At 40.1% G+C, this 72,089-nt stretch overlaps 2 protein-coding genes across 6 annotated transcripts in view; both read right to left on the bottom strand.

Moving 5' to 3' along the window:
• The window catches only part of YEATS2 (YEATS domain containing 2), a 75,846-nt gene extending 51,109 nt beyond the window's left edge, over positions 1–24,737 (bottom strand). For 3 of the 4 annotated variants that reach the window (XM_075201707.1, XM_075201708.1, XM_075201710.1), the window contains exons 1-10: positions 24,589–24,737; positions 24,180–24,299; positions 23,719–23,816; positions 21,412–21,504; positions 20,828–21,058; positions 14,598–14,707; positions 13,549–13,710; positions 4,352–4,463; positions 2,006–2,050; positions 421–577 (exon numbers count right to left, since the gene is read on the bottom strand). In XM_075201707.1, the coding sequence (XP_075057808.1) occupies positions 421–577; positions 2,006–2,050; positions 4,352–4,463; positions 13,549–13,710; positions 14,598–14,707; positions 20,828–21,058; positions 21,412–21,504; positions 23,719–23,816; positions 24,180–24,299; positions 24,589–24,595 (1,135 nt within the window). In that variant the 5' untranslated portion in view covers positions 24,596–24,737. Of the gene's footprint in view, positions 1–420; positions 578–2,005; positions 2,051–4,351; positions 4,464–13,548; positions 13,711–14,597; positions 14,708–20,827; positions 21,059–21,411; positions 21,505–23,718; positions 23,817–24,179; positions 24,300–24,518 lie in introns of all 4 variants that reach the window. The other variant, XM_075201709.1, reaches the window with a different exon arrangement.
• Positions 24,738–33,725: 8,988 nt separating this feature from the next.
• KLHL24 (kelch like family member 24) lies at positions 33,726–71,636 on the bottom strand. Of its 2 annotated transcripts, XM_075201705.1 has the most exons (8): positions 71,523–71,636; positions 49,524–50,489; positions 47,952–48,136; positions 43,970–44,088; positions 42,637–42,825; positions 41,868–42,056; positions 38,262–38,297; positions 33,726–37,922 (listed from the first exon to the last, which is right to left on the bottom strand). In XM_075201705.1, the coding sequence occupies exons 2-8, from the start codon at positions 50,438–50,440 to the stop codon at positions 37,722–37,724; spliced, it is 1,836 nt and encodes a 611-aa protein (XP_075057806.1). In that variant the 5' UTR covers positions 50,441–50,489; positions 71,523–71,636; the 3' UTR covers positions 33,726–37,721. The 2 variants fall into 2 exon arrangements, with proteins under 2 accessions (XP_075057806.1, XP_075057807.1); XM_075201706.1 differs by lacking the exon at positions 38,262–38,297.
• Positions 71,637–72,089: the final 453 nt, after the last annotated feature.

Below are 72,089 nucleotides of genomic sequence, written 5' to 3'. Positions count from 1 at the left end.
AAGTCACAGAAGCTAGCAACAGAATCACACTCATCTAGGGATGAGCCTAACTTGGAAACAAGATCCAAGTCCACAAGTGCTGGGAGGGATGGGGGATTACACTTTTGAAATGACAGAGGAAATGTGTAAGATCTTTGGTACATTTGGGCTCCACAGGGAAAATAGTTCAGCGGGGATCAATGGAGAGGTAGAGGGAAGGAGAGAGAAACAGAAAGAGAGGAGGGGCAGGAGAGAAGCTTTGCTACAGGCAAAATGCGCCCTATAAAAAGCATAAAACACAGGTACAGACTGAAGGCTGCAAAATGCTAAACATAAACAAGTTTTGCAAAATTTTAAATTATTTTCTGAATAATGGTCTAGTAAATAAATAATTATTAAGAGGTTTAGAAAAGAAATGGCTCATAAAAACATTAGATTTACCTTTGTCAGTTAATTCTTGAGCTCCTTTTATTGGAGAAGATAATTTAACCATGGCTGATCCAGATGCGCATCCCTCAGATTGACTAGATTCATTTGAAGATTGTGAGTAGAGAAAATCCTCTCCAAGGGAATGTCTGAGAAGTTCAACTTCAACAACCTACAGACAAACAGCTTAATATAAGCTCATAATACAGAATGAAAACCCAGAAACATTACCACTAAAATGTTCAAAATCAATGGTTTATTAGCGAGGTTACTGGAGACTATTAAGCCACCAATCCTGTTACTTGGCCCAAGCAATAAGTGCCAGGGTCAATGTCCGTTCTGGCAGACACAAGTGACCAAATTCGAGACGGGGCCATAATGTACACAAGCTATATCACTCCTGGCACTGGAGGAGGACTGCATACACAGTCTAATAGTGGTCTCCTCCTGACCACATTTAACAACATGCTTTATAATGATCTTATTCATTTCTACAGGATCATTAGCGGCACAGGGATATTTCAGCTTATGAAGACAGTATAATGACACACAACAATAGGGAGTCCTAACAATAAATATTACTACTGGTATCTGGTAACCAACCCAGGACAACCCACATATATTATACTATTAGCCAGTTGCTGCTGTAGATTTTGGATTGTGCTGCTCTGAAGGGGTCATGTTCACCTGCAGCAGTTGGCCACCTGGACCTTTTTGTTTTCACACAACCACAGTTTCCCCAGCCATATTATTGGGGATGAGGAGCGGCACTTTCAAATGTCTTTGACAGCACATTGTGATATTTAAATAACATCTACAATTCACTGCTGCAAATCTGTGGTCTCTCTATAAACAAAGAGTAAAATTCCTCAAATTTGCCTCTCCAGACGTGCAGTACATTCTGAATCTGGCAATAGCTGCCAATAATGGGGAACCTAGAACACTTGAAGGTGCCATGGACTTCTTCGGTACCCCTTCAACAAAATTCCTTGACCCATCCCTTCATGACTTGTCGCGTCATATAATTAAACACTGCAAAGCATGAAATATGATAAATCAAAATTGGGGTTTTCCATTTATGCATTAGTTAAGTTAACTTTTGTATCCAGTAGATTGGCTGAACAATTACAGTATAGTGTACATGTGCTCGTTTAAACACTGTTAGCTTTGGCATGTTAGTGTCTCTGTCCAGTATGCACAAACAAGGTGCAGAAGGGGTCGATTTAAAGTACAACCTGACTGTCCATCCCTCTATACATGGCTTGGACTATTCTCCAAGCCAAACATAGAGGGGCAGGACATCAAGTGTATTTCAACCTGTGCCTTCACTGTGCTAGCTTCCCACGTGCAGTACATAGTTTATGTTAACCTTTGAGTGGCAAAACCATTGAAGCAAAATTACTGGCAAATGCAACTATTTTTTATCCATTTCAATGATCGACACTGGTCAGGAATATACTCGATTTTGCACCACGGGAAAAAGTAAACACTAGTTAATACATAGAAGCAACATATTATAAAGTCAAGCTCACAAACCAAGTAGTCTGTGATCTTGAATACACAAATATAAATAACTAAAACGACCAAAAGCAAATCATACCGTTTCTGCTCCCAGAGTCTGCAAGCCAGTGTAAGTTCTGTCCAGCTAAAGAAAGGATATGAAAAAATATATTACTGAAGAAGTTTTTATAGGAGCCCTTAACACAAAGCTTTTTTTCCTTTTTCTTTTAATAGTTACTGTTACAGAGCTATTCCACACTCACCTCTTTATATGATAGTACTCACCCACGGTTTGCTCGTAAACAGGGAATGGGGCAGTTTTAAACCTTCCACCTATGTACACTAAATAGTAGACTCCTTCCCGAACTCAAACTTGCAGCTGAGAAATGTATGATGTTTTGACTCTCGGTGCAGGTCAACTAAGTTTGTCCATGGCTAACAATAGGGCTCTATTTTATGGAAGACCTGCGATGCACTTGTTCTCCAAATGAGCACCATTTATCATTTCACGACTCCCATGTTTCAGAAGGAGCTGTGCCTACTCTATTTGCTACACTCAGATGGAATGTTAGTTTAAAAAAAATCAACAATCCCTTCAAATGAATATGTTTAACTCCAATTTTTGTGAACTAGCATTGATCACTGAACTAATATGCTTCTATCTACCTATTGTTTTCATAATTATGTCACCACTGCATAACTATGAGGGTCGACAAGCTGTTCTTTAGGTGAAGACTGTGCACCCCCCCCCTCCCCTCTGTCCAGAATGTCCCCCAATTCTTGTGGGGACCAACAGCCCTGAAGCATAAGAAAACAAAACATGATGCCCCAACCCGAGATGCTTGTGCCAATGACCTGCTACACCAGCCTCTTGATCAATCAGCCCTGAAACAGACGTCCCATGCACTCCAGGCGGATCCTGATTTCTAGTCCTTAATTACTGACTTTACTGATTTGTAGAAAAACATTCAGAGAACCAGCTGGTTGCTCCAATCCTTTTTTTAAAACCAGAAAGAGGTTCAAGTTCTAAAAAAACAAAAACCCAGAAACTATGCATTTCTTACAGACATATGTGAGCCACAGATTTGCACAGCACCACAGTGTAGGAAGATGTCCTCACCTTCCTGAATTCAGAGCTGAGTCACCTAGATAAATCGCTGCTTCCTGCAAAATAGATGCCTGCTGGGTGTGCTCCGCACTGACCGTACCATGCTGGACTCCCAACTGTTACGAAGATCAAATCTCTATTACTTTATTAACCCATGTGGAAGTGAAAACTAGTCCATCTGATCCAGCTTTTAAAAGAGACTCTTCTTCAGTGGATGTTTCAGGTGGTTGCCTGTCGGGTCCTTAAGGACATTACATACAGCACAGGGATGGTATTCATCTCTGATAGGTGGGACATTGGTGCATCCAAAGCCTCTGTTCAAAGATCCATCACCCTCTAGGAACAAGGGGAAAGGACAGTGAAATGCAGTGGGCGGTTGGAGCTGCTTGTCCTGGACCATCCACTCACCAGTCACCCGCTGGGTTTTAATGGAAAAAGAAGCTTGTTTGTAAGCATTTTTATGAAACTAAGGTGATCAGAGTCTGATGGTAAAAAGGACTCGTCCCCTACCATGGGAATTGCCAAATCCCTTTCTTCTCTGTCTGCATCTCCAGTGGGGGCAATGAAAGTTAGACTCCACGCTAGAGAGATCCTTCACAGAAAGCGTTAAAAATCTGTCCCAGGCTGTTCATGAGGAACAGAAATCATTTTGCTAGTACTTGCTGTATCTTCTGCCATTAATACAGGAAGTCTGTATAGGGTGGCAATAGAGTGCATAAGTAGGAAGGTCCTCTCATGTAAAGGAGTCTGTGTAGGCTTTCCTTGTCTGGCTGATACTGTGGCATAAACAGTAATGACACACCTTTCCCAAAAGGATTGCTGGCAGATTGGTCTCAAACTTGATGTAGTTGCAGCTACTAATTATTAAGTTCGAGGGCTTGTAGATGCTCGATTTTGCACTATCCAGAAAATTAGACATTCTAATACCCCATTCATACCCCACAATACATTAAAAAAAAAACACTAGCTAGGGAAACAAGCCAGCAGGAGGTGCTTGCTGCACCTGGAAGACTGAGGGATGCAAGTCAAGGAGGATCTACTGTCAGTATTCGATGATGCAACTGAAATCTCCCCGACTTGTTCCTTGTCCTGTTGCACTCATTGATTGGGGAACAAGGCACACAATGTACTTGTAATTTCATAATTGCACCAAAATTAAGTGGGTAACAACTTTTGAAAATAAAGAAAATGACTAAAGTTGGTGAATGTTTATATAGCATTATATATTCACATTTAGGTAAACTTAATTACATTTAACAATATGCAAAAGCATTGGGAATAAAATATAACTGATGATAAACACAAGATGCTTCTCAAATCGGCAGTTTCAGGTAGTACCTTCAAGTTATGTATGATATCAATCCTCTTGTTCTGACTGTCCTTAAAGTGAATCTGCACTCTTACAGGAAATTCACCCCAACCTCTGCGCGTTAAGTGGAAAGGAGGCTCCCTAAAAACAAACCAATTTTATCAATCAGCCAGATAAAACTTAACTAATATAACATGCGCAAAAATCCCATTGTTATTACTATTCTTCACACGGATGTCCCAAATGGGATATTTAAAGCAACCTCAATGTATATCCTCCTTCTGAGCAAAGCAAGTGCAACGTCTGTGCATAGCTCTGTATGATGACTATGTCTTAAAGGAGAATAGAAACTTTGAATAATTTAAACATATATCTAATCATTATGTCCTACAGATTCCACATTACGTTTAAGGAATTAAGCTGGTTGCATGAGAACAAATGTGGTGTCTGAAAAGCAGGTTTCCTAGACGTTCTCCTGTTTACCTGCAAGTGGTACATTATTCTTCTAATTATGCATAACTATAGTGCTATTAGATATCACAGAGGAGTCACGTACAAATATGAAAGCATAAGGCTGCAAGAATGTTTTTATACAAGTAAAGAAAATCTACTACTACTATCCTTCTATTTCACACTGGATGTGCATTATTAGAATATATCCATATAAACACATAAACTGCCATTCAAGATGATGATGCTGACAATGTAGGTCTTCTCTGTCTACACTGGTGTCACTATGGTTTTAATACATTAAATAGTGAAAAACAAAAAATGGACTATATGGAGGGATCCATCTCACTGCCATAGACAATGGAGAATGTGCCAGCCCTAGTAAGAACCGTGGAATATATTGAATTCCCTCCCCTATAACCCCCTGCTCCTCTTCTGTTTACTATTAGCCTAGAAAAGAGACAGGAGCAATAAGAGGAGCAGATTAGAATAGAGACCAAAAATTTCTTGCCAGATTGGTTTAGGAATGCTTTAGAGCAAACAATAGCCTGCACAGAGCAGCAACATTCACTATGTACACTTTGCATAAAGTACGCAGGGATAACCAGGTGACTGCTCTGCAGACCAGGTTTGCTTAAGCTCCATGCCACACCACCCAGGAAGACCCAACCTTCCCGGTCGAGAGCTCCAAGGGGAACAGGTAGCCTGCTGACAAATTTGCCGTCAGAAGACAGCAGGAGACGGACTAAGATGAGACACCACAACCTTCTAATGCTCATAAAATAGTACAAAACAGGTTATACACTAAGGAACCCCAGAATATTTGACTGCCTTCATGGAAGCTGGAACCAACCTTAGACTCAAAAGGTGGAAACAAGAGATGCACTAACCCAGCTTTAAGAAAGACCATATACAAACACTGGCGAATGAAAACTGCCAGCTTGAAAATCCATCTGGAAAACAATGGCAAGGAGAAAAAAAGTCATCTTCCAAACAAGGAAATAGATAGGAACTGAACGGGGATGTGGAGGGGGACGGGGCTGTGGGGGCTCTGAACCAAATTAAAGTCCCTGCAACAGCGGAATGGGTGGACAATAAAAATATCGACCAGATCTGTGGGACAAATAGTCGAACTAGAAGGCCCATGGAACTGTCATTCAGATACGCCCCCAAGGAACGCCAAGAGATCTATATCCAGAGACATTCGTATGAAGCATACACACTCTACTGGGTCTAGGCACTGCCAACTCAAAGGCCACCTTTCAGGTGTCTACTAATGGAACATAGATGGTCAATATGGCTGGAAAAAACTGTTTTACCAATTGCAGGTTGCATAATAGCTCACCCCATGGACAGTGAACTGCAGGTGCCCCAGCATTGGTTCAGATATGCTATAGCAGTAGCATTATCTGTTTGGACCCTGATCCTTGAGGACGGATGTCCAAGTGTTCTAAGAAGACAAATGGTCCTAAATTCCAAGACTTTGATTAGCAGAACAGCATCGAGTGGACCACATCTCCCGGATCCATGAAAGTAGTTGAACCACCCACAGCCCTGAATGCTTTGAACACCATAAAGTGGGACTGGGTCACCCACCCCTCCAGGGAAGCAACTAGAGAGACAGATGGGACTTGACATGTAACATATAGCCCTGTTCCACAAACAGAGTAGCACATTCTGGACTGGGTGCATATGGGACTGTCTACAAGGTGGAAACCATATGGTCCCCACTACTCTTATGCAGTACCGAATGGTCATGAAAGAATTGGACAAGAGAGGAGAAATCTGAATCTGAAGGGCAGAAACCTGCTGTAGCCAAGTATTGAAGATTAAACACCCAAAAATAACATAAATGTCGCCAGTACAGGTGATGACTTCAACATGTTAATAATCCAGCTGTGGGTTTCCAGAATCTGGATGATCGCTTGAATATGCTGCAAGGCTAGCTCCCAGAACCTCAATAAAATGTTATTCAGGTAAAGGATAATCATGATCGGCATGATTATCTCCAGGCAACGGAGAAGAGCTACCATGACCTTGATGAAGGGCAGAGTTGCCATAAACAACCCACAGAGGACCTCAAAATGGGCCACCTGAAATGCAAGCCGTAAGAAGTATTGAGGCTCATTTAGAATGAGGAAGATATGCATCCTTAAGGTCCAGAAATGCGAGATACTGTTGCTTCTGCATCACCAGAGCAGCTTCACCTTGAACAATTACCTTGGAATAAATTAAGGAATTTTTAATCTAGAATCAGCTGAAAAGAGCCGTCAGTTTTGAAAACTAAAAAGAAATTTGGAACTGGGCAAATTCCAGAGAATCCACAACAGAAAGAACCTGTTCAGGTACAGCTCCTAGAAGGAAATCCAATACCACTGGGTAGATGTTGAGAATGCAGAAGTTGTCAAAGAAAAGTAGATGCAAGTATTCAGTAAGACTTGTCTGTACAAGCAGACTTATAGCCTGCTTTCTTTGAAGTCCAGGACTTTGGTTTTGAGATGTCCCAGAAAAACACATACATCTGGGATTTGGAAGACTAAACCAAGGATTGCTATCCGCCTGAAGAACAAAAATAATATTTGTACTGCTTAGGGCGGTTCTTGTGGAAAGAATGCACTCTTTCCACCAGTGGCGTTCTAGATTCATTTCTATGGTTCAGGGCCAAAGACAGACTTAAAAGAGAAGAGAAGGGCAGCTAAATACTTATTTTTTGGCAGTATCTGCAATAGAGGAATCCAGCCATAGAACTCTGCAATCCAGTATCCTACAAGAAAAGCTCCGTAGGTGGCAAAAAAGTCAGTCTAAATGTCGTTGTAGAGGTGAAAAATGAGTTATCAAGCATTTCATCCTCTTGTAAGATGGTCCTAAGATGATGCTGTGACAAGAAGCAAGAAAGTGGTCAAGTCAGATGATGTCCTACTGGGGAAAATCTCCCAAAGCTACAGGTCACCAAAGCTCCATTGTGTGGTTCAGAAGCATTTGTCTAGGCTAGTCTAGTCACCAGTTACAAATTCACCAAAGAGCTGGACTGGGAGAATTGTCAGCATGTCAACCTTTTAAAAACAGACTTGGGGTCCTTAATGTTAAAGTGCTAAAATGTACCGCTTCATTAGGCCTAACCATTAAATAAAATAAATTGTAAATGGTCTCAAAAGTGATCATTTGGATGCTGTCTGTTCATCCATCAACATTCAACCTGCATCCACTTTAGGACCACCCCTTTAATAAATTTAAACGGTCTGTTATTCCTCTTCTTAAATTATGCGAGTATGATGGCATAGGACTCTCTCTCATCCTATCTAGGGGACACTGCTACCATGGGGTTGTGTGAGGGGAGTGGAGTTTGACCCTTAACTAGTTAACTTGTTAATGTACCATGCTGACAAAACCCTCCCCCCTCTGCAACCCCCCTGTAGCCTCTACAGTTTTAGTTAAGTGCCCAAGGGAGTTGGGCTTACTTATGCTAGAAGGTTTATTTCCTTTAGTTAACAGTTTTATTTAACATTTTTTCTACCTTTTGTTCCTCTTACAGAAGTGTGCTCTTATCACACTCGTTCAGCGAAAGGGGCAGCTGTTAGACAGTGAGAGATGGATGGCTCTCACTGACAGCAACGTAAATTTTTTATCTCCCCTTTTTCTCAGTGCTGACAGACGGCTTACAAAAGCCACTGTCACACTGATCCTTACCCGATATACCGGCGCTGCCACAAGCGGCAGAGAGCACCGGTAATCAAAGTGTCAGAGGCTGCCATCCTGGATTATACCAAGTCTCCTCCTCAGAAAAGAGAGGGGGGGTTTAGTTATTACTTATAGCGGCCACAGAAAGATTAGGAGCGATTACTGCTTATTAAATAAGTAGCAGATCGCCATTGCTGGCAGTACTCTAAAACGAGGGGAAGACAAGCAGAGTGCAAGATGTTGAGAGCTAAAGATTATAGAGCTCCCCGCCTGCAAAAACACTTTGGATTCTCCCAAGCCAAAGCACTGCCCGGGAAAAGCAGCAGCCACTCCTGAGGGGAAAAATGCAGAGCTGCTGACAGACCTCTCCTGCTCCAGACGTCGTAGCATTATGGAAGGCTAAGTACCACAAAAATATTTTCTATACTCACTATAATATAGATAGGGTTATATTAGTAAATGAAATGATGCAAATAACATAATATATAGAATACTACTTGCATACATATTTTTTCTGACACACTTAACTTTAACAGGGAGCTTACCATTTGACTTCTGTCGTAGATTAGTATCTTCTGTCTATTTCTTGTGTGATTTCCTGTATTGCATTTTATTGTTGTGACACAGTTTCCTTTTATAAAAATGTCTGATCCATCCGTACTCTCCACTCAAGCCCCTCCTACAGGAGAACCGGGTTGGTCCACATCCTTGGTCACAGGCCTAGATCTGTTAAACCGTTTCTTGGATGCGCCAAGACCTTTACCCAAGAAAAAGAGTCACTGACCCGCTAACCCCCTTCTGCCCCTCTCCGATTCCGAGAAATCCTCAGAAGAGTAGTGCGAGCTCATAGAGGATTTCGATTTCTTACAGGTTCCGGACCCAGAGGAATCTTCCAGATATCAAGGTATTGACGACCTGGCGGTAGCAGTCCGTGAGGCATTAGGCCTTCTAGAACAAGAAGAGACTAGAACTGCAGATCAAAGTCTCTTTAAAAAGGTCAGGAGACCTGCGATTCGCTTTCCTCCATCGTTAGAGCTGAAAGAATTTGCAGAAGCATCATGGAAACAACCGGATTGCAGGCTTGTTATTCCACAAAAGGTACCTTGATCTATATCCCTTACAGGAAGACGACCTGAACAGATCCCAAAGGTTGATGCACCAGTGGCACGCGTAAGATAGAGGCATTTTTAAAGTTCATCTACATTGCGGCAGGCACTTCATTTAGACCCATGTTCTCATCGGCATAGGTTGCCAGGGCTATGGAAACATGGGCTGACCAGTTACCAACTGGTCTTGCAGGATTCAGACTTGCTTCCACTTGCCCTACACCTCAAGGAGGCTTCAGGATACTTATATGAGGCTGCTCAAAACGCAGCCTCCATCTCCTCCTCTGTCTCTGCAACGGCAGTAACGGCCAGGAGGACCCTATGGCTGAGGTCCTGGGATTCGGATACCTAATCAAACAAATCTTTGGAACCTATCCCTTACTCAGGCAGTGTGTTATTCGGGCCTGATTTGGACAGTATAATATGCCAGGCTCACTACTAGTTCAGAGTTCTCCAATTCGGCCTCTCAACAGCAGCACCAAGGGTGGCAGTAATGGCGGCTTATCTTCATTCCAGAGTGCAAATAGTGACCTACCTGGACGATCTGCTAATTAAGGCTGCCTCAGCTCACCTGCTAAACCAGCCCCTGCAACTCACCATTAGGATCCTGGAGAAGCACGGGTGGCTCATAAATCGGTCCAAAGCCCAACTGACTATGTCGGAGAATGACCTTTCTGGGACTAATAATGGTTACCAACAAAGAAAAAGGTATTTCTTCCAGAGGACAAATTTCGTTCCTTGCAGGACACAACGACACAAGCTCTGACCTGCCACAGACTGTCGGTCCGCTTATGCATGCGTCTACTAGGAAAAATGGTGTCGACCTTTGAGACTCTAACTTATGGTCGACATCACTCTCGCTGCTTCCAATGGGACCTCTTAAAGAAATGGTCAGGATCCCATCAAAAATTAAAACGCCAGCTGATATGCTTGTCACCAGAGGCAAGACAATCCCTCAGATGGTGGATGGTTCAGGACGATTTGGTAGTCGACAGGTCCTTTGCCCCATGGTCCTGGATCTTAGTATCCACAGACACCAGCCTACGGGGATGGGGAGCTGTGGTCCTTCAATTTTGACTTCAGGGACTTTGGTCCATTCGAGAGACATCTCTCTCCATTAATATTCTGGAACTGAAAGCCATGCTAATGACCTTACAGGGCACCCAGACCATCCTTCACGGGCACCAGGTCCGTCTGCAGTCTGACAATGCCACAGCAGCATCTTAGATCAACAGACAGGGGAGTGCAGAAGCAATGGAGGTTGCGGCTCAGATCTTGACCTGGGCCGAAAACCATGTTCTCTCCATCTCCACAGTTTTTATTCCAGGCAACCAGAACTGCGAAACAGACTATCTAAGCCGACATGCTATACTGCCAGGGAAATGGCGACTCCATCCGGAGGTCTTCCAGTCACTGGTCCTACGATGGGGGAACCCGGATCAGGACTTAATGGCAGCACGTCACAAACGAAATGTCCAAAAACTTTTGCTCAAGAGCAAGGGATCCCTTGGTGGTGGCCATCGATGTAATGACAATGCCCTGGGACTTCAGGTTGGGGTACCCGTTTCCTCCAATTTCCACGATTACCCGCGTCCTTCGAAGAGTCAAGCAGAGCAGACTCCCAGTCATACTGGTGGCTCCAGCTTGGCCACTGCGAGTCTGGTATGCAGAAATTCTGTTGCTGGCGGGTAGGTTCGGGTATTCAGTTACCTCTTCGAGAAGACCTTCTTCTACAAGAACCATTCAGACATCAAGACTTACCTGAATTTAATGGCATTGCTGTTAAAGCCAACCTTATGAGGTCTAGAGGTTTCAGGCTAGAAAACCAGTCTTGGCTTGCATTTATCACCGCATCTGGCGTACCAACATTAGATGGTGTGAGAGTCGACCCTGTCACATGGCTTCCTTCCACCTCCCAATGGTTGTTGCTTTTCTCCAGGATGGCCCGAATGGCGGGCTTCGTCTGGGTTCGTTAAAAGTACAGATCTCGGCTCTTTCAGTGGTTTTTCACCTATGCCGGGCAGACATACCAGACATCAGGACCTTCCTGCATATTCAACCTCCATATGTTCCACCCACGGCACTCTGGAATCACAATCTGGTCCTTAATATGCTTCAAGTTCCTCCCTTTAAGCCGTTACATACTGCGGAATTACGGTTCTTAACATGGAAGATTGCATTTCTACAAGCTATTGCATCGGCTTGTAGTTGGGTACTCTCTCATGTCGCAAACCATATCTTATCTTTCACAATGATAGGGCGGTTCTCAGAACAGTTCCTGCTTTCCTGCCTAAGGTGGTTTCCAGTTTCCATGGTAACCAAGAAATAGTAGTTTCGGTGTTCAGAGGGGAGCCACAATCTTCAGGAACATACTCCATGGAGTTTCTGGATGTGGTCAGAGCTCTCCGAATCTATGTCTATAGGACATCAAAATTTTCCGCACGGATTCCTCAATTTATTTTGTTTGACTCCTCAAAACAAGGATGGCTGGCCTCCAAGTCGATTGTTAGGTGGCTTACGTCAACTATTAAGCAGGCTTATATCAATGCTAACCGACCTGTGCCAGATCGTATTGTTGCCCATTCTACCCGTTCGGTGGGGGCGTCCTGGGCTGCGCGAAAAGGGGCATCAGCGGACCAGTTATGCAGAGCAGCTACTTGGACCTCTGTCCATACTTTTACAAAATGTTACCCGTTCAATGTATTTGTAGACGCCATTTTTGCCCGTAGTGCTCTACGTGCCGGGCTGTCAGAGGGGTCACTTCTTTGAGGTGGTTGTTTTAGAAAGTCCCCGTGGTAGCGGTGTCCCCCAGATTGGATAATAAAAAAAAGAGGATTTTTATACTTACAATAAATCCTGTTTCTCCGATTCCAACTGGGGGACACTGCGTTCCCTTCCTTCTGCTCTTCTGCTGTTTGGTCTCTGATTGATTGACTCCCCTTCCTTGGGGCTTTCTAATTAAACGGAAGAGCTACAGGGTTTGCCAGCATGATACATTTAACAAAAGTTAACTAGTTAAGTATCAAACTCCACTCACCCAACACAACCCCATGGTAGCAGTTTCATTCAGATGGAATCAGAGAAACGGATTTATTGGGAGTTTAAAAATACTCTTTTTTTCATTTTCTGCTTGAAACTTCTTATTACATTGGTCATAGTCTGCCAGACATGGGGGAATATTTACTAACCTGCGGATTTGAAATAGTGGAGATGTTGCCTACAGCAATCAATCAGATTCTAGCTGTCATTTATTTAGTACATTCTACTAAATGACAGTTAGAAACTGATTGTTTGCTATAGGCAACATCTCCACTTTTTCAAACCTGCAGTTTAGTAAATATACCCCATGGTCTTTTCCGCTCAAGTGCAACTAGAAGGTGCAAAATGTGTCCCATTAAAAGTATAGGTAGAAGGCTCAAGTACTTTTACATGGAGAAAAGGGCTAGGTGCCCTGTAAATGTTTTGGCCATTGGTTTATCCAATTTAAAAAATCTCATCCTACAAAATAAAATGTCATTTTGTATGTTGGTCCAAGTTGGTCATTTTGGACGTTGGTACAAATACCGGCGCACTTGAAAACTCTGATGTCAGTATTTTCGTCAGCAAACCAATGTGTTTTCCCACATAAATTGGTGCATTTACTGAAAAGTAGACTCATGGAGCCCCGAACAGAATCAGTACTACAATGTCGCACTTTTGCACAATTTTGTAAAATTACAGTGTGTAGCATTTGTGTAAGAGCTCACTCTCTTTAGCACATCAGAACATATCATAAAGAAGGAGACCATTTATAGATCTTTGCACACCAATTTATGGCATATGTTTACTTTAGCAAAATATTGGCCAACAAAGTTATTTTAACATTACTGTAATGAAGCAAGTACAAAAAATCTATGTAGTGAATTAAAGGACAAAACCTTTTACCATGTATCCCCTCTCACAGACCTTAAATAAGCATTATGAATGTATACAGTATTCATGTTAGAACTCACCTGACCTCCACAAGGTCATTGGGCTTGTAGCTTGGGTGTAGAAAGAACCAGACCTTTTTTACAAAGTGATTAATGCTTGGTTCCTTTCTAGAGCCCCGCACATAAACCATCCACTTGTGAGTAGATTGATCATTCTCTTCTCTTTTGTCTGGGGGAATGTACCTAAAAGAAAGTTTAGAATAGTATTTACATACCTACGTTTTACCATAAAGTAATTGTTACTATAATATACACATATATATATATATATATATATATATATATATATATATATATATATATATATATATATATATATATATACACACACACATATATATATATATATATATATATATATATACATATATATACACATATACACATACACAAGTCAAATATACACACACGCTATATTTTGATTTGCTTAGACATTTTCAGATTTCAGTGTATGCCTACTGTCCTCATTGCACACAAATTGATCAAATACATAATGGCAATATTCCTTATTAGCATTATGTACAACACCTTATTGGATGAAAAAAAGTTAAAAGAGTTAAAGTGCAAGCTTTTGAAACTAGCTAGCTTTTTTTGACAGTTAACATACTTTGCTAATGCCTATTTGTATTAACAGGTCTGAACATTCACACAAAATAAAGCTTCAGCCAATGACATCATTAAATACTAATGGTTGTTCTAATAAAACCATATTCCTTTGTTCTGTCCGATGAAATTGATTGTAATCCAATGTTGATTGTCAAAACAAAAAATAATTAGGGTCCCACACACTGTACGATGCCAGGACAATGTTCTAGAAAAGTTAAAAGTAAATGACTGAATAAATCTGTCTGGCAACCTAAATCATCACAGTTAACCATAGAAAAGTAATCATTAGGTATCATATTCAATAATTGTTTTTACCAATAGCTGGAATACTGTAAGCCTTTGTTGCCTCTGGAGCATAAGAAAGTGTCTGAGATATGGAAACTGTAAACCAAGAGGCTTTGTTTCAAAGACACAGCATTAGCACCCAAACAGCACACTAAATTCAATGATAATAGTAAACATACTTTGAGACGTTTCCAACCACAATAGTTTTCTTCACAAAACGCCGGGATGTGTCTTCAGATCTCATAAACCCTGAAGTTTTCTTATCTACGTTTTCAGTTGTTAAAGAATCCTATAAAAACAAAATGTTTATTTCACCAGTTTGCAATTTATAGACAGATTGTCCCTTTATTTTATTTGCACTTTAGAATAAAAGAATTTACAGTTTTTATTTAGCCGCACTGAAAAGCTATTTTCAGATTAGGAACCATTCTCTAGATAAAAAAAAGACCTGGAAAGATAATGTAATATAGTAATCCAGCAATAAAATCTTACAGTGTAAGCAAACAAACTGTTAAAGGTTTAGAATGCACGCTACAGGTTGCCATAGAAACAGCAAGCAGTATTTCAGATAGGGAAAAGATAGTACGAGATGATCCTCGTGTATAGGTGTGTTGTGGCTCCAATCATACTAATGCAATTCATTAAGATAATTTAAAACATGTCACACAAGGACAGGGTTTATTAATCATATACTGAAGACATACAGGATACTGGAGTATAAAAGTGGCTTCTTGCCTTTAGCAAAACACACCTACAAAATAACAGTTGTACAAAGTTCCAGGACTTTAGCAAACTAGAAAAAAAGAAAAAACTGATTTTATCAAGGACCAAGCCCCATGATTTGGCACGAAGGGAGTTGTATCGGGCAATCACACAAAGGCTGCCGTTCAGAACTGCACACCAAGAAAGAACAAATTGGAGGAAGGGATTCACTCTCAGAAGGCAATATGTTGTTTAACTACAAGTCTTCTAAGTATCTAATAAGAGCTTACATAGTTATTTAGGCTGTAAAAAAAACAAAAAAAAACACAAGGGATGATCACACCCTTGTACCTCAAGAGGGCAACAATGAGCTCCATGAACACCAGTGAGGCAGTTGACAGACCAAAGAAAAGTGCCCAAAGCTGAAAGCGATGAGACCAAACCACTAGTCTTAAGAAGACATTGGATTTAGGAAAGTATTCTTGACATCCATGGATACCAGGAACTCGTCCCATTCCATGCTTTTGATGACAGATCTCAACAATTTCATCTTGAGGTTTTCCATCCGAACATAGGCACTCAATGGTTTTTAGATTTAAAATGGCCCAAAATGACCCACTTGACTTTGAGACCAAGAGGTTTGAATAAAACCCCATTCTTTTCTGTTCTACTGTAACTGGAATTTTTAATGGCTGTGGACAGTAAGTGGTGAATAGTGTCTTGCAAGGCCTGACACTTCTTTGGCTCTGTAGGAAAACGGATTATGAGAAATATTTAGGAGATAGATTAAATATCCCTGATCTACAAAGCCCTTTACACAGGAATCTAAAGTAGAATTGAATCACTGATCCTGGTACAGAAGCATATGGGCTCTCATAACAGTCATGACCTGGCGCTTAGTTTCTCCATCATGCAGACTGTTTTTCGGTAAGCTTAGTCGCTGGTTTCTTTGCAGACCAAGCCTGTTTTCCTCTGAAGTGCCTTCCACAAGGAGCAGAAAACTGGCATCTTTAGCCTGACATTTTCTCTTGCTGGGAGCACGGAAGGAATGAAAAGGAGGATCAGATGTTTTAGGAAAACTCATTGGTATAATGAAACACCTCCCTCACATTGCATAGCTAATAATCTTGTCCAATTCTGTGGCTAGTTGTCCGCTGGGCAATTTAGCGCAACACTTTTGACTAGTATGAACGGTCACTGAAGAAGTTCTTTGGTTTTAGGCCTGCACTTACTTCCTTTTCATACATGAAGTAGAAAAAAAAAAAAAAAGAAGAATAGAAACACACAGGGTACATAGTATAAAGAAAGTGAACCTGTATAACAGACACAGACCAGTTCCCTGCACGTAGAACATGAAGGAGCAGGAGCTGCTGCTAGTTCTTTGTCTTCTGGCTGGGATACAGCACTCACCAAGAAGGAGGTGCCAGGATGCAGGGAACTGTACCACGCCCAAGGGTCCAGCAAATACCAGACACTGTCCCAGGAAGGACAGCGCCATAATTACTGGTCCATGGTTAGTGTGGAGTCTCCTTCGGTAGGATGCCCCCATATGAATCTGCATATGGAGTAGGCTCCCGTGGACACCGTTTAAGTATCACTCCCACCAAACACTCGCCCCATCGTTATCGGGAAGAAAACAAGAAGATTTTTGTACTTATGTTAAATCTCTTTCTCCAATTTCATCTGCGAGACACTGCTACCATGGGGTTGTATGAGGGCGCATGGAGTTAGCACTTAAATAGTTAACAACCAAGTTTGCTGCCAACTCCTCCCCTCTGCACCCCCACAGACCTCAGTAATACTAAAGTCCCAAGAAAAGGGCTCAACACCACAACTAACCGTAGAACAGGAAAAGGAAGAAAATGCAGTGTCCCCTAGATGGAAACAGAGAAAGAAATTTAATGTAAGTACAAAAATCTTCTCTTCTCCTTCATCCACTTTGGGGCACACTGCTACCATGGGAACCTTCTAAAGTAGCCCTTAAGGGTGGAAATGCTCTGGTCTACCAATCCGTAAAGCACTGCAACCGAAAGCTCGAGAACATCAATGGGCCAAAGCACCTCACTATCTGTCCAAAGACCCTGGAGACGAAGCTGGAGGACAACAGCTCCCCAGCCCTTCAGACTGGCATCTGTGGTCACCAGAATCCAAGACCACAGGACAAGAGATCGGCCCATCATCGGAAGCTCTTGAGAGGTTGACGACTTTCCCTGGAGAGTCTGATTTGTTGGGTCTCTAGATGAAAAAAAAAAAAAGGGGGGGGGACCCGACCATTGTCTTAGTAGATTCTACTGGAACGTACGAGAGTGGATACAACTCTATGGGAGGGTTTCAATACCATCAACCCTAGAATACCCATGCCCAAACACATGGAAGGACAAGGGTGACTCAGGATTAACCGTACAGAGAGTTGTAGGGATCTGTAGAGAAGTTTCTGGAGGTAGATCTTCTGAAAAGTGGTGTCCATTATTAATGCTAGAAACATCATCCTCTGTGAGGGCATCAACTGGGATCTGGAATAATTCATTATCCAACTATGTTGCTGCAGTACTCGAATAGACAGTGTCAGATGCTGATAGAGAAAAGGATCCCATAAAGATTTGAGGAGAAAATAGTCTAACTGCGGAATAATGTTAATTCCCAAGGCACGTAAACATGCTGCCATTACTACCATGATCTTTGTGACTCTGGGATGTGGAAAGCCAAAGGGGAAGGCCCTAAATTGATAATTGGAGCTTCCTATTGTAAAAACAAAGGACTGATCCCATCCGAAACTTGTCTACTCGTAGATGTTGGTTTAGCCCATGGAGGTTTAGTATTGATGGAAACGAACCGTACTGTTTGGGCACCAAGAACAGGTTTGAATAAAACCCCCGGTGTCTCTGCCACTCTGGACATGATGCCGAAGATCCAACTATCTCAGGTGGACGCCGCCTGTTATGCGGATTATTATTAATTATTTATTTATTTTTGAGATCTTGAGACTTGGACGTCTTTTGGAGTAAGCATCTCTACAAGTTTGCGACTGTCCTCCTGTTGCAAGGAGTCTACCTCTATTGGCGGGCTGAACTTTATAGCCCGTGTTCACAAGAAAGGATTTCCAAAAAGACCAAAAACATGGAGTTCGTGGTCTAGGGACATTCACCGGCAGAAAAGTACTTTTACCTCTGGTTGCTTGGCTAATCAAACTGTCCAGTTCTGGACCAAACAGAGAAAAAGTTTCAGTTAAGTGCGTATACATAGCATTATGAGTTTCTATAAATACAGATACATATCTCCTAACTCTACAGGGATAAACCGAGAGTTGTACTCCCCAACACAATCTTGTGTTAATACAGTGGTTCCCAAACTGTGCGCTTAGGCTCCCTGTGGTGCCTTGGTGATCTCACAGGGGTGCCTTGGCCAGGGTCAGTGGTAAGCAAGGCGGGGGACTACTTGGTAATTATTGTGGCTTAGGGGTGCCTTGAAAAAAATTTGGAGACCCTAAGGGTGCCCTGAACTGAAAAAGGTTTGGAATCCACTGTGTTAATATATATATATATATATATATATATAACAGTATAATCCTCATAATAGAAGGCTGTCAGTTAGACACAGTATACTGCTGATCAGTGGCAGTGTCTGTGAGGTAAAACTGCTCAGGAGTTTCTTCAACGGTCTACTGTCCAGTTACGTGAATTGGCTTCAAAAAACATACCAATTTGTTAAGTGGGAGCAGTCCTATATGAAAATGACATGCTCCTCAGTTCGTAACCACTATATGTTATTATTTAAAAAGAAACAGACAGGCCTTAAACAATCACACCGCAGAGATAATAAATAGTATAATCTTGTTTTGACCCTGGCTATTGCCTCAAAACAGTATGGAAATGAATGTCTGGATAATAAAAATGAATGTCTCATAATAATTTGACTGAACACTCATGTAAAATACTGTCTCCATTAACTTTGGAGCCTTCTATAATAAAACTCTAAGGGGCATATTCAATTGTCCGCGTTACTCGGAAAAGTAATGTGGCTTGTGCACTATTTCCGTTATTACGATAATAGTGAGCGTAATTTCGGTACCTTTAACGCCGGCTTTCAGCTCGCAGCTCTGGGAGCTGCGAGCTGAAACCCGGCTTACAATTACCGTAATAGCGGTAATAGTTTTAACACACGGACAATTGAATTTGCCCCTAAACTGCAGGTAGATATATATACACAGTCTTCTCTATATTACCACAAGGAACCTCATTAACTAGTTATTCCCCAGTGGGGTACTTAGATGCTGAAGACAGTTTCACACTGTGCACAAACAGCCCCCTGGTCTTTTTGCCGCACAGGTAATCAGACAGAGCATTTTGAACAGCTTTAAAATTCTGCACAAGAATTTTTGTTCTCATCAGAAATTATATTTTTTATTTTTTTTTTAATTAAAAGAAATACAGATTAGGCAACTTTCAGACAGAAAAATACATTAAAATAATTACTAGTTATGACTGGCTAATAGCCTCAAGACAGTAATATAAATATCTGTGGTAATAATAATGTAAAAGTGGAAGATATTGTGAAAATTCACCTAAGTGCAGATAGAATCTAGTTATAACCCCAAATGCCCTTTGTAAGCACATACATACACATATAAGCATACATCATAATATTTATATATATATATATATATATATATATATATATATATATATATATATATATATATATATATATATACACACACACACACACACACACACATAAACATGTAACTGCTGACTTATATCAAAAACAACTTCCCCACTGGGGTACTTCGTTGCAATTGTTTCTTCAAGGAAGGGAAGCCGGCAGCAGATGGATTCTCCATTATTTCAGTCAGGTGTCCATCTGAGGTAAGCCCTAGTTGGTTAAACCATCTTTCAACATAAAGGAGATCTGCTGTACTAAAATTAGCTGCCCTTCACTCTACTTTCTCCAGTCCCAGGGCTTATTTTTGTAACTTGATGCTAAATACGGACTGCATATTCAACAGGAGACCTCACCAGAAGTTTATAAATGCAAAATTATAATTCTGTTTTTCAGTCTATGGCCCTATTAAACTATTATCCTACTTGCTCTAGATATCAAAGATTGAGATGTAGTATACTTACTAGTCTATTACGAATTTGTATACCTGGATCTTTAAGCATCACAGACCTACTTCATCATCATCATTTATTTATATAGCGCCACTGATTCCACAGCGCTGTACAGAGAACTCACTCACATTAGTCCCTGCCCTATTGGGGCTTACAGTCTAAATTCCCTAACACACACACAAACACACACAGACAGACTAGGGTCAATTTGTTGGCAGCCAATTAACCTACCAGTATGTTTTTGGAGTGTGGGAGGAAACTGAAGCACCCAGAGGAAACCCACGCAAAAACGGGGAGAACATACAAACTAAACACAGATAAGGCCATGGTCGGATATTGAACTCATGACCTCAGTGCTGTAAGGCAGAAGTGCTAACCACTTAGCCACCGTGCTGCCCTACTTCATAATGTTCCAGATAGCGTGTAACCTAACATTTATACACACACAAATGTCATCAGCAAACTTTCTGCCCAATCTCCTAGTTTGTCTAGGTACACTTGTAATTATAACTTACAACCCTGGGATACAACACTTACATCATTAGTGCAGACCAATCATAACTACTTAGGTTAAAGTAAAGTATTTAATAGCATACCTTCCCAAGTCTTTCATCTGTCCCGGAGGTCCCTTTGTGCACTGTTTTGGCAGTAACTTGGCTGTCTTTGTCTAATAATTCATTGTGAGCACAGACAGACTCAGTTTCTGAATTATTGACAGATGGGGTGTCTGATCTGTGATTTGCAGGAGATGAAGCTCGGGAAGGAGATTCCAAAAACTTCTTTATAGATGGATGGTTTAGAGTTGTAGGATCACAAGCAGACGTTCCCTACACAAACAAGACACAATTATATGACTCATACTAATCATTAGCAACAAAGCAAAAAAAAAAAAGAGCGAAAACATGACAACATGACAGATCATGGAGGAACCCTTAATACTGTAGATGGCAAGAAGACGGGGGGGTAGCTAATTTACAATGAATCACATTGAATGTCTCATCCTCATGTATGATGCAGGCAACTAGGTCAAAACATAAATGTAAAAAAATAACTGCACTAGTGTTTCAACTAGGAAATGTGAGATACTAGTTTAAAGTAACTTAGTTCTGTAACGGTAGTATTATTCCCCTTGTTAGCACAATATTGGAATGGGATGAAATACATAAATAAAGACATTTACCTCCTGGCCTTTGCTGAACCCTGCAGAGGCATAGTAATTGGCCACAATGTATGCTCGAAGTTTATCCATCATACGTCTAGCTTCATTCAAGCGCTGTGTTAAAAAAGATGGTTAAGAACACTGAAATAAGGGTAAGCCAGAAAAACACTGGATGACGCACAGCACGACCGCAGGGCATGATATAACAACCTGCCACACCTCCCAAATGCCAGCCCAATTACTTTCATTTGCAGGGCATGCCCAAGGAATGTCCAGGCAACCATAATCCCCATTCTCTTGCTGCACAGGAGCCACCCCGCTCACGACTCCATGTAATTCATTCTTCTTCTAACCTCTCACATAAACAGCATGTGGAGGAGGGGATGCTGCACACCATGTTCCTCCTCTGCATCAGATTGGATGTGAGCAGCATGCTCCTCCCCCTAGTCAGATTCCCAGGGGCTGCTACATGCAGGCAGTTTACCGCGGCTCCTCTGTTCTTCTCACAGCCTCAGTCAATACAAAAACCTGGGCCAGCAGGGAGGGACTGTTCAGCAGGAGAACCAATCAAAAGCAGCAATGAAGAAATTGCAGCTTGTGATTGGTCCTTCCGATTACACCACGTTCCACCGCTATTTCAAAGTGACAAACAGAATTGATTTTCTGATTCTGTACAGTCAAGACTTTTGAGAATGACATAAGTATTGGTTTTCACACAGTTTGGTGCTTCAGTGTTTTTAGACCTTTTTGTCAGATGTTGCTATGGTATACTGAAGTAAAATTACAAGCATTTCATAAGTGTCAAAGGCTTTTATTGACAATTACATTAAGTTTAAGCAGAGAGTCAATATTTGCAGTGTTGACCCTTCTTTTTGAAGACCTCTGTAATTCACCCTGGCATGATGTCAATCAACTTCTGGGCCATATACTGACTAATGAACGCCCATTCTTGCCTAATCAATGCTTGAAGTTTGCCACAATTTGTGGGTTTTTGTTTGTTCACCCATCTCTTGAGGATTGACCACAAGTTCTCATTGAGCTTAAAGTCAGGGAAGTTTCCTGGCCATGGACCCAAAATTTCGATGTTTCAATCTCCAAACCACATAGTTATCACTTTAGCGTTATGGCAAGGTGCTCCATCATGCTGGAAAAGGCATTGTTCATCACCAAACTGTTCTTGGATGGTTGGGAGAAGTTGCTCTTGGAGGATGTTTTGGTACCATTCTTTATTCATGGCTGTGTTATTAGGCAAAATTGTGAGTGAGCCCACTCCCTTGGTTGAGAAACAACCCCAACACATGAATGGTCTCAGGATGCTTTACTGTTGGCATGACACAGGACTGATGGTAGCGCTCACCTTTCCTTCTCCGGACAAGCGTTTTTCCAGTTGCCCCAAACAATCTGAAAGGGAATTCATCAGAGAAAATGACTTTACCTCAGCAGTCCAATCCCTGTACCATTTGCAGGATATCAGTCTGTCCCTGATGTTTTTCCTGGAGAGAAGTGACTCTTTGCTGGCCTTCTTGACACCAGGCCATCCTCCAAAAGTCTTCAGCTCACTGTGAGTGAAAATGCACTCACACCTGCCTGCAGCTATTCCTGAGCAAGCTCTGCACTGGTGGTGCCCCGATCAACTTTAGGAGACGGTTGTGGCGCTTGCTGGATGTTCTTGGGTGCCCTGAAGCCTTCTTCACAACTATTGAACCTCTCTCCTTGAAGTTCTTGATGATCCGATAAATGGTTGATTAGGTGCAATCTTACTAGCAGCAATATCCTTGCCTGTGAAACCCTATTTGTGCAAAGCAATGATGACTGCACATGTCTCTTTGCAGCTAACCATGGTTAACAGAGGAAGAACAGTGATTTCAAGCACCAGCCTCCTTTTAAAGCTTCCAGTCTGTAATTCTAACTTAATCAGCATGACAGAGTGATCTCCAGCCTTGTCCTCATCAACACTCTCACCTGTGTTAACGAGAGAATCACTAACCTGATGTCAGCTGTTCCTTTTGTTTCAGGGCTGAAATGCAGTGGAAATTTTGTTTTTGGGATAAAGTTCATTGTCATGGTAAAGAGGGACTTTGAAATTAATTGCAATTCATTTGATCACTCTTCATGACATTCTGGAGTATATACAAATTGTGAGGAAGCAGACTTTGTGAAAAAAAATATTTGTGTCATTCTCAAAACTTTTGGCCATGACTGTATAACATGCAGCGGTTTATCCCAGGGCTCTGGCTAGAGGAAGGAGCACATTAGTACAATTTTACCATGGAAAAGTATTACATTTAAATGAAGAGTAATGTAAAGACCCAGAAGGCTATAACATACCTGATCTATAATTTCAATTTCATGTTCTTTGTTCTTCAACTCAAGAGCAAACTGGTCCTTAACTATGGATTCTATCTTTGAAATTGCGGCATCACGAGCTAGATTAGCAGGTACAGGAAAAACAATTGTCTTTGTTTACGGTGTACAAACATTCATATGCCTTTAGATTTTTTCTCTTTTTTGTATATGCCAGAATGTCTTTAATAGATACAGTTGTTGCAAGTAATATTGCTATAATAAATCCAAAAAACAGTAATTCACATTAGTAACTTTGGCCAATAAAAAAAAAAGACTGAATATAGGTGATCTAGAACATGCAATCTGTGGCTGTGACTTTGTCAATACAAATTAATTGCAGTAATGTACAAGAACTCATTAATATGTACACCCAGCAATTCACTGAGGTAAAATTAATGTAACAGTTTAGGTAACTTGCTGAAAACATGAAGTGTTGAAAGTACCTGAGGTCTCAATTGCCTTATGACGCTTATTCTGATGCACAACTGATATGTCTTCATAATCTGGGTCCTTATCTTCAATCGTTCTTTTTATTCCAGACATGTTCATGCAGGGATAATTAACTAAAGAATATAATAAAACATAATTAATACACAAACATAATGCAATAATAACATACTAAACAGAATATGTGCATTTTCATAATATTTATATTAGCTTCAACTGTACTGTATGTTTATAGTACAAGTATTAGTCAAAAACTAAATAAGGCACTCTAATACAATACACCATTAATTACGCTTTGTTTGTTGATAACGAGTTAAATAGCAACCAACACCAACTTGAAATGTTTTCTATGACGCTGATCTGCGTGTCCCTCAAAGGGTTAATCAATTACAATCTGCAGCTCACCCGGCATATAGCGTGGAAGGGCCCACGCGTGGAGAGATCACGTGACTGATAATCTAAGCCTGTATGGGTTCAGCCTTAGCTTTGTGTTTACATCTAGCCCCTGCGATGATTGCCTATCTACTCGATCCCCACAAGGCCCGTACCACGTGTGTAAGAGAAATATTGGGATGTAACCAGAAGAGCCGAGACTCGGGAATTATACGTCATTCGTCACGAAATTTCTGGTAGCCATATTGGTATCTGGCAGATGACAGACAGTGCCCACAAGGGTTGATTTGTGGTATAACTCTTGATTTATATTCCAAATAACGTGCTATGCTTAACGACACCACTACTGGTGCAAACTTAATAGTCTGTTCTCTTGGTATCTTTCAAGCTTTAGGTTTTAAGATAAACTTTTAATACGCTGGTATTAAATAATTATACTTTAAAGGTAAAGAAACTACAGTTTCAGTTTTGTCTTATATATTGCTTATATAGTTAATGTTGCAGCAGCTGCAGTTGTTGCAAAACATAATAAGTAACAGATGTGACCTGAAATGTACACCTGAATGATTACAATTCTGAGAGTTCCATACATGGGGCCACATGCAGAGTCGGATGTAAATCTGCGCAGTAGCCAAGGATCCATCTCAGTCTGCCCCCTTATGCCTCTACACGCTTAGGGGCATACTCAATTAGCTTTCCAGTTCGGAATCCTGCGCATTATTGCCGTTAATACGGTACCGCATTAACGCGGATTTTCGTCCGCAACCCTATGGGCTGCGAACTAAAATCCACATTATTGCGGTACCGTGGATTGACTACGCGGCCCGTTCCGGCACGATCCCGCGGACCGGAAAGCTAAATGAATATGCCTCTTAGAGGGGAATTAAATTGCCCGTGATGTGCGCGGTTATCACACTGCGCACATTGTCGGCAATAGCAGTAGAAATCTCCGCCACAAAGTGTCTCACGGATGTGCCAGAGACACTTTGAATTCCACCTTAGAGAGGCGGATAGGGGGAAGCAAGCCTAGAAAATTAAGGGTGTGTTCATCCCTTATGCGCTCTGTTACGTTATCCCTTATGTGCTATGTTGAAGTGGAAGTAGCCACAGATAGGCCTAGAGTCCGAGACTAAAAATACATGTGACAGCATAGAGATAAAATAATGAGCGCTCCCTAGTGTAACTGTGAATATAATGCTGCTTCTATTAGATAAATACAATATATAAAAAAAATATAGAAGTGCAAATAGAAGCAACTCTACTGAGTTGCACTGATTAAGGTATTAATGTAATTGTGTATAGTATAGTAGCATCACAACAAAATAGCCAAAATTGACCACACTGATCACTCAGTGGTTAAATGATTATAGCTCTTTTGAGATATATTGATTGGAATATCCTGTAAGCAGGCATATAACAGTGGGAGCACTTTGAATAAAAAAATCCAGTCTTACCCTAGCGGTGTCCCTGTCATACTCACTTCAATTGCTGCTGTGTTGGCAAGGAAGAAAGATCTCTGCCAGCACAGCAGCAATTGAGGAAACAGAGTAGGATTATGGAGGTGGATGGTGTTACCTGCTATGAAGTATGAGAAAGCATAGTGTGAGAGGTGGGGAATAACATATATTAATATAAATTATAAAACATGCAAATGATTTACAATTGGAGCAGAAGAAGGAAAAGAAAAAAAAAGATGAAAAGAAATAAAAAAAAAGGGAGAGTGAAGAAAAGTGAGATTGATCTAATGAGAGAGCATCGGAGATTGCATATTTAATTTATGTCTAAAGAAGGATAATGTAACAGGATGGACAGCCTATGCCACCCTGTCTGTTGTTGCTGGGAACCGGCTGGGCTTACTTTGCCACTGTTCCCTTTCGTTATTCCAAATGCGCCCTCTTGCCTTAGTAGGAGGGGCTTACGAATGCTGCCACCACTGGACTCCTTACCGGCATACAGTACCGGGTTTCTTCTGGGTAACTGACGCTGCGAGTGTACCCCGTTACTGGTGTACCTGGTCTGGTACTCCTGACCTCTTACTATGGATCAGATGGATCAGGGTTGCTGTGGATGGATCCCCCTTGGCCTGTCACACTGACCAGAGCTGCAGGGTAGCAGGCAGAACGGTGGTACCGGAAAAGCTGGGTCCAAACTTCAGAAACAGCTGGGAACGGATTAGATTTTGGGTCTAATCTGTAGGTCACACGACACATTCCCAAAATAAAGGTACAAATTCCAAACAAGCCATTTCCCCACAATACAATACACAAAATACTTCCATCCACAAAGGCTTATCGTATCAGATATATACCTCCAGAAATAATGTATTTCCTCTAGTAGGGTTAAACAAGAAACACATTTCTTCCCCTGGTCCGAGAAATAAATATATTCCTTTTACCAAAACACCCACAATATCAAAAATAGGTACATTTGCAATTATATAACTAAGCGCTCTGAGCTATTTCCTTTAAATAAATGTATACCATAAGTTACTTGTAAGTGATCCAGTCTCAGATAGGGTAAAGGGGAAGTGTATAGAAAACTATCTGTAATGGGACGCTGTAAAGTAGGCTTTTTTTAGCGAGAGAGAGGGCACAGCTCTAAATGAAAGCATAAATTCAAAGTAGGCTGAAGAGTAGGCTGAATTCCGAAGGCTGAGAGTAGTAGCAGGGTGAGCAGTGTCTAGGGCTCAGCTGAGAGTGCGATCATGGAAGGTGACATACAGGCTTGGGCAGGACAGATTGGTGATAGGAAAGCAGAACGGTACAAGTGTGGAAGAGAACAGGATAGGGTCAAGAGCATAAAGATGGCGATGAGTGCGCTTGGATTCAGTTTATGGAAGGGATGCAGAAGGCGGGGAGAGGGTGAAGAAAGGGAGGTCGAGGAGAAAGGGTACATTGGAAAAATTGAAGATAAAGCAGAGGTGGAAGAAGACAAGGTGAACCTAGTGACAGTTACATTGGGTTGGAGAGCCAATGGGGTTATCAGTAGGAATACTGAAATCACCTTGATGAGGAGGGGGTAAGTCAAAGGATTGAGAGTGAGGGATCCAGGTGTCAAAGTTGTCAAGAAACCGGGAGACAGAAAGTGGGAGGGTGGTGGATGATCTCAACATGAAGGTGGACTAGATAGAAGAGACAAACTGTGGATTTGAAAGCACAGCTGTACTTCAGCTAAAGTACCCACATATGATCTTGATTTAGAGTTCCAAAATGAATATTGCTACTGGTGATTTGTTTTTCATTTTTGCCCACTTGCTCACTGTGGCTAATATACATGTTGAGCACTGTGAACATTGCTCTGTCCTGATGCATTTAGTAATTGTCTTTCACAAACCTATGAAGGGTGTCAGTCGCACTTAATGAGCATGATCATTGTCTCAGACTGTATCTACAGTGCCATACCGCAAGTTTAGGACAGGATAGGAACAGCATTTGCAGCGCAGTTGTACCGAATCTGAAATTACAATTGATCTTGATTTCGTGTACTAGAATTAATATTACTTATACTCGTTTATTCATTTCTCATCTAGTAGCTAACACCTATTGATTACTGTGAGAATTTACCAGTCCTGTTATGTAAAATTTTATAATTATTATAAGAACTAATTAGATTGTCAGTGTTCACTGTGTACAGTCAACACCCTCTTCCGATACATCCTTTTGTTTTATCTATTAACATTAATTAAATATGGAGAAATTCCCCCAGCACACTGTTATAGCCAGCAACAGATCTGCTATTTCTACTGTAGATAAAAATGCAAAAGTCTTGGTTGCACACATTTGCAAATGTATGTTGAAGCCACCCACCACTCCACGGTGATTTTGCTAATAGGGTGGTCCTACTCTAAACAATGAGAGTCCCATATATTTTGGCCATACATATGTGTTTTTAAATTGAGAGCTAACTTACCAAAGAGGTACCCCAGAAACCTCCAAATAGCAATCCAATGTCAGTACTCCCCCCTCAGCTACTGACACCAACATGCCTCTCAGACAAATAAAGAACTGGAAGTTGCTCAAATCAATTTATAGGCTATAACAGGTGCATGAAAGGGTGGGGTTATCCTAAAAGGTTGGATGGTGTACCATATAGTCAGTTTTTGCGGTTGAAAAGAAACTGTACTAAACAAGATGTTTTCTTACAACAAATGGAAGAAATGAAATCTAAATTCCTATCAAAGGGCTATGAAGTGGAATTATTAGAAACCGCACAATCTAGAGTAATGCAAACTACTAGGAATAACTTGATACATCCAAATAAAATGAAACAGCCTAAAAATAACAAAGATATTTTGTTTATTACCAAATTCAACAAAGATCATAGAAAAATAGAACGTATCATTTGCAAACACTGGGATATTCTATTAAAAGACAATATTCTTTCCAATATCCTTCCTTCTATACCCAAATTCGTTTATAAAAGATCCTCGAATTTAAAGGATCATTTAGTAAGAGGTATACTCCCTCATGATATACCACAAATAGGTGTTAATAGAGACAAGGGATTCTACAGATGTGGGAATTGTCAAGCTTGTAAATCCACCTTTAAGAACAACTCCACCAATAGAATTACTGAATTTACAGCGAATGGCCAAACCTTTCGAATAAATAAATTCATTACTTGCAATTCTGTTAATGTCATCTATTTGATGGCGTGTAAATGTGGATTATTATACGTAGGGAAGACCTCTAGGACTTTGAAAAAGAGAATGAATGAACATCTCTATAATATTAAAAAAGGTTTAGAAACGCACTCAGTGTCTGCTCACTTTAAAACTCATTATTCTTGTAAAGAAACAGATATCATGTATTTTTTGGGTAAAGATTCTATTCAATCTACATGGAGACATAAAAATATAGATATTGCGTTGTCCCAGATGGAGATGAGGTGGATATTTCAGCTCAATAGCCTCGTCCCCTATGGGTTAAATAAGGATTTTGAAATCAAATGTTTCCTTTGAGAATCTTCCCTTCAATTTGGATTGACATTTTGTATTGTTGTACTCTTCTTTAGTACTCCATTCAGGATCCATTAATATGTTGATACTTATCTTTTTATCCTATGGATTTGTTAACCATATATATATGTTTTTTATGTTCAGATATTGTACTGATGTGTTACTCACATGCTGATCTCAGTTATCAGTCCAAATATATGTGGTTTATGGATTGTACTATACGGATATTAGATTCATCTATCATGTTGCCATTGATTCGTTATGCCTGACTATCGTGTCTATCTGAATCACCATGGTGACATGTCACTTCCGGAATAGTGATTGTGCGTGTATCACTTATTATTGCCTACTGATATTAGCCTCCCCTCTGAGTGCCACTACTAGCTGTGTACTATGTGGAAAGATATATCCCGCATTGCGCAATAACCCGTAGGTCCCGATACTTATTACTTTCGATTTGTATACTAACGATACGTCACTTCCGGTATAACGAATCGTATCAATATCTATATTGTTTGTTTTACTTTCATTTTCTATGCTGCAGATTGTTTTTGTTTTTGTTTTATGATACACTTTTGATGTTTTTAAATTCATATCTATTTTCATTCCATATCAGGATAGATTGATTGTGTCCGGACGTGGCCACCATTTCGGATTGGCCACATCCGGTATAAATAGCTGGAAGTTTTAAGCCAGTCTTATCTCCTTGACAAAGACCCATCGCTGGTCGAAACGCGTCGGAGTGATAAGACTGGCATTTTGGAAGTGTGATTGGCGATACAGTTATCATTGGTTTAAAGACTTATGAACAGAAGGTTCCACCCGGGATTTTGACATCTGACTTCTGCACAGAATGCTTTGAATATTTGATTTCCGGTACGATCAATCACACTTCATTTATCTTTATATATAAAAGGAAAGCATTGTTTTATTATGTGCTATTTTATAAAAAAAACTTAGAAACCTTTACAAACGTTATTACACTATAGTTTGTCTGCTTTCCTTTGTTTCACTATCAAATATCATCGGATGTGAGCATCGGTTGGAGGACTATAAAAAGGTGGAAAAGTGGTGATATTCCAAAGATCTGTTTGACATCCAGAGGATTCCGCTGGATATCCTATATGCTGATAACATCAGGATCTCTGGTAGGAATCCATTTGTAATATTTCCCACGAAAGGTGACGGGAAGGGCTCAATCACTTTGAAAGAGACTACATCTATGTCACAGAAATAATCACCCTATTATAAGAATGGAATTGTGATTATGGATTGCTGTTAACCATTTGTTTTCTATGGGAACTTTTATGCGCTGAATGTCCTAATGTTTTGTTACTATTGACCATTTCAGATTGTATTACCTGAGTTTAGGATTTTGGCTGCATTTAGGATCATATAGCGCCTTAGTAGTGGTTGTTTTTTTACTACTCTCCCCTTACCCTCCTTAGTTTACTTTATCATTTCACACTTTCACTAACTTCTCTCTCTGTCTCTCTCTAAATGTGCTGCCTTCTCACAAGGGCAGTTACCAGGGGCTGGCTGGCAAATTTTAGCTTAGGGTCAAGACTCAATTCAGCAGCCTATTAGGAACCTTTTAAAAGAGAACAATTACAGATAGCCCAGTGACCCAGCACAAGGTAGCCCACTATGGGACTGGCCTGGGGGGCACATGCTCCATGCCCCTGACAGTTATACCACTTTCATACTGCCGCCGCGGCAATATCCCGGGTTGTTAACCCCGGGATATTGCCGGGGCACAGGGCAGTATAGATAACAAGATTCCCGGGTCGGGCGGGTTCATACTGCACCTGCCCGACCCGGGTTTTAGAAAAAAAAAAAGTGTAAAAAAAGATTTTAATTAAAAAAAAATACATAACAAATGTTTACTTAACTTATTTTCAGCCAGCGGTGTCTCCGGTGCGTTGCCGGCTGTCAAGGGGACCTCTGGGTACTAAAATGACGTAATTTCTAGTCCATTAGAAATGACGTCATTTTAGTACCCAGAGGAACTGAAAATAAGTAAACATTTGTTATGTATTTTTTACTAATTAAAATCTTTTTTTTTTACTTCCCCATTTTTTTTTTTTTACAGTATGAATGGTGAGACCCGGGAATTAAACGGGTTGCACCATTCATACTGCAGGCTAGCGGGGTCCAACCCGGGAATTACCCCTCGCAAAATCCCGGGTCTAAGTCCCGGGATTTTAGACCCGGGATTTTGTGGTTGGACTATTCATACTGCACCAAGACCCGGGTTTTTCAGCGTGCCCCTGCAAAAACCCGGGTTTTTGGTGCAGTATGAATGGGGTATAAGTGTGACTGAATTCCGTATGGAACACCAAATTCTGCAAAAGAATTATGCAGATTCCACACACATTTCTAGCTTGGCATATGAGGGAACATGAAGACTAGACAATGCTAGAGAGGGATGTAGGATGCTGAAAGGATTTTTATTGATGACCTTAATGATCACACGTTTAAAAGGAAAAATAGATACTTTACCTTAAAGAGGACAAGTCACAAAAATCTCTTGTTAAGTACAGGCTATTCAGAGACCATACCAACCAAGCAATAGAGAATAAAGGCCCAGTACTAGGACTTCATATAATGTAGGGCTTCATAGTAAGTCTTTTATACCTAACAAATGTAGATATAAAAGTGTTTTGGTATTTTATGTAGATATAAAAATGTTTTAGTATTTTATGAGATGGGAGCACCCATATTTTAGGGAGCTTTACCAGGATACATAAACACAGAGCCACGCAGATCTAAACCATACTTGCCAACTTATGACAAGTATGATCCGGGAGCTGCCGAGGGCAGGTGGGCATGCAGGGGGCGGGAATCGTGTCCTATTGGCCCCGCCAAATGCCGCGATTCCCGGTGAATCGCAGCATTTTGGTTTTAATTCTGCCCACTTCATTAGGAAGTGGGCAGATGCGGGAGATTGCCACACTCTCCCGGGAGTCCGTGAGACTCACCCGAAATGTGGGAGCCTCCCGGACATTCTGGGAGAGTTGGCAAGTATGATCTAAACATATTCTATCTTATCAGGCTGTTTAAAAACAAACCAATCTAGGGTGTTAATGCTAATGCAGCTGGCATCATACAGTGGTTACAGGGTTCAATGAATCCTATAGCCAACTGCAATATCCATGTGGTGTTTACCTGTTGCCCGTGGGGTATGAACATAGTAAAACTGCGTAGAACTGGTACTACATTTCGTGCAGTTTTATCACATGAAATAGAAAACTGATTAAACATAAGAATGAAGTGTGATTTTTCAAATGCAGTATGTTGTATTTTTCATGCAGATATGCTGGAGATAAGCAAAACCATAGGTTTGAAAAAGTGGAGATGTTACCTATAGCAACCAATCAGATTCTAGCTATCATTTATTTAGTGCATTCTACAAAAATACAGCTAGAATCTGATTGGTTGCTATAGGCAACATCTTCACATTTTCAAACCCACAGTTTAGTAAATATACCCCTGAGAGTAGGATGGAGATTTGGGACTGTGATTGTTTTTTATTTTGAGCCACTATATTATTATTGTAGATTTGTAAGGCGCCACAGTGCTCTGAAGCGCCGTACAGTAGGGAAAACAGGACATACATAAAACAGGGACATACAAGGCAGATAAAATAAATGCATACATGAAAACAAAGGGTATAGAGGACCCTGCTCATTACAGAGCTTACATTCTAAGTGGAAAGGGCACAGCTGAAACAAGAGGAGCGAGTGTGGCTTAGAGTGGAGATTGGGACAGCTGTGAGGGTGCATTAGTGTGAATAGTATCATCAGGGATAAAGTCAGCTTTAAAAAAGAGATGTGTTTTTACAGAACGTCTATTGAAGGCTGTGGTGAAGCCTGATTGGGCCTGGTAGGGAATTCCATAAGTGGGGAGCAGCACGGAAGAAGTCAAGACAAGGTCAGAGGTAGATCTAAGAGGACGGGAGGGAGAGTATTTTGATATGAGATTTGAGATGTATGAAGGGTGGTGTTGTTCAGGGTTTTGTAGTTAAGGGTGAATAATGTGAATTGGATTCTGAAGGATAATTAACTATATATAATAATAAAACCTATAATAATTGTAAATCTGCTGTCTTACTGTCCTGTACTAATATAAACATGCCAGCTAAGCATCTAATCCAGTATCACCAATGTTAAAATAAACACACAACAATATATATTTTTTTCTAATTTTATTGCAATTAGACACCAGTAACAATGGTATAACCGTCACATAACCTTTACAGAACTTTTGCAGATATAATAAAAACAGTTGCATCATATTCAAGAAAAAAATATACAAATGTTAAATCATCGAGTTACTGTACAGTATTATAAAAAGACACAGAAGACAACCACACAACTGTGAAATGCCACGCTCTCCTTTACTGGGACATATGCCTCCTTATTTCTTTCAAATTTTTGTACTGTATATTTAAAGTAAAATATACCAAACCTTTCTACTCAGTGTTGACAGAAAACATTTCCATTAACAGAACATGGAACCTGATTAGCAGGCTGGAGGTACCACTCTCTCAATGCCATCTTCTTTTTAACATTTGTATACATTAGCAATGCCTGTTCCCTTAGTAATTCAGAATTCTCCTACAGTATATATTTTGTACAAAACAACATGCACACAAAAACATCGCTATGCACCTCTATAGGCATTAGAAATCCTTTTTCTTAATGAGGTCAACCACTAGTTGAAGGTCCTCTTATCATTAATGGCAAAAATTTAATTGAAATATTGTATAAAAATGTCAAAAAGGACACGTAAGATATACTTGTTAAAGTAGACATTAGGGTTTATTTGAGTAGCTTTGTGTAGATAACCATTTCATTTAGCTGAAGACAGAATTCAATCTTGGATTGAGCAGAGATTGACAGACCTATAGGACCTCAATTACTGTGATAAGAATAAAGGCTGGGATGTAGCCTTCCATCAGTGTTTTCTTAAGTCCTTGCTAGCCAGAGAACCACAGTAGTTTTTATTGCATGACATTACCATATGACAAACGTGGACAGCAGTGATATAGGTGGTATTTGAAAACGGATCGTCCTGTTTATAGCTTGTACATGTCTCTGTGCCTCTCCTCCGATGCCAAATATAATTTTATTAGAGACTGCAATTTTATTGCTATAAGTTGCCCAGACATAAAAGTGTCATATGTGGTTTGTAGCTAGCTATTATCTAATGCCAATATCAACAAAATCCATTGTTGAGTGAGGACCCCAACTGAAATTACTCCCAAATGACAAAAAGAAGGAAACATGCAGGTACAATTCTGTATGAATTGTAATCTCATTAATGGCATGTGGGTCCATAAACTTATACTGAATGAAAACTATAAGCCTGTTGGGAATACTTTATTAGGGAAGGAGGGTTCTTATGAAATGTGATTCACAAAGCAATACTAAAAATAAAATGGGATTAACAATGCAACACAGCAAAAGGCCACATGGCATCGGATAATTAACAAAAAGTCCAAACAATGCAAAGAAAAAAACCCTAACAATATAATCACTTACTGTGTATAAACGTAGTCACCTAAGAAAAATACAACGTTTTGTTCAACACTCTTAACAAGCATCAGATTTAGCACAAAACAAACCCTCTTAATATAGTTATACTGGAAAAAAGAAGAAAAAAAAACATTATCCGTTAACATTTGATATTATGTGTATTTGAAGAATAAATTGTAGTTGAAGCATGTATTGTCCTTGATGTGGTTAAGTCCCGGCAAAACAGTATGGGAAATTGTAGATGGGAAATTGACTTGATGACATCAGACATTACATCATTAGCAGTTTGATAGTGATAATTAGATGGCACAAATCTGGGACAAATAGTCATGTGATCACAAGACTTCTAGCCTCCAATGAAGCTTGCGTAGTTCATGCTACTTTTTTTCCCACCAAGTAGAGCAAAACGACTGAACTAATCCCACTAATTATATTACTCTATGTGGTTAAGTGGCAAAAACCCCTAAACAAACAGGTATATCCAGAGCACTTTGGAGCGTGTACATGACCTGTAACTATCTCCCCACTGAAAAACAAACTCATGTTAATCTTATATTGTTCTTCTTATTCCAGTTACATTATATATTACTTTTTTTATTATGACTAGTCTCTTGTTCATTGCTTTCTAAGAATGACACAACAATGGTATTTTCAACGTCTCTTTCTTTTTCTACCTCTAGTTGTTCATTGTTTACATTGTAAAATAATAAAATGTGTACATAGAGCAGACATGTGCATTCTGCAATGATGAAGATACTGATTTAGTTTATGAACGCACCTAGCTATAAAGTTTAGAATAAGCTTCCTTACAATAAGCTTCTATACTGTAAAAAATTGAAAACATCAATTTCCTGAGTGTACTGGGGTCTTAACACTGGTTGAGTATGTCGGAGGATTTAGATAATGTATTTCAAACTGACTTGATTTGGTTTCAAGGTGGATCTGTACATTAAAGGCATATTGGAAGTCAAAGGGATATATTTACTAAACTGCAGGTTTAAAAAAGTGGAGATGTTGCCTATAGCAACCACTCAGATTTTAGTTATCATGGGGTCTATGCATCAAGCAAAAACTTACTTTTAAGTAAGTTTGCTATGTATTAACTGACTAACGTGCAGCATCACAGTTCCCATGGACTGCGATGTTCTGCAAAGCATGAAGCATTGATAAGCTTTGCATTGCATGGAGATGGTTTTACCTGTCATTTCCTATGGAATTCTGCTGAAGCCTCTTCGGCTTCACAGAACCTGATACTGTGGAAGTGCGCACAGCACTTCCTCCTGTCACTGGTAGCGCTAAGCTGGCAGTAAGCAGGAAAAAACACCGCAGGAGAGGGGTTACTTTGCCGGGGCTCCCAGAGTAGACCCGGCATGGTGCATCTAAGCGGTACCTAAATATGCATCACTGCGATGTGCAGCGATGCATATTTAGCTGTACCGCTTGTTATTGATGCATAGACCCCCATTTGTTTAGTACATTCTACAAAATGACAGCTAGAATCTGATTGGTTGCTATAGGCTACATCTCCACTTTTTCAAAACCGTAGTTTAGTAAATATACCCCAAGATGTACCAAAAACTGAGCTGACTGAAGATATGCATATTATTTGAGAATTCTATTCCACATTACATAAGAGCTGTAACAGTACTACTCTTTAAGTGAGTATGTCATACATTGAAATTCACAGTACATAACAGTGTTAAGGTTACTCATGTAGTATAGGTAGTTCCACTGCTGCTCTTTAATAATGATTGAGATTGAAAATTCAGAGTCAAAAGTTGGTACCCTGTGGATTCAGCTGCTGGAGTACTATTTCTTTTTTTTTTTTTATTATTATTATTATTATTGTTTTTATATATTCTAAACAGAGTCAACTTTACGCTGCACTGCACATAACTTTTTGTTCGGACTTATATGAGCATACCATTTAATTTTGATATCTGGGAGGCCAACACTGATCCATCACATGTTTCTACAGTCACTTTTATTGATGCTATTGTACAGACAAATATGCATTTTTGCTGGAGGACCGACTCAATGGTAATATATCTCACTAGTGCTAAAATACAGTTCATCCCAGTTCTGCACACAGGGAAATGAAATATTCATATAGAGTAATTCAAAAATGCCCTCTAGTGAGTACTATTTCCATAATTTTGAAATCATGCTCTCATGCCATCCATGTATTAAATACAAGCAGGTTCCATAACCAACATTCACAGACACTTATAGAAAAGAGTGCTTAGAAAAGTATTTTTACAAATAATACAAACAGTCTTTTATAAATAAGGCATTGGCCAAGCAAAGTATATTTGGCAGATTAAATGGAATCTATCATCAAACATTTGTATCCTTTAGGCCTTATTATAATGTAGATTACAATTTTATGCCAATTTGTATAACTTTATGTTTGTGGGCACGAAGTCCTCCATATTTTGAAGTTTTACGATGTTTCATCCCTTAAAGTGCCAATCAAAGAAACTTCTAATAAGAATATATCTGGTCCCTTTTTTGCTGCTGGTTCAGGCAGCATGATATGATCATAAACATTAATGGCCCTTTACCCATGTACTGAACGAAGGGCCAGTTTCTGGATGAAAAAGTCTTAAATATGTTAAATTTAGCGTGTCCACATCCTTTCTTCCAGATCACATTTTGAAGGCTTTCTCATTGTATCTATGAATTGTCACACAGCCATGGTAAGAGACGGGTCTGGGCATGGCTGCCACGCCGGTAATGATGCTGGTTGCTGGATCGTAGCACAGGATGTTGTCAGTCGCCTCTCCGCTTTCACCTCTTCCACCAAGTATAAAGATTTTCCCATTGCAGACGGACATGCCACAGTTCTCCTACAAAAAAGAAGGGAAATGTTTCATTATCTCGCTGTCAGCAAGAGGACAGTACAATACTTAATGATATAATCAGTACGTTCGTGTTCTCTTTGTTGTAACATAGCAACACTACCATGGTGATGGTGAAGCTATTTTATATGCACAAGAAGAGTTTTACAGTTTTCAGACTAGACGATAGTATGATAATATTACCCGTGTACAATTAACCCAACTGTATTATTTTACTTTGACAGTTCTATGTCCATTGTCTAGTAGTGCTATATAAATATAAATGTATAAGCACTACTAAAGTTTTAGATGATATAAGCTACTAGTTTACATAGTGAGAAATCTCACCTTGATAACTGTGTTCTGTTCTGAAGGCCCTACCACCTAAAGGACATGAATTAATTAGAGACATTTCAATGAAAGACTGCTTAAATATCAAAGAAGCATACAAGAAGGAAGGAAATAGTAGCTAATAAAGCACAATAAAATTCAGAAGAAATAGATTACAAAAGCCAAAAGATATGATTTTAAGCTAGAAAGATAAAGACTAACTTTATTTACTTTATTAAAAGTAATAACAGTGATAGTCACCAACACTAGGATAAATCCTAAGCTATCACCTGGTTGGAATGGCATTATAACATATTTAATGGGTCTACAGTAGCTGCTATGAAGACTGCTTAAACAATTGCACCATCCAGATATATCATTTCCCTTATCTATTACTAAATAAACAGTTGTTATTTCTTTACTTTCTGATTAATATTACCAACTGTATACCTCTATTTAATGGCAAATTTGACAAGTAATCTGTCATCTGTGTGTGAGTGTGTATGTTAGGGAATTTAGACTGTAAGCTCCAATGGGGCAGGGACTGATGTGAATGAGTTCTGATGATGATGATACTTGCATACTCTGCCGTAATGTCCAGGAGGCTCCTGAAATTCAGGGAGTCCTCCTGAGCTCCTGGTTCCCAGTGGATTAGGGGTTTAATAACACGACTCGCGTCAGCTCGCCATGCCCCCACTGTGCAATTCAGTGAACCTGGCAGGGCTACAGTGACGCAATTGTATCACCACACTACCTCCCACACATGCAGTCTCACCTCCCCTCTGGGATCTCCTGAAGGGGAGGTTATAAAAGTTAGCAAGTATGTAATATGTATTGGTCATATTGACAGCAGGATCCACAATGTATGTCTCCACCTCCCATAAAAACATTAATTAAAAAAAGGGGGTGCACTGTTTAACAATATTATATCAGCAACTGCACCTTGTTTCCTGAACAGAAAGGGACTGTTATTTTTACAAAAGCATATTGTACATATTGTACAAACATAGAATGAATGGGGAGGGCATTTGGCTGAGAGTGGGGGTCTTTATGAAGAGGGTAACCATTAGGAGGCTAGTCAATTTTTTTATATTACCCTTTAATGAATATAGAATTCTAAGAATCGTGTTTTGTTATCCAGTAAATGATAGGGCTCTTCTAATCTGAAGTTATAGGCTAAATCCTCACGCATGCCTCCTCTGTATGTAAGTGGCAGATGAACTTTAATTTTCTATATATACAGACTTTAATTACAATTCTAATATATTTTATGCTAATACTGTCTTTTTGCAACCTCAGACACTCAGGCGTTTAAACCATAAGTCTTATGTTGCACAGATAGGAAAATAAAAATTACATTATATATATATATATATATATATATATATATATATATATATATATATATATATATATATATATATATATATTTCATTCATTTAAGCTGCCATGTTTCTGGTGGCCTAAACCATGATTACTTAAAATGCCACCTATCAAATCACTAGGAATCAATGAAGCACTTGATAGCTAATTATCATGAGGCCTACTATTAATGAGGCAAATGTTCATTGTTAACTGGTTGGCTTCTTTCTTATGAATATTGGATCCACCCACACAATGATTGCCTCCACTGTCTGTGAAAATTGGCACTCAGTGAAAAATGAAACATAGTAAATTGCCTGCTTGGAACTGCCAAACAATAACTACTGGTAAGACTATATCTGTGCTTTATGCCTTATTGCTGCCTCAGGTTTCTCCTGGTGGACTGGGCCTCCTCAGAACACAATGGGAGACCGATTTGGGTGTTCTTTCCGATGAGTGGAGCACAGTTGTGGGAAGTACTAGATATGCCTTTTGGGGCATAATATGGGATCGAATCTCCTCCATACTACTTCTGAGCCACCACTGTGCCCCAAGATATGTCTATTTGGCACAAACCTGTAAGAGAGTCTGGGTAACCAACTCTTCAAATATATATTTGGCCTTCCTGGCTAAGGTTGTTATTGCTAGGGTTTGGATGGCAGCTGTGCCCTCTAGTGTACCTCAGTGGTTAAATTTAGTTACTGAAGTTTGGAGACATGAGCGATTCATGTATGAAAGTAGGAAGGCCATACATAGATACCATAAGGTATGGCATCACTGGTGAGTCAGGATTTGTTGCCCACCCTCATCAGGATGACATGGTGGGTCTGAGACTTATTGGGTGGGAAGTTAGCTCTCAGCCCTGCGCAGCTTTACCAGGTCTGATCTGGAGAACGATCTATCTTATTATATATGATCTGAGATGACCTGTTTGATTAATGTTACCCAACCTGTGAATGTATCACTAGCTAAAAGTGTTGTTATGATTTCCTTGTATTTAAGTTCACAAGATGTAATGTGCTAGCGACATATTTAGGGAAAGGGTTGGTTAGATAGAATGTTTACTATGTTATGTGTATGTTGTAACCAAAAATTTCAATAAAAATACTGTATTTTTTTTTTAAAAAAAAACATTAACTACTGAAAAACCTTCCACAGACTTGGAACTACCATCAATTTATTACCTTAAGTGATAAATATCACTATATAATTGTGTTCATATTGAGGGCTTTTCAATTAGAATTTCCCTTTAAAAAACCTTTGTATATAATCTGTTACTCTAAATATTATAAATAGCGCTTTCCATGAGAGACACTCAAAGATAGAAACCACCAACTAAGTGTTCTAGGAATGTTGCCAGTATCAAAAGTATTTGGATATGCGATTCAAAAATACTTATATGCTTTGATCTGGTTTTAGATGAAATTATATTAAAAAGATAACTCCACCCAAAACTACAATTTTAGTTGAGGAACTAAAATAAGAATAAACACTTTCACATTCACAGAATCCTCCAGGGTCTCCAATGGATCCACAAACACTCTTCTCTCCTTATCCAGCTCAGCCCTTCTGAAAGAAGCCAAGTGGGTGTAGACGCCCTTTCCCCTTCCCCTTCAACATTTGTTTCAAATAAGTCTGGGTACACAACTATACAAAATGTCTCCCGATGAGATATCCTTAACGATTTTACCAACAATTAAAAAAAACAAAAAACAAAGTCCCGATCAGCATGCCAATTCATGTGTACACTAAACACGTTTTACACCGTTTACCTCCAGATCTGTGCTCTTCATCTGTCATAACCATCGGCTGAAAAGATTGTGACTCAACACACTCCATAGAGATCTATGGACACTGCCGGTCATGAGTGCAAACACACTGCAGGATTGGAACAACATCGTTCCATCGTTGAACAACATTTTTAGTCCAGTTTAAAAGTCAAATGAAATGATACAATGAGCTTGAAACGATAATCATTCATCGTTGCAGTGTACACACTAATGCGATATCGGGTCATTTATCCTTTGATTGGCCTGCTAAACAGCTGAAAACACTGTAGTATGTACTCAGCCTGAGCAAGTGGGAAGAGGAGAGTGGACTGCAGTGTGGATCTGTTAGGTCCACTGGACCCCTGCAGATTGGGTGAACGGAGTGTGGAAGGTACAGTAAGTTTATTTTTTCTTTTATCTCATTAAGCTAAAAATGCAGTTATCATTTAATATAACTTATTTTGAAGACCGAACTATCATCACAATTGATTACCTGTCTGCTGAACGTATTTTGTACATGAATCCAGTAATCCTCCACAGGGTCGTAGCAGTAAATTGCCTTAGTGAGCCCTCCAGCTACATAGATGAGGTTGTTTAAGGACACAGCTGTGATACATCTCTTCGCTATAGGAATTGATGCTCGCAGTAACCATGTATTTGTGTCTGGATCGTAGCACTGAACCTGAGTATCAAAGCGGTATAATTGTTATGTGCAGGTCTAGTCAAAGAAACAATCAAATTTCTATACTGATACTTTTATGCTATTTGGGCATTAAATCATTATTATGCTTTATTCATTTACAGGGCCAGGTACACATCATTGGAACCTGTAGGCACAAATCCTGTGGCAATCAAAGCTCAGTTCAATCCACAAACCACACTTCTTTTACAGACGTTTCTCTAGATCGCTAGTCCCACTGCTAAACAAAATATAATGATACTTCGCCCTGACTCTTACATCAGTTGATTTTTTTCATATCCCTCAGTTAATTTTTCTTTGCTGTTGTAAGAATGTTTGACATATTTATTTGCGGAGAAAGAGCCGACACAGACCTATACCACCTATTGCCAAATGCAGCACAATAATGCCACAAAGCTTTCCCAAATTATATATGTTTTATTGCTACATTATATTAACTGAAAAATGATTCTGCCGTTTATAAAGCTGTTAAATGCAGGATAAATGTGTCTACTATACATAACCCATATCTTATAAAAGTATGAATGTAAGGCACCTATACACAGTTGGCTGAAATAATTACCTTGTCTGAACAGGTATTGTCATCAGGACCTCCACCAATCACAAATAGCTTCCCAATGCAGCTTGTAACTGCGGGAGAGCTCACAGCCTCCTTTAGTGGAGCAACATCCGTCCATCGATTAGAGAATGAATCATAACATTCAACACTGCTCAGCCTGTTCTGACCATCATATCCCCCAACCACATAAACCTGCAAAACACAAAGCATCAAAAAGAGGTTTCTGAATTGTACACAGCAAAACCAAGAAGCAAATTGATTTGTGACCGAAGATTCAGAAGCGGAATTTGCAGGAGTGAAAATGTTTGCATTGGGCAATGGAAGGAGTTGGGCGGTTTGAGGGCATACCTTGCAAAGTGCGGATTTGGCACACAAGCGCATCTACTTTTGCACTGTAGTACAGAAATAAGATTTTAGTTTTGCAGGATTCTGTAAATGAGGTACATTGATGGAGCATTTACAAGAGCATTCCCTGCTTTGTGAAAGGGCACACAGACTCTTTTTCCGTAAAAGTACTTGAATTCTCTGCCACCTCTGAGGCCCCATAGATTGTTTCATCCTTGTAATTATAATGTAATGAATTTTGCACCTTCCAGTTGTTGGAACGAGCATTCTTAGGTGCACCAATGTACTGTAATAAAAACCTTCCAGCAAATAAAAGTGACACATAATATGGTCAATGGTTATAAAGTCATGATCCAAGCAGTATTTTAGGAGAAAACTAAAAATGGAAATGAATGAAAGGTGGTGGTCCTAAGGTGTTGGCAGGTTGGACTTTGATGCAACGTTTTTACTTTTTACACCATGGGCATGTTCTGGAGCATCTGCCAATCCACAAAACGAGGCCAGGCAGATTTTATGGGGATTGTTTTCGAAGACTATGACGTGAGCATTCACCTTGAAATGCTCTTGGTGGACTAGTAGGCACACCTACTTGAACATGAAGAAGGTCTGCAAATTTTGGGGTTTGCAAATGACCTTTATAAACTTCAAGTGGAACTGTCACATAAATTAACATTTCAGATTAATACGGGAAAAGAATCCAAAAACAATAATGCAAAAAAAATATATATTGCTTTAATTACTGATCACTCTTTCTATCTCCTCTTAACTGACAACCAGTTCCCTGTATTGTAACGTGAGGGAAGAGATTCACAAAGAATTAAAGTAACCAAACAGAAAGATGGCAACTGTGTGCAATTAGCACAGCAAAGAAAATAATTTTTAAAGCAGCGATGTGGTTTTATGTGCTGATGACAGTCCATTTTACAAAATTTGATTCTAAAGACACGATATAACAGCAAGTAAATATTTTTTGGGCTTTTTTATTACTTACTTTCCCCAGTAAGACGGTCATTTTATGACGCCATCTCCCCTTGTTTAATGAAGCAACTCGGATCCAAATATTAAGCTGAGAATTATAGATCCATACGTCACGGCTGTTGATTCTGCCACCTGTAAAGATTTATGACAGCATATATAAGTGTTACTTGTCACATTATATTAGATGTATAAAATTATAGGACTTGTTGCGGACTAGTTGATATTATTTATGTTCTGATATTTAAAAAAGATCAGATTGGAAAGAGGGTGTAAATTTTTCTTCACATGACTGTATATACAGTGTTTGATCATTGTCATTTATCACAATCTGTCTAGTCTATTGCTCTTAGCAGGGCATTTACATGATTTTTTTTTCTTTTAAGTATTAGACACTGTTTTGTAATCATTGGAATTTCAGAGTGTGCTTATTGATTATATTTCTACCTGAGATTTAAACAACAGTGAGCCCTTAATCTAATAATTTTAATCAGTGGTGGGCAACAGGCACCACACCTTCCCAGTTCTATTTTCCAGAAGAGATTTATGTTTTGCTTTGTTATAAATCAGAGAATAAGACTGAATGCGAGAGGTAAGCTTCCTCATCACATGATCTCCTCTGCACAAGGTAGAGAGGTGACGCAGCACAATAGAGGAGGATGAGAGAGTGTTAAGAGTTCTAAGAGGCGTTCCAATTCATCCAAAAGGTGTTCGAAGGGGTTGAGGTCAGGGGTAAAGATCTTTCACACCAAACTCGGGAAACCATTTTTGATGGACCTCACTTGTTGCACAGGGGCACTGCCACAATAAATCATAACATGTTATTTCCCAAACTGTTGGCACAAAGTTGGAAGCACACAATTCTCTAGAATGTCATTGTATCCTGTAGCATTAATATTTTCCTTGAAACTATGAAAGACATCCCCAGACCAGTATTCCTCCTCCACCAAACTATGCAGTTGGCAGTACGCATTTAGGTAGGAAGTGTTCTCCTGGCATTCAACATTCCCAGATTCGTCCTTTAGACTGCCAGATGGTGAAGCATGATTCGTCACTCTAAAGAACATGTTTTCACTGCCCCAGAGACAAGTGGCAGTGTGTGCTCTACACCACTCCAGTCAAAGTTTTGCATTGTGCATGGTAATCTGAGCCTTGTGTGTGCATATTCCACCATGGAAACCCAATTCATTAAGCTCCTGACCAACAGTTCTTGTGCGGACGTTGCTCTCAGAGTGTCATGATTCGGGGTCTTAGCCCTGTTTACGCAACTCGGCGGGCGGTATCATATCATTGTGCACATATCTCCTGTCAGAGTGCAGCATTCCAAATTCTGGGACAAAGCGTGGCTTCTGTCTGCTGCACTGAAGGCTGCCATTTTGGGTGAGACATTTTGCTACTTCCTGCTATACTGAGCACCTGACTTCGTCCACCAAATAGCTCCCTCTGCTGACTATAAAAAGCACCTGCTACCCTCAAAAAATTGCCAGTGCAACACTTCCCTAATTCCTGGTACCAGCTCACCACTGTTGCTGTTTGTTTGCTGCTTCAATCTGCCTGCAGTTCTACAGACTTCAGCTGTTAATATTTTATGTGGATTCAGTTTCATTCTGTCTGCTACTGTACAGACTTCAGCCATTAACCCTTCATGTGAATTCAGCCTCATTCTGCCTGCTGCTGTACAGATTCCGGCTTTTACCCCTCGTATGGATCTAGCTTTTTTCAGCCTATTCCTCTGACTCACCTACTGGCTATTTGGGGTAGTAGGTTACTGCACTGAGTCATCCAAATTCTGGAGCCATCTCTGAGTCTCTGGATACCGGTTTCCAGTTCCACGCTTGACGCAGGTTCTGAGATGCCCAGGGCCAGGTCCAGGCTTATCCAGTTCAGGAGGTAATCACCCCTGATAATATGCTGCTTGAGTTCTGAGCCTTCCCATTCCTAGTTTTGGTACTATAATCTTCTGAGTTTCTGGATCCTTGGGGGTACTGAGTCTCTGGCCGTGGGTTCAGTCCCTCTGTTCCTGCGTTCAGGACCAGAGGGACCAGATTCCAGTCCAGCATTCCTTCTCCTGACATCTGGTATACAGGAACAGAACACATCCTCCCTCTGAGCAAGACCTTCATCCGGCCTCCTAATTTTCACTTCATCCCTGCTACAGTTAGTCCCAAGGATCCCGAGACAGATCCCAGAAACCCTATTACCGTGACACAGAGACAGCTTGAAACTCGTCAGTGAGTGTTGCAACTGAGGACAGGCAATTTTTACGTGTGTCAGCACTCTGTAGTCCCGTTGTGTGGGCTTGCATGGTCTAACACTTCACAGCTAAGCTGTTGTTGCTCTGGACATTTCCACTTCCCAAAAACAGCACTTACAGTTGACCAGGGTAGCTGTTATGGCCTGATGCTTTTCTGCACTAAGTCCCTACAGGTGCAGTTCTGAGTTTTACCCATTAGTGGCCGCTATGTGGATTCTGTGTCCTCACTCAGCTGTTAAATGTTATGCTGATCATCAGACCATAAAGACTGACCCGTGGCAATCATTCCCTGCTGGTTCATTGTTTGTGTTACAGCTCTGGAACACTGTTTATGGTACAACTCTGGTTTTTGCTATTTATAATTATCTGGACTTTGGACTCTGATTTCACTCTGACTTCACTCTGCATCTCTGGAGCTGGGAAGTTTAAAAGACTTTTGTTTTGCATATTATTTCTGGACATTTTGTTTCTTGCCTTGCCTGGCCCTTCAGCCACTGAGATCCACCCCTGTATGTATTCACAATAAATATTTAAGTTTACCAGCATTACTGTTTCTGTACATTAGTATTGTGGAATATACCTGAGAGCCGTGACAGTAGCTCTAGCAGGGCAGAAGTTTGACAAACTGATTTGTTGGAAAGGTGGCATCCTATGACAGTGCCACGTTGAAAGTCAAGCTCTTAAGTATTCTACTACTAATGTATGACTATGGAGCTTGCAGGGCTGTATGCTTCATTTTATGAACCTGTTAGCAATGGGTGTGGCTGAAAAGACCATAAACACTAATTTGATGGTACATACTTTTGACCATGTAGTGCATAAAATTAAACATAACAAAAGTTTTCATACGTTGATTAGTAAGTGTACCTGAGAAAATATTTTGAAACATCTGTAATATTAAATATAACCAGCATATTATAAGAAATTGTCAAACTACTACAGTATTACAAACAAACTTACCACCTTCATGGTTTGGTCACAACACTCATTAGTAATATATTTACAATACTCTTATTATGCATAGGTGCTTTATACAATTGTCTATGCATAAATTACAAAGACAAAATATTGTGATTGTGACTTTCTATGAAAGTGAAACAATGCTTTGGTGAATCTTTATATAAGAACACAATGCAGGTAAAATGGAATGCATTTGTTACCTCCAATGTCTGAGTAATGAGTGTATTACAGGGGACTGAACCTAAACTGAAAATGTGTGCAGTAACCCCTTATCTGTAACCAGTAGACTTGGGGTGGACCAATGCATGAATCCATGCAATTCAGTTATTCATTCCCTGCAGGTGCTGTAAAGTGTGACCGGTGGGTGTAGTTTTAAAGAAATACTCAGGGCAATGAATAATTGTCAAAAGAGCTGATAGCCGCTGTGACTTATGCATCCAGCATCATTGATGATGCAGTTCCCTGAGTTTACTTTCATACTTCTCCTGGCTGTCAGACTGTAATGTTACAGCATTGGCAGGGGTGTGTAACTCCCAAAATACAGCTCTCCAGTTTAGGTGTAGGTCCCTTTTAAGACTATATAGTTCTCTAGTAGTTAACATGTAGATCTGGCACAAAATAGCTCTGAAAATACAATTTTCACAACTGAATTTGTAAATACTATAATAGATATGCCAACCTTATAAAAAAAAAAAACATATGAAGGTTTTCAATAAATGTACTAATAACACACGTGTGCTTAAACATATGCTAGCAAATCAGTCAGCATTAACCTCTAGATTACCTGACACAAGAATATCATTTCTCAGAGCACACACAGCGTATTCGGACTTTGTAAACTCTGGCAACTTTGCCAGTGACTTCCATTCACCAGTCACCGGATCGTAGCACTCAGTATAAGGTAGATTAAACCCCCCAACACGTTCACAACCTCCCACTACGACAATCACCTCGGAGAAGCCAGTAGACCTGTAAACACAAAGTGTGAGAAGTGCCATTGTAAGAATAGCAGTTTATATTTATAGTACAATTCTGATTAAAACTTGTAGTGCGGGTGAATGTGGATAAAACAGGTGCTGGAAGAAAAACCAAACAGCCACATGCAGAAGTAGACAGAAAGTGAATGAGGAAATTAGAGTGTTATAGATATTGAAGCCTCCTAACTACAGACCGAGCTAACTGAAATCATGATAAATCTGTAGAGGTCTTGGTTGGTTCACATGTGTTATTACTATCAGATACATATTGATTGCTTGTAATGATTATCTATATTAGGTATATAATACCACCTTCCACCACAATGCACACACTATATCTTTCCTGCTGCATCTATAAATTGTGAGAACACAATAAAACAAATTAATACTTTTATTGGAAAGACAAAAACTGCTATTGTGAATAGAGACCAGTCACTAGGGAGGCATGCTGGGAACTGTAGTGTTCTCTGTCTTGTGCCACATGCCATAGGAATCACAGGTTTATTGTCAGGCGCCGCCCCACTGCTTCTTAGGGACGGCTGCCTGTCTCTGCTCCCGTTGCATCTGGTTGCCAGGCAACCGGACGCAATACTTACGGCCGGACTGCTGGTTCGTCTGCACAGGCACGTCCCGTTGCTAGGCAACGGGGTGCTATTCTAAACTCGGGCGGCGGCCGATGACAACGCTGTTGCCTCTCTTCCATTGCCGATCAGTACTATTAAAGGCCGCTCCTGGCTCCATGTCTGTGCCAGAGTATTGGGTCCTTTCCTTGCTCCAGCGTTCCAGTATATATTTGGCTTGTCTGACTACTCCTCTGATATCTAGTGTCCTGTTTGACCCAGCTTGCTTGACTATTCTATTTGGATTCCCCTTGTGTATCTCGTTTCCTGGAAGTTACTGACCCGGCCTGTTTGACCTCTCTTTGGGACTTTCCCTGTGTACCTCGCTGTCAGCACGTTACCTGAACCGGCTTACCTGACTACTCTTATTCGCTATTCGAGTCAGTGAGGAATCGCGACCTGCGTGTCTCCTGCAGCTAAGCCCATACCTCCTTGCGGGGGCTCTTGGTGAAAACCAGGAGGCACATTAGACTCTGCACCTTCCACTTAGTTGTGTCAGTGTTATCAGGTATTTCAGCACAAGTTGTGACATTTATCACATAGAGGGAGGTTTCCTGTTGTTGGAAGAGCAATTAGACTACAGAAAAAACACCTGTATACTTTAAAATGTTTTATTACTACAATTATTACTATAATTCTGCTTTACATCGGACAACAACCGGGACACTTTAGCTAGACAAGCATATGAAATATCTTAGTATTCCAGGTACAAGACAAAAATGCATGGCAGTAAGTGTATAACATTAAAAAGTTTCAAACCTTCGTGGCCTGGTCCTTGGCGACATCATCTCATTTCCAAGTATATGATATCTTCTGGCTTCATGAAGCAGCTGATAACAGTCTGAGGAGTTCTGAATCAGCTGGTCTACCTCTACAGTCTGCACAAAGTAATTAGGATGGAGCAGTGGTAGTCGAACATGTGTCAAGAGTTCCTGTAGCATAGGTCTCCTGACATCGACACGGTGGTACACCCATCGCATGACGGCTTCAAACACAAACTCTTCTTTGCCGGCAACCAACTCATCACTGCTGATGTAATCAATGACCTCGGCTTTTTCCAGCTCTAGAAATTCTTCATGCTGGACAACAATTTCAAAAGCCTGTTGCGCAAAGGTTTTACATTTGGTGAAGAGTGTCTTGAGGGAGTGAGTGTCGGCAAAGTGCTGGATTCCGAGGCAATTGCAAGGGTCAAGCTGCTCTTCTAAAAATTTGGCACATGCATCACGTAACACACTGATCTGAAACAAGCTAGATGTTTCAAAGAGGTACTGAACATTTTCAGTGGTGATCTTTACTTTTCCTGTATAAACGTACTGCAAAAAGCAATCCATAGCTTCTGCAAAAATCCCATTGATCTCTACTAACATCTCCCTGCTTTCTCTGTGATCATTGCAGAACATGGCCCGGAAGTAGCTGCTGCAGGCCGAGAGGATTGCTCTGTGACAGGGAAATTCTCTGCCCTCCACGCAGATTATGACATCAGTAAACAGGCGGCTCTCCCGGAATTCATTGAATATCTGCAGGATGCTTTCAGAGTGAGAGGACCCAGAATTAAAGTCAAATACTTCATGACCCATCAACTTCTGGTCCATCTCAAAGACTTTACGCTTTGTTGCTGGAGACTCACGAACTCCACTCTCCTCTCTGTTTAATCGGCGTCCTAATATGAGTACCATTTTTCAGTTGTGTGGAAACACAACAGACTTGGAAGACTTAAGCCACTACCTGTAAAATAACAAAAGCACCAGTTACAAAGCATGAACGGGTTATATATCAGAATGATTGTTACATTGTCTCACAGTTGTAAGTTGTGTTGTTTATAACGTTTTAATAAAGTATTTTCATTTGGTGTTATCAGTGAGCAGAGAATAGCTTAATACCAGCAAGTCGCAGATGGTCTTCAGTAAGCATGGACCCAAAGTCCAGGAGAAGGGGGTTGTTCACTATTGGACAATGCATTTTAGTTAAACTTTCCCACCAACCGTGTAGCAAACTAGGTGACCCAAAATTCTAGCCTTGTATTATCAGTTTCTCTGAAAGCATCCGTTTGTATACTGCTAACAGTACCAATTCTTAAAGGGCAGTCCTGATTTTCAGTGCCCAAAATGGCTATGGTCTACTTGAAAAGTATACATGGCCTCTAACGAAATAAAGATGTTCTGGGGATCAAGACACGATTTGGCTAGATTTGGTGTTGCCTAATTTGTCACTATTTTCCAATTGGGAATGTTGGCAGGTATGCATTTTCCACCATCTCTTAATGTGACATCACATTAAACTACAGAAGCCACCAGGGTTTATTTTATGACTTGAAACAAAAACAATGATGTTCCACCAATTACATGTCTACTTTCATTAGTCTGACAATAAACTATTAAAAGCAGACATCTGATTGGTTGCCAAGGGTTACAGCATAGCATTGCTCTTTGCAAGTAATTATAAAATAAAAACCATTAAGCTTCTTTGTTTGCAGTTAGGCCACTATCAGTTCTAAGTTGCAACGTTACAAAACATGATGTGACATGACAGTCTTACGTTTAACCTCTGGAGAACTTTGTGGCATATTGTCAATGCTTAAAATATGCTGATACTGTTTTAAGGCCTTACACCTCCAGAAGTACAGGTAATATAACTCACAATACAGACCTTTCCTTGCTTTAGGCCTATGTCTCTCATAATTTATACTAGTGACAAATCATTAAAGGCAGATTTTGCCATGGAGGCTTCAAACACCAATTACACAGCATAGATAAAATAAATCTTCAGTCTTTCATGACTTTTTGAAAACATTTGTTTATCTGGGACATTCTGGGCCTTATACATTTTCTGATGCAAGTCCCGTTACGTGCCGTATCTGTGCATGCTCAGGAAAGGACTTTACACCTGTGAATGCACATAGGTAATGTACAGAAAGAGTGTGCTGAGGTTAAGCACTCGCACATTCATCCAATTCGAGCTCTAAGATATGTGTTTAACCGTATCACTCGCACCAGCTACAGGGCATATGTAAGTGTTGACTGATAGTGATGACTCTTTCTGCATGTCAGAACTAGTGTTTGCAAGTAAGAGAAACTGTAAAAATGCTTTTTATGTAGAGTACACATTAAGAATATCCTGATTTATGTTTTTCATAATTGAAAAAAAAAAGAGATTTTTTTTTTTCATATTTTTATTAGTGATAATGATATTAAGAGTTGTTAATGTGTTTAATATTTTTTTCCTTGTATTGATAGGACTTTATATTGCACATATGCATTGTGCGTATCCTTCAGTGTGTTCTGTCTGACTGCATACGACAAGCACTATACAGTCAGTGTACATATACCCTTATTCAAATAGAAACCTCTCTTGAAATTCACTTGTACTGGAATACAGATGTTCGTGCGTGCATTTTAAAAAAAAATAATCAGGCCCTCTGTGTGAGAGAGTGCTTTCTAAATGTATCACAATATATTAAAAAAAAAAGTAATAGATGGGTTTCTAAAAGTAGATATTTTATTTCTTACTGCTTGTATTTGTGCTACCTAAACGTAATTTATCCTAACCTTACCACCAAGTTCTCCCATTGACATCAAACTACTACTCACCTCTACCACGTTTGGTTACTTCATATTCTTGTACATTAAAATTTCAATCATGTACTCATCTAACAAGACTGGACCCCTTCTTTCCATCCATATGCTGATACAGCCCAAATATTAATGTGTATATCATTATTCTAATAAAATAAACAAATCTTCAAAGCTGTAAAAAACCCAAAATTAAACTTTTACATGTACATAACACCATACTTGCTTACTCCCCTGACATTTTAGAAGGCTCCCAAAAGAGTAGGCACCCAATGGAGATGGGCCTTAATGGCGTGATTTGCTTCATCAGACTCCGCCCACTGCAATGCGATGCCGTGAATCTCGGCATTGCATAGCAAGGGGCTGGGCCACAATAGCGTCACCACACCCCATCCTGCACTTACCATCTGACCTGGCAGGTATTCATAAACCTATTCACATAGATGCAGCATCAAAACTGTTACAAAGCACAGAAATTCCGATCTCTATGAAGTTACTGAAGCTATGTCTTTATGGAAGTCCTCTAATTACAGCCTCTGAAACAAGGCTCAGTGGTATGTTCTGAAACCCAAGGCAAGGACTACAAATTGTGCCTCGGGGTCCATATGATTTTTTTTCATGTGCTGTCTGTGTACTAATGTTGTATCATCACTATTCTGTGAATCTGAGGGGATCATTAGCGAATTTAAAAGAACTGCAAAGTCACAGGACAAACTTACAGATTTACAATGTCATGCACCTCTTTTTACTCAGTTGCTTGATAAGATGGTGTTATAATGGGTGGAACAAACAATACTGTAAGGCGCTATAAGACCCTTGATCCTTAACGCTATGCTGCAGCTCTCTAAAGACAGAATCTGGATCTGTCACAGATGCAAAACAATTGGAGCAAAAGAAAGAGAGCGCAAAGCATAGAATTATAGTATAAACATATACAATTTATTAATCTAATATGTAAATAACACATAAAAAGCACCTAAACACATGCATAGATTATGACAAATAATCTGGAGATAGCTTCAATACTATCCTTGGTTTGGTTCCTTAATATATCCTGATTATTAATCGTATAAAATCTGGAATGTCAATATAGTACAAACAACATCCAAAAAATATGTTGATAAATCCAGAATAGATCCTATAATGATCAAAAAATACAGCAAACACCATCCAGAGAAATATGAGTATGGCAGGCACTTGAGAGAGATGGTAATATAAGCGATCCTTTCCAGAGCTCAAAAGATATGCACAAAAGTATCCAGTATGAAGGTGTCCAGAGTGAAATGACCCTTAGGTGCAAATAGCACCACACATCAATATATCGTATTGTAACAAGTACTTATCTCTTGCATGAGCCTGTAGATATTGGGATCGTGAACAGTCAGTCTCAATGTAGCAATCCAAAGTAATACTAGTTCTCCTCGTTGAAGATAGTGCAAAAGCTCAATAGGGACCAAACCCCGGTGTCACAGGCACTAGGAGTTTTACCCAGAATTCACCAGGTGTAGCTACACTTACCAGAAGTGCGGACCTCTGGATAGTGTGGTGAATCAGTGGAACCATACAATAGAATAGAGGAAAGGAATGTCAATAGTATAAATGCTGAGTCTTGGCACCATGGAACTGTGATGGTACAGCAGTTTAGTAAACAGGATAAAATGAGGGAAGAGTCCAAGTGCCTTAGCACGCAGGTAGCATATAGCAGGCCAGTACTTGATAACTGGATAACGTTAGGCAAAGACCAATCAACAATATAGTAGAAGAGTCAGTGACTTGCAGCTACAATACAGAGGCACTTGTAGACTTTAGTCCAGCTAGTAGGTACCATACAGAGTAGTAGCTATATCACAAGGAAACATGAATGGTCTACAGCTGGTAAGTTTCACCACGGATATGTAGAGAAGACTTGTCCAGCGCAGGTGTGTAACAGAATAGCGTGAGTGGTCTCCAATTGGCAAGTTGTACCACTGATGTGAAGGGAAGACTTGTCCAGGTGCAGGCATGTAACGGAGCAACGTGAGTGGTCTGCAATAGGCAAGTTGTACCACTGATGTATAGAGGAGACTTGTCCAGGAGCAGGCAGGTAACGGAGGTAGCGAGAGTAGTCTGCAGTGGGTAAGTTCTACTACTGATGTGGAGAGAATACTTGTCCAGAAGCAGGCAGGTAACGGAGGTAGCGAGAGTAGTCTGCAGTGGGTAAGTTCTACTACCAATGTGGAGAGGAGACTTGTCCAGAGCAAACGGATAACACGAGCAGAAACAGGAAACACCTCAGAGTCTCAAGGAATGAGAACCAAGAACAGGCAAAGGTAATAGGGCAACAGGTGCCTTAAGTACTGAGAGGTGATTAATTAACCAATGAGACTAGAGACGAGGTATTAACAGTTTAGGGTTTCTGCACATGCGCAATCTTAGTCAAGATGGCGGACGGCCGCGGCTCAAGAGAGGCGCCGGCAGGAGCGAGAGAGACCCATGTCCCAACCTAGAGGCTCTAACAGTCCGGTGAGTGACACCCGGGGTTAGAAATGAAGGCCAGCACCAGACAGTGATATTGCACCTGACGCGTTTCTCGGCAATACACCGTTTTCTCAGAGGTATGGGTGACGTTACAAACATGCGCTCAATCTAAAGCAGAGCTGCCAAAACTCAGTCTAAGTATAATGGCTGGACCAGGCCATACATGGGACACTGAGTTGTTCCATGTACAATGCAGATAGCCAGAATAATATGACCCGGTCTGCACACAAATTCCAAAACAAGATTTCAGTTAGTCCATATTGGACCATCAGATGGAGGTTGGTCATATTAGGATGTGTTCACCACTTTTCAGTCACCCAAACTCACCAAGCTTCTCTAGTTGTGTTACCATGGAGGAAGTGGAGGGTCGGGGAATGTTGTCCTATTAGTATCATGAGATGGTTTAGATATAAAATATGCATAAACTGCAAGAAAACATTCAGCAATTCCTCCAGACTGAGTGGCAAGATGCCACACACTCTCCGGGATCATACCTCCCCATTCCCCATATCCTGGCCTTCTGTTTTGATTTGTTTTAATGTATATTATAAAGTTTAGTTTACTCTACTGTCTGTTATGTGCTGTCGAAGTCGTATAATTGGATGAACGAAAGTATATGGGTTAATATTGTTTTATCGTTGCACTCAGTATACCACGCTACACGTGGCATAACGCGATCACGCAGTAAAATACGCACACACTTGCACTACAACATTTAGTTATTTATATATTTCATAATTTATATTGATTCCATTGAGCGCATGCGAACGCAGCGGTATGTATTTATCTTTTGGTATTGGCTGTACTGTATTATAATCATGTATTGAACTGTTAAATGTTACATCTGCTAAAATAAATTACTTTGTGCGTTGGAAACACAATACAATCGCTTGGGCAATGCTTATTTTGAAAACGATAGAATTACTTTAATAGGGCAAAGCAAGAAAAACAAAGTAATTGTAAACAGTGTTTTTTTATGCTTTAACATGTTATTTCCAGGATAATTTAAAGTGATGTTTTAAATGTTGAGAACATACAGATTTCAGAAACAGACCAAAATCTGCTTTCTCCGCTGGGTTCTGCACCCCCAATGATCCTTGTACTAAAGGCAACTGCCTCTTCTGTCTACATCATGTCAAATCCAAGTGCATCCAGTACAATTGGGTGCAATAAAATAAAAAAAACATCTATAAAATAGAGGAGGAAATGAACATATATTGAGCTTACATTTGTATATATTTACTGAACATATGTCATCACAAAACAAACATACAGAAAAACACATATTGCATGAGATGTTGCTCATTTATTGTAATGTGTCTGTTCTAGCACTTCCTTCTTACCTTAAATAACCCAAAATGCTCTGACTTTACTACAAGACATGTGATCTTATCAAAGCTGCATTTATTAATGGGATATGTCCTGACATAAGGTGATTGCTGTGCTCATTCAGGCCCAGGGCTACACCACACAATTTCACATTTCAAATGATAAGGCTATATGTTAAAAAATAACATACAATTAAAGTGAAAAATCAGTCCTATGAAATTGAAAAGAAAATGATATATACTACACAAGCATTGTCAATGTAATGTTTTAAATGGCAAGCAGTCACATAAAACGTCAGAATTGGGGAGTTGTTGTCATTTTCAAAAAGCAGTCACATAATTTCAGTATTTCAAACAAAACTAAGTATTAAAAGGTCAGATATTTAAAGACATTCTAGAAGTACACATCATGCCATTTAGCTTGCTATAGTGCTTGGTTAGCATGCTAGTCACTGACACCTCCAGCTCTAGGGCATCCTTCTAGACTAGTGTTCTAGACCCTTACCTGGGGGGTAAACATGCTCTGAGCATGGACTGAAAGCCTCCACGCTACTATTAAAGCTGCATTCTCACCTAGGAAATATTTTTTCTAATGTGGCCCTTCCCTCTAGCCAGTTTTCAAGGGCTATGCCGGTTCTGTGTCACAGAAATAAATAAAGATCACATTATTTAAATGGAGACTGAGGGGTGTGAGAGACCAAACCACAAGCAATTGATCCTCCTAATCACACCCCCTTGGTTTTCAGTCTGGGCTTTGAGAGAAATGGAGCAGCCCCCAGGCTGGGAAAGAAGGGAGTAAGGCAGCTTTAAAGTGGAAAATATAATTTATTTCAGTGTAAAACACAAATGTTTCAAACTATTTCCACCTACTATTACTGTAATTCTATGAAATAAATAAAGCAGAGAAATGCTACTGCTAAAAAAATACATAGTCACCTTAGATTTGCCGAACTTCACTTGGACGATCCAAAAAGCTATAGAAAGGATGTATTGTGGACACATTTAGACCTCAAACCCACTGGTGTTAATTACATGTGTTTTACTAGAGATGTTAATACTAGTACAATGCATGTAAATGGGTCTTAAAATAGAATCCAGTGTCATTTTCACCAATATTCAGGTACATTTTATTTTTACAAATGCATCTTGTTCCGTTCACTTGCGTTTTCCGCAGTTATACATTATCCAATGACCTCAATCGCTAGTAACAAATGCAAGTCAAACGCAGATGCGCTTTCAGCTTTTGTATTTTTTCCCTCAAATTTTTACAGATTGTCTTTATCAATTATTAAGAAAGAATAAGATCAGATAATATTTCAGGTCTAATTAAGGTTAGGGTACATCATTTTCCGACTAATTTGTTATCTACAACAATTGTACCTACGACTGAAGGTTCGACCAGTTGGGCGATTTCATGCATACGCACTACACACAATTTTACCTTCAGATCCGTGCTTCATCTGGTCCTATAGTTGTTTAGAGAATGACAGCAAAATATGCATTCATTCCTGTCACACTGATTTAACGCCTTGTTATAGCTATCCACATGTCATAACGAATTTTGTTAGCTTCTGTGACTCTGAAACTAAATATTCAGCCTCAGAATGAACAAACAAATTATTCCATCTACAGCACTCTACACATTTAGTCACCAGGACATGACCATGCCTCTGTAACCTCTATGGACATCGTGATCTTGAGTGCATATATGGGCCTGATTCATTAAGGAATGCTAAGCAAGAAATGGAGAAAACCATGTTGCAATTTTCCTTATGTGCAAAATATTAAACTAATTTGCACCGATTGTGCAAATTAGTTTAATATTTTGCAAATAAGGAAAATACTGTCTGTTTTTTTCATGTAGCACAAAAATACTTGATAGCTTATTTGTAAACTGAAATTTAAGGTTGATCTAGGGAAAAAAAGCCAGTATTTTCCTTATGTGCAAAATAATAAACTAATATGCACCCCTTGTATTGTAACATGGTTTTGTCCATAAGAAAACTAGTTAAAAAAAAAAAAGAAGTACTTTCCTTAATGAATCAGGTCCTACATGATTAGAAGGTGATTGGACCAAAATTATTAAACCGCACGACCATGCAAATGAAACCACAATTGGCACTTTGGAACAACTGTCGGTCATCGTGTAAGTATACACAACAACACGATATGTGGCCGAGCCTTCGTTTATCGGTTGATAGGCCCAATACTTGCCTGAAAAACTTCCAGTGTGTACCTAGCCTAAAACAGGAAAACAGATAATTCTAAAAGGCTGACAAGGTTTCAAGACCTATTTATGAATAGGAGGAGTTTGCGGAGAATCAGGTGGAACTAGCAGAGCTAAGGAGTCTATGTCCTGCATTAACCTGTAGACACCTAACTTTATGCTCTTATTTAAAAATCCAGTCCTGAAGACACTGCTGTGAATGCCTACACAGCCACAGATCTTGTCTGCACAGGATATACTATAAAGGACAACAACAGACATTATCTGATTCATTATCATAATTCCTCCAATGTTGAAATCAGATCAGACACAAAACAAAACTGCCTTGGGGGTTGCTCTAGGGCATGCATACACAAGTGCTCTTTTTCACATAGTATAAATGTTTCATTCACCACACAAATTGTTATGTAACTGACGTAAGTCTAGAGACAATTTACTCCCTATACTAATCAGACTAAGGGGAAAACTTACTAAATTGCGGTCTACTAAATGCCAAACCATACATCACTATGCATCAGACCTGCCAGGTCTAAATCAACGATCCCCATTTTTAAAGCTGGCAGTTATAGAAACCGTTTACTAAGCAACAGTTTGCCAAACTGCATAGCAAACAGCCACTTTTAAGTAAAATTACCTCATTCCATGCTGGGTGTTCCTCAGGAGTGAGTAAAAGTAAATCCTACAGTTTGGGTCTGAAAACCGCATTCGATATATGGCATTGCAAAAAAAGGCCACTTAGTAAATATTCTCTCAGGGCCCGAGTCATTAAGGAGAACAAAGCATAAAAAAGGAGCAACCTTGCAGCTGGGCAATACCATGTTGCATTGGACGGGGTGGGGGTAAATTTAAAATGTGGGGACAGATTTATAGTTGGGAAATGGAATGTCCTGGATCAACATTACATTTCCGTGTTAAAGTAAAGCTGTAAAGTATTTGTGTGCTACATGAAAAAGCAGCCAGTATTTAACTTATGTGCAAAATAATAAACCAATTTGCACCCCTTGAATTGTAACATGGTTTGTCCCAGAGAACATGTACTCCTTTTTTTTTTTGCCCTACTTACCTTTATGTCTCAGGCCCTCAGTGTTTAGAAGTGTTTTTAAGAAAAAGATTACAGATCATAGACCATGGAGTGGTGCTGGTTGTACATATACGTTGAAAGTCCATTTAGCTTTGGACATGTATTTCGCTACTCACCGCTGGGTGAATAGAGCGTTTTAATTACAAGGAAACCAGTACTTGCGTACACGAGTCTTTAGCATGACCTAGTAGTTTTCTCTTGTTCTATACTTGAACATTTGCTCTTTGAATCCAGTATTGTTCCACCCATGAGTTGTCCTTGCAACGCTAGCAACCACCGATATAGAAACACATCTTTGTCCTGTCAGGTCATCTCACAAAACAGCCTACAGAAACGCCAAAACAATGTTTACTCTACCTGATGCAGAACGGGTATGTTAGCTGAGCGTAAACCACGGCAGAGAGATAAATTAACCTGTGAGCAGCCACAAGTTATTAGTTACATTTTACCTTGTACAATTATAGTTTAATGTTAGCTTCAAAAAATCATGTGGGCATAAGGTAATCAGCACACTGAACCTTTTTCTCTGCACATTGGAACTGCCATGGCTCTTTCTTTGCTCGAGGTAAAATGAAATTGCGTCATCGAGTCTGACCCACCTCAGAGAACACAGAGTGGATAGTAGTGTGAGGACACAATTAGCATCATCACGCCTTGCCTCTGCCTACTTAATGTGATTAGCACACACCAACCACTTCTCTTATATCTCCCCTTTGCATTTCCCAGAGGTGAGGTAAGAAAAATAATTTTGGTTAATAAGTGGTTAACCATATGCCTGGTACAACTTAAAGCCATGGAGTGTTTGTATGTACATTTCTGGAAGGGTGTTACCAGTAGAGATGTTCACTGACCCCCGTGTTTTGGTTTTGGATCTGGATTGACTTCGTATTTTGGCAAAACCGCCCGCGCGTGTTTTGGTTTTGGATCCCTATTTTTTTCTAAAATCAGTATTTTTTTTGCTAAAATCACATAATTTGGCTCTTTTTTTGTTTCTACATTATTATTAACCTCAATAACATTAATTTCCAGTCATTTCCAGTCAATTTTTGTCAAGTGACAAGAGCACTGCTACCCATCCTGTTTCTGTATGAGCAATGACACTGAGCATTGTCACTGGAGAATGGAGAGTGACAAGAACACTGCTACCCCTGTTTCTGTGTGAGCAATGGCACTGAGCATTGTCACTGGAGAATGGAGAGTGACAAGAACACTGCTACCCCTGTTTCTGTGTGAGCAATGGCACTGAGCATTGTCACTGGAGAATGGAGAGTGACAAGAACAATGCTACCCCTGTTTCTGTATGAGCAATGGCACTGAGCATTGTCACTGGAGAATGGAGAGTGACAAGAACACTGCTACCCCTGTTTCTGTATGAGCAATGACACTGAGCAATGTCACTGGAGAATGGAGAGTGACAAGAACACTGCTACCCCTGTTTCTGTGTAAGCAATGGCACTGAGCAATGTCACTGGAGAATGGAGAGTGACAAGAACACTGCTACCCCTGTTTCTGTGTGAGCAATGGCACTGAGCAATGTCACTGGAGAATGGAGAGTGACAAGAACACTGCTACCCCTGTTTCTGTGTGAGCAATGACACTGAGCAATGTCACTGGAGAATGGAGAGTGACAAGAACACTGCTACCCCTGTTTCTGTGTAAGCAATGGCACTGAGCAATGTCACTGGAGAATGGAGAGTGACAAGAACACTGCTACCCCTGTTTCTGTGTGAGCAATGGCACTGAGCAATGTCACTGGAGAATGGAGAGTGACAAGAACACTGCTACCCCTGTTTCTGTGTGAGCAATGGTACTGAGCAATGTCACTGGAGAATGGAGAGTGACAAGAACACTGCTACCCCTGTTTCTGTATGAGCAATGACACTGAGCACTGTCACTGGAGAATGGAGAGTGACAAGAACACTGCTACCCCTGTTTCTGTGTAAGCAATGGCACTGAGCAATGGCACTGGAGAATAGAGAGTGACAAGAACACTGCTACCCCTGTTTCTGTGTAAGCAATGGCACTGAGCAATGTCACTGGAGAATGGAGAGTGACAAGAACACTGCTACCCCTGTTTCTGTGTAAGCAATGATACTGAGCAATGTCACTGGAGAATGGAGAGTGACAAGAACACTGCTACTCCTGTTTCTGTGTGAGCAATGGCACTGAGCAATGTCACTGGAGAATGGAGAGTGACAAGAACACTGCTACCCCTGTTTCTGTGTGAGCAATGGCACTGAGCAATGTCACTGGAGAATGGAGAGTGACAAGAACACTGCTACCCCTGTTTCTGTGTAAGCAATGCCGCTGGATCTCCTGGGGATGGAGGTACTTATGGAATCAAAAACCCGAGAGATCCGACAACACAACAATAACGTTTTGCCTCGATTCAGATCCAAGGACACGCAAAAGTACTGAGCTGGCTTGCGAGTCTCCTCGGATCCCCTAAGTTCGGGTGAGTTCGGTGTTCAGAAAACCGAGCTTGAGCATCTCTAGTTACCAGTGTATTTGGCCTAAAATAATTTTTCATTATTTTTATCTTTACAATCCTAAAATTTGAGTCAGATTTATTGTTCTCTTCGCTTAATAATTGCAAAATACGGTAGTTTATAAAAAAAATTAAATTAGATGCGAATACATGTAGGTATAGTACAAAAAAGTAAGTATATATGACTGTGTGTAACAAGACACCGTTGAGAAAACAACTGAGGTTCAGAAGCTTTTCAACTGTCCTGCTTGGAGCTTTGTTCCAGTCAGCAACCATACAAATAACTTCATCTAGTCTTTCAAACAATATACATACAATGGTTACTGCCTTCCTATTAATGGTTACTGCCTTCTTACTCATGGTTAAACAATTTAGACCACCCAAAGGAGGCTAGTATTTATTTTGATTTTCTTGTATGTGTCATCATAAGGGGTCTGACTTAAGTGTCTGCAGGGGCATGAACTATCCTGGCTCGGCCTACCAAGGCTACATCCACACTGATCTTTATTTTCAGGAATGCAGCCAGCAATGGAGCATGTAAGGGATATATCATACGAAGATAAAGTTTTAGGCTCCACTACAATCTGCACTGACACACCCAAAATGCTTCCATGTGGCCACAGCCTAAGGGATTTTGTTTTCAGCTAAGAAGTGTATTTAGGCCTCTGACTGAACAGCAATCTGGCGTGCTGAGATGGGTCTTACTGGTGAAGAGAATGGATAATGTAGAATTGGATGCTGAGCAAGAACCAGTCCTGACAGCAGAAGAGATATATTTTCAGTGGAGCTTAAACAAAACAGAGCCCCGGGAGCCTATAAATCATGTATCTGCAATCTTGCACAATGAGGACTAGTTAATGCTTGAATTATTAGAAAGATATGTTGGCACAGAAGATGGAAGTCTGCAAGTTGTAGCAAATCCTAACACAAATATAACACAAGGGAGCGCGATTTAGCAGGCTCAGCCAGAGTCCAATAGTTCAAACACCAACATGCTGCATCTTATTATATCCGATGATCTTCCAACATATGTATATATAATATACAATAGAAGATAAGGATATTAACACATAATATTGGAGATGATGCTTTGGGAGACCAGGAAAATATACATTGCAACTACTCTTAACATGGTCAGTCCATTTTTTTGGACTCTTTTGAATATATATTTATATAAATACACATTTATTGGGGAATTCAATTCAGCGCAAAGTGTCTCGCGAGCATTCCGGAGACACTTCACACATATATTTTTACTGAAATATCCGCTCATTTCAAACTGAGCGCATATTTCTACCGTAGTAACGGTAAACTGTGTTGCCGCAATGTTCCCGAGGAACATTGCAGCTAATTGAATTCCCCCCTATATTGGCAACAAAGAGAGTCTGTGAATAATAAAAGCAAAACAACCGATTGTTGTGTTAGAGCTTTACAGCTATACATAGTAAGCAGAATGGAAACTTGTGTCAGGAAGATTCCTCATGTGCCTGAATAAAGTCTGTTTAGTGTCCTTATCTGCAAATGTGTAATATGTGGATTGTGCAATGTTATTCAAATGTTACTCGGGATAAAAGTATTACATAATGGAAAAGACAAAATATACGGGCCTGGGAACTCAACTTTCGGTTTCCTTATATAAAACAGCTACTGAGACCATTCACAAATATTTGTTTATATATAAGTCTCAGTACTTCTTGTGAACTTTGTATTTTTAAAATTGTACTTATGTTTACAAAGACAAGCTATTTTTCTCCTTTATGTTTTCCTGTTATCAATCATTTCAGGTATCATGATGATTGGCAGATCCCTATTAGATAATAACAGATGTTAGCAGAGGTGAAGTAAGAAGGTTAATCCACAAGTTTGTTGTTTTTTATTGAATGTATAATCAGCTCTATAAATGTAATATACAGTCTTGTGGAATCGGTATACATACACAAAGAGCTAAGTACCACACATCCATTCAGTTCTACGACACTCATATGCAGTGAAGAATCAGTATTGTGCATGCACAGTAGACATTTCAGGCGGACCTCATTGCGCATGCGCTGTAGACACCTAGATGGGCAGGAGGGCACCGCGAATCCGGCACTTGACCACCGAAGACAGCACACAAGTGCCTATCTACCTCAACACTTATTTGGTGTGCATAGCTTGTTTAATGGCGGTGCAGGCATTGATTTGCTTAGATGCGCACAGGTTTCCAGAGCAATATGGTGGCGTTTGAGGAAAAGCAGAATTTGCACTGGTCAATAGGAGAAACTGGAAGGAGTGAGACTGGTCCTTGCTAAGTAACGTGTAATCACACCAGTGCAGGAAAACAACAAGATTTCATTTTGAGGACCAAGATTATTGAAATGCGCTAAAGGGGTGAGGAGGATGCATTGCTAAGGGCGTTCCGTAATGTGCCGTGGGGTGCAGCCAGTTCCACTCCACAAAAAGGTTTTCTTTTTGCACCGAATTTTAACTGGCAGACAGGGTCCCATCCTGTACTTATAATGGGATACTTTGTAACAGCTCCAAACTGCAAAGTGCATTTTTAGTTCGAACGTTCATCTGCCAACATGAGCGAGTAGGAGTACACCATGCTATGTGCTGGATGGTCCATCTAGGCGTACCAGTGAGAATAGAAGTCCTCATTCATAAAGGAGGCCCAGGATCTCCCACCATGATCACAACTTCATCTCACATCTGATACGCATTTGAATACTTTTACATAGATATTTGTAAATGTTATTGCCAAAACTTATGGGGAACTTGAATTTTTAGGATTAGTTGTCCCTTGACTAAACTGAGTATCTTATTACCCGGTAGTTTTTCATATACTATTGAATCAGATTGGGTCCAGAACAGTTACCATGATTAACCATACAGAAGTATTATCATGTAAATGAGATCTGAATATGCGTTAGAATAAAACCATCTTCCTTTCTAACTGGTGCTCTAACACATGTAAGTTGTGCACCATGCTCTGCCATTACTGCCCTACCTCCTCCTCTCCATATTACCGGGAACATTTCTGAAAACTGGTACCAAGAAAAATGGTGGTGTTTACATTAAAAAAATGAGCACACCTACACAACCAAAAACCTGACAGCTAGGGGAAACACCACCTTTTCTCTTTGCACCGGTTTTTATAAATCACCCCTAATAAATGCTTGAATTTCTTTACCTCATATCCGCAGGTGGGAAAATGATCCGTGGTCTTCCGCAGGAAAGAGAAAAATAAAAGAAACAAGCAAAAGTATTAAAACCACCACACTACAAGTAGGGAAGTAGAGATTTTAAAATGGATAAGTCCCCTTCAGCCCAGTTTTTGCAGGTCAAATATAGTTCATGTATTTGTTTCCACTCCGTTCCACTGTTGTGCAAAGGAGCTATTCAGGAGTCGTCTCCCCCCCCCCCCCCCCGAAAAGTCATAACACAGGGCCCAGATCTCCAAAATAAAAATAAACAGTTGTAATTCCTGATTGTTGATAGTTATTACCTGCGATATGGGCAGCACAGTGGCTTAGTTATTAGCACTTCTGCCTCACAGCACTGGGGTCTGTATGAGTCTGTCTGTGAGTGTGTGTCTATATTAGGGAATTTAGACTGTAAGCTCCAATGGGGCAGGGACAGATGTGAATGAGTTCTCTGTACAGCGCTGCGGAATCAGTGGCGCTATATAAATAAATGGTGATGACGATGATGATGGGGTCATGAGTTCAATTCCCGACCATGGCCTTATCTGTGTGGAGTTTCTATGTTCTCCCTGTGTTTGCGTGAGTTTCCTTCGGGTGCTCTGGTTTCCTCCCACACTCCAAAAACATACTGGTAGGTTAATTGGCTGCTAACAAATTGACCCTAGTCTGTGTGTGTGTTAGGGAATTTAGAATGTAAGCCCCAATGGGGAAGGGACTGATGTGAGTGCGTTCTCTGTACAGGGCTGCGGAATTAGTGGCACTATATGAATAAATGGTGATGATGATGATATGTCCATGAAGTGAAATCGTTTACCTAAAGAATTCAGTACATAACAAAAGTCATTCATAAACTGCAAAATCTGCACACCCACAATGCTTCTTTATGGGCACAAGTGTCCCTGTTTGTCTGCCAAGAACATTTCAAGGTGCATGTCCACTATACCATCTTTGGAAAGACCCCACAAAAGCATTCTGAGCCTGATTCACTGAAGCATGCAAAACGAACGTAAATTGCATATTTTTTTTTTGTTAAAAAAGCATGTAAATCGGGCATACACACGTCTGTATTAAACTAGGAGCAGATCTTAAAATACGTCTCGTTGAATACAGGTCCAGGTACGCTTTACTCTAACAGACAATACACTGCAAGATACGTCCAATACATATGTGGAATATAAAATCCCATAAGAATGCACAGAAACAAAAATAAAAGTATTTAATGTCTTTTCCATTCCAATACATCTATCATGATGTTATTAATGTCCACTGTACATAAAATGTATTTTTACAGCTCCTGATTGCAAACACATGTTCTAGCATACATACGTAACTGTCATCACTAGTAATCGGCACATACACCTGACCTGTAGCTGGGGTAAGTGATACGGCTGGGTTACTTTACTACCCCAGGCTGTATAGAGGGAGTGAACAGGACTGCCCTATCCATACTCTGTACCTAAGTGTCAGTTGTGTGTACCCTCATCTATGAGTGTCCTATTACTAACAAGCATTACTTTGGGATCTTGGACATGATGCAGAGTTGGCTGCAAAATGGGTGTATTTTTAATTCAAAAAAGGCAAACGTAAAAAATAGCGTATTTAAAATCATATGCTGAGCTGTCAAGATTTATCTCAAGATTTTACACCAGAAACATGTCACAGACACTTACATCATACTTGTGCCCACATTTTTATTTATTTAGTTTATATGTGTAGCCATACTTGCCAACTCTCCCGGAATGTCCAGGAGACTCCCGAAATTCAGGTCGGTCTCACGGAGAGCAGGCAAGTCTCCCGCGTCCCGCAACTGCCTTCCCAAAATGACGCGATTCGCGGTGAATTGCGTCTTTTTGGCCCCACCCTCGCGACAAAACGGCATTTCCGTTGCGGGGGAGGGGCCAAAATGACGACTTTGCCCACACCCCGCCCCCTCCCGCCCTCCAGAACCGGAAGTAGGCAAGTATGTGTGTAGCACTTGTTATTAAGCATTAGCACTTTTTTATATAGCAGAAACACCTCCCCGTCTCATGTCAAGTTTTTTACATTTATGTTTAAACACATATACAACAGCATAAAATATGCACCAATCAGTTTCAGCAGTGCAATCGCAAACATCCAATCACAAGAGGTTCACTAGTGCCAGAGGACCATTATCATACGCTATTCACACCTGCCCCTGACCACCCCTAATAATACAGATTTTCTTCAGGCTTCTTTACGTCTTTTTCAGGGTCTGCATCTATACGCAATTACATGCACATGCCCCTAATGTGCCCGGCCTACGTTATTACTCCCCCATCCCGCCTCTCCAGGTACAGGCTGGCACAAGTGGCAGGATCACATAAATCTGCATGGTTGCATATGTCTGCGCCCACTTTCTGGACGTACGCAGAGCAATTTCACACAAGTTACGCTACACAATATGACTTAGTACCCGCTCCGTATCACCTTTGTCTGCACAAAGCTATTGGCAGAAAGTTTCATAAATATATCAAACAAAAATCAAATAACACATTTCTCTAACATGTCAAACGTTAAAAGAACAAAAGCTTTGCAGAACATACAGTCAGGTATCTTCGAATTGTGTATGTAAACATACAGGGATGATGTAGAAGTAGGCACCCATACACATTAGTGCTTAAAATAACAAAAATGTGTATGTTTTTACTAAAACTAATATAGAAGCAGGGCTGTGAAGGATCACACAGAGGTTAGTGTAAGAAATATGCTGGTAATTGTATAATAAAACAGTACAGTGACTAGGCGGGTATAAGATGTCTGTTACCTTCTTGGGTAAAAGAAGAAAGAAAGAAAACTGTCCCTTCCTCTTATATGAATTATGTGAGCCATACACAGGAAAGGAGAAAAATAGCATAAAAGAAAAACAAAACAAAAAAAATACAGACACATGGGTAACAGAACGTTTATGCAAGGACATAGATTTGCTCAACAGCCTGAGGCCTAACCGTGCTGGCAGGCTGCCTGCAACTGAAAGAAAAGACGAGTAAAGCACTGAGGTACTAAAATAATCTACTCAGCAACAGAAGTTGGATGATCTAACCAATCCAGCATACGGAGCCAAACTCTGACACTGTATGGAAAGCAGAACAAATACATCCTGTATTTCAGAGTCTCTTTCAACGGATTATTCAAATATAGCAAGAAACACATCTGATATTACACAATGAATGTTAAAAACACAAAAAGCAAATTGTTTTCATTGTTTTTTTCCATACTACCACATTAAATCTGACACAAACAATGTTTCTATTTAGTTTTAAAGATTTTACTTTAAATGCCTTTTTTTAACTCTTCTTCCTCCTGACCCCTTCGCCCACTTCCATAATTTGCAGTTATGATTTTTTGGCAAGCCCTAACAATGGACCTACGCAAATCACACTGAAATACAAGTACCCTTTTCCGCTGAAACAAATGTCCACAAATCTTAGTACTCTATGCTCTCCTGCACAAACAAAAGGAGACATATGCAGCTAAGATTGCATGTGGTTTAAAAAAAAATACTTCACCCAAAATAGAGCTTTCCAAATAAGAAGCCTTCTTCTGACTATATGGTTGGTGGTGGGGGTGGTTGCTCACTGGGTTTTCACCACAATAGCTAAAGAGGAGCAGCCTACAGGCAAAGATTCAAAAGTTGTCAATGGGAAATACGGTCTGAAAGCTGAGTTTGTACTTAATGTAGGGATACCAAGCAAATTCTTCTTTAATGCTTTAAAGATAATTTATAGATTCCATAGTGTTTCACTCCGTACATACTCTACAGATACATAGAGGAACTATCGGCAGAAGTGTTGGACAAACGGTCGTAAGTGCGTATACACTTCCAAATGTGCCCATTGTTCCATCGTTGATTGTGATTTTTAGAAAGTTTATAAAACCAAATCAAACGATGCGATGTGTTTTAGTACAATAAAATATTATCATGGGAGTATACACTCTTGCAATATCGGACCAAACGGTTGTTTATCATGTGATCTGCACACAGTGGCGGATCCGGGGGATTGACACAATCAGAGCAGCCGGGCAGGACTCTCTCCCTAACTCTCTCTTCTGACCGGATCTGCACATGGTGTGCAGCCGCCGGCAGCAAGCCCCTGCTAGGGGGGGGCGATCGCCCCGATCGCCCTCCCCCCCTGGATCCGCCACTGTGTGCAGATCACATGGTGTGCAGCCGTCAGCAGCCTTAGGTGTCAAAAAGGGGGCGGGGCTAAATCGCCCCCCCTAAATCGCCCCCGATACAATTAACTTCTGGATCCGCCCCTGTCTGCACATTAATTGCATAGGTGTGTACCAAGCTTTACAGTATACTCTGCATTGGACACTTATATTAACAAGCAAACAGTCTACTATCAGAAAATAGATGTCCCACATTTGTTACTGGCGACAAGCATAATCCAGTAAGAGAAGACAAGTACTTTGGATTCAGGGTGACTGTGACCTGAGTTGCCTAATTTTGCACCGCAAGCCATACACACTCCAGTTCTAAAAGCAGCCAGTTCTGTTTCCTCTTGGGAAAGCTTTGGCAGGCTACAAAGGACATCAGCCCTGATATAAACAATGCAGAATGGAAATGAGGCCAGGATAAGATGTGTAACGGTGTAGTGCCAACAAAGCAAAGGGTGCAGCTCTGCTTACACACTCCAAATCAACATGACTTTTCCCAGTATTCAGTTAACCCAAGCTTCCATGTTACTGTGTCAAACTATCTGCAACCAACTTTATGCAGTAATAAGAAGATATTAGTCATCCAATGTAAAAACACTCAAAAATATATGCAACCTATTAAGTACATGAAGAATATTAATTCTCACCTAGACATTGCAAAAAGAGACACATCAGGGAAATAATTATTAGGGTAACTCTGGCAGAGGGGCATAATACCAGCCGTTTATCACACCAAAGCTGTTATACTGTTATCCACAGAGAAGTGACAGGTCCTCAAATAGCACCCCCCCCCCCCCCCCCCTTCCACTCCTGTTTATAAATTACAAGATTTTTGTAGCTTGTTCAGTAAGGGATTGTTACTAATAATGTAAACCTATTATTATTGTAAATGAATGTAAAGTAGTATTCCTCATATGGCTTAAGTGGCAATAATAGAATACTGTAACCCCAAATAATGGAACATAAACTCAAAATGTAACCTAAAATTTAGTACCGAGTATTGCAGTCATAACAAGGTAGAGAGAGGAAAATGTATGTATTCCAACTGGACATTACTTAGGTCTTGGGCACTACCATAAATTTCTATTTTTGCTCATAAGCAAAACAGTACTGCAATTGAAAAGCCTTCCCCAGAAATATGATGCTGATTACCAAGGTGCCTTAGGCTGTTTAAGAATAAATAACCCTACCTCAACTTATGAAACCTTGCCCTCCCCTGTGATGCAACCAAAAGCTAGGTCAGTGTAAATAAACACTGTAAGCCGGCTCACGTGATTGGATTCAGGCAAGCTCTTCCCCCTGCAAGCAGCTGTTGGCTTTTGTGTTTGTGTACAAGTGAGAGAGAACAGGTGAGCGGTATCCTGATCACAGACAGTTCTTAGAGAAAAAACACATAGCTTCCTTTTAGGAGACGGTTTGTGACCCAGGGGAGAGATTTCTCTATTGTGCTGCTGTTCTTTACATATACTCTAGAGCCACCTGCTCAAAAGAATCAATCACACGTCTGTTAAGTCTAACGCATATGTTATACCAAGATATGAGCATGATGACAGCATACAGCAGTTTCCAACGTCCTTTGTCCTTAGTATAAGGCAGGGATAGATGGGACATGGAGTTTTGCAGAAGCCAGTTGTGAAAGCACAAAAAGTTAGTTACACACCAATAAACCTGTTCGTTCTCCATAATAATATTCATGCATTTATAAACAGCAATACTACTACTATTACCACTACTACTACTATTATTATTATTAATAATAATTTAAAAAATGGGTTATGCACCTTTAAACCTGTTCTTATGTAATTACTCCAATTCACTATACAGGTTCCCCTCTACTCTAGTAGATGTGTCCCAGCACTCAGTTTAAATATATTTATTGTTTTGGCTTTTTTTTTATTAGTAATCACTGTAATATCCTAAACAGAACAATGTTTGTAGAGAAATAAGTAAATAGCTGCACTTTATTTAGACATAATAGGCTGTAAGATATGCCATGAAATATGTCAGTCTGTAAACAAACATGAATAACGGTAATATAACTTCTATTCCCCTAGTTTAAAATTCACAGTTGAAACTGTATATAGACATGAGCCTGGTGTTGTTATATTAACAATACTGTCATAAATTAATAATTTGTAATAACAATAATGTTTATAAATCCTAAGCAGTGGGCAAACTGACCTGAAGTGTAACCACCATGGACTGCGGGTGCAGGGGGACACAGATGACGTTGGGATATGAAGAGTCTTCACCCACCACACACTGTTGACAAACTTCTGATCGCAGAATTTCGTCTCCTTGAAAACAAAGAGCAAAGGAACACATGACTCCCCAGATCCAAAACATGTGACGTCACCAGAACGGACCAATCAGGAGCTGGCTGGGCATGACGGGAGGTGTAGTTTTAGTGAGTGGTACCGAGCCTCTGGCACGTCACCGCCTGTCAGATGTGGAGACTGAGAGCTTCAGGCTGGAGAGCGGTGTCCTGGAGGAGGACAGCGTGTAGCTCTTCACCTAGTGTGGAACTATAAGTCCCAGCAAGGTAGCAGGAGTCTGATATTGTACCAACAGTAGGGTATAATGCAATAAGTGCAGGAACCTGAACGATTCAGGCACTCTACATGCAAGACATCACACTGCTGGCAGTTATACATCTGTAGTGTAGTTGATCTTCAGATGGTTAAATATAAAAATGTATTTCATAAAACAGGAAAAGGGACCCCCCACCCTCCCTTCTCTCCCCGTGTT

Source organism: Mixophyes fleayi, chromosome 3 (assembly GCF_038048845.1).
Source record: "Mixophyes fleayi isolate aMixFle1 chromosome 3, aMixFle1.hap1, whole genome shotgun sequence".
NCBI lineage: Eukaryota > Metazoa > Chordata > Amphibia > Anura > Limnodynastidae > Mixophyes > Mixophyes fleayi.
The sequence above is the reverse complement of the archived record's forward strand: the minus strand, read 5'-3'. Positions and strand labels throughout refer to the sequence as shown.

Bases quoted from the DNA above. Each gene is read 5' to 3' on its own strand.
- KLHL24 (XM_075201705.1), bottom strand. From the start codon at position 50,440: ATGGTACTCATATTAGGACGCCGATTAAACAGAGAGGAGAGTGGAGTT. The intron at 42,057-42,636 runs GTAATTATTTCA...TTTGATACTCAG, and splicing joins ACAATACCTGTTCAGACAAG to GTTCAGTGCTACGATCCAGA. The intron at 37,923-38,261 runs GTGAGATTTCTC...TCTTTTTTGTAG, and splicing joins AACAGAACACAGTTATCAAG to GAGAACTGTGGCATGTCCGT.